The sequence below is a fragment of the Molossus molossus genome, unplaced genomic scaffold (genome assembly GCF_014108415.1).
Source record: "Molossus molossus isolate mMolMol1 unplaced genomic scaffold, mMolMol1.p scaffold_m16_p_15, whole genome shotgun sequence".
Taxonomy (NCBI): domain Eukaryota; kingdom Metazoa; phylum Chordata; class Mammalia; order Chiroptera; family Molossidae; genus Molossus; species Molossus molossus.
Window position 1 is genome coordinate 47,242,603 of NW_023425350.1, and position 72,089 is coordinate 47,314,691.

Below are 72,089 nucleotides of genomic sequence, written 5' to 3' on the forward strand. Positions count from 1 at the left end.
TGTTCTCTGCATGCCCCTCTCTGGAGATCTGGCCCACAACCTGGGCATGTGCCCTGACTGGGAATCAAACCAGTGACCTCTTGATGCATGGGTTGATGCACAACCACTGAGCCACACTGACCCGACTAGACTTAATTTTTTAAAACCCCCATTGCCCCATGTGTAAAATGGGGATATTTAACTGATTAGGTTTTTGCGTGGAATAATATACATAAAATCTCATCAGAAGTCTAGAAATGAAGCCTCCAAAAAAATTCAACCACTTAAAGATTGCTCTTTCTCTCTCTGAAACATGCCAGCGCCTTTCCCCCATCATTTTCCCCTGGTGCATTTTCTTTGCCCTTCATACTTCTAAGCTCAAAGGGCCCTTATTTTGCCTCTAACTTATTTCCTGAGCCCACACAGCCCAGCTGGCTCACTTCATTTACCTCTGCGACTTTCTAAATAAACGTTTTCTTGTATTTGAAAAAAAAAAAAAAAATTCAACCACCTAAAATGTGGGGCCACACTATTTAGAGAAAAATGAAATGACTGTAATGCACTCTGTATAGAGGCAGGAAGCAGTCACCAAATATATATCTTAAGTTCATCTGAATTTGCATAATCAAGGGGTTATGCTGCATTTTCACTAGTGTAGTGAATAGATGATTCTTCATATTTTCTACCATTCTCATGTATTGTTTGTATAATCAGAAAAAAACAACAGGTATTATTTCTTAAAAAGTAAAAATAAGTAATCCAAAAGAAAAAGATAGGGGCATTACAGGTAGAGAGCACATTTAAAAGTATAGAACTAATAAATAGTGAGGAATAAAGAAATAAAATGGAGTCACTGTGGTCAAACTGCTAAATTATTAAAATCAAGTAGGCTAAGGCATGGTTAAATTATTCTATTCTTGCCTTACCTAGGCTGGGGACTTACATTTTTAAACTTTTCAGTGGTATGTCGATGCCTGGATGTACATTAATTTCATAGATAACCATCTGAACAACTCAGAAAAGAATGCTCTTTTTTCCAGACCACTAGATAATTGGAAGATTACCATCTTGGACAAATCCAGCAGCTAAGGATGCAGGACTAATTCCTCTCTAGAAGGTTTTTTTTAAGAACTCTCAGCTTTTCTTTCTCCTTTGGAACACTCTGGATATTAACTAGCTGTGTTTTCAGTTTTCAAACCCTAAGACCCTTGAGTAAATCTTTGTCCTTTATTTCTAGCCAAAGCCTCTTGACCCTTTGTGAGTCCGGTTGACAATTGCTACCACTAAATGGATGCTTCCTCTGTGCACATCATTTTATCCTTACAGCACATAGAAATAAGAGTTTATCCCCATGCACAGACTAGGGTATGCTTAAATCAGAAAACTCTTGAGTAGCAGCACCAGATTTGAAACCGGGGTTGTCTGATTTCAAAGCCGAGGCTCTGGGTTCAAATAGGTGCATATATCGAAGAGGTATGATACAAGGCAGTGCCCTTGGAAGAAAATGGTGTGAAATGAGGCTGGTGGTGTGAGATGAGGCTCTCATTTGACTAAGGGCAATTTGGGCAAAGAAGGATTGGGCTGGAACTGGAGGTTTCTGTAGAAACGCATGATTTCAAACACGTGTGTGTGTGTCCATTCCGGCTGTCCACTGAAAAGGCCCAGAAGGGCACACGAAACCATGTTCAATGGTGAGACAGGGAAAGGACCTCCAAATTTGCTCCCCACCCCGGCTGCCTTCGCCACATTCCACTGCCATCTGGAGACAGACCCAGTGTCCTGCCTGAGCCTTCTGCAGAAGGGTAAGCGGCGCCCTACACTTCCACGACGCCTTAAGGAGAAGGCGGCAGCGCCCACCAGGTCTGCTGCCATAAAAGCTCGGTTAAGCGCCGGAAACCAGACACCGCTAGCGTCACTCGGGTGGGCGGTAACCGTGAGGGTGGAACAGGAGCCGGAGCTGAGGGAGGGGTCTCGGCGCTTCTCCGTTTCTTATTGGACCTGACCGCTGTTAGTCTCGGCCTCCCCTCTTCCGGCTCCACATTTTCCGCGCAGGCTGTCAGTTAAATGACGGGCGGGGCGGGGCGGGGCTGGGCTGAGTGGTGACTTCCGGTAAAGGGAAGGGAGTGGAACCCAAGGAGGGGCTGCGGGAAGGCAGGAGGAGGAAGAGCAGAGAGCCGGGCGGCGGCTGCTGTAGGTGGTGGCTGTAGGTTGTTCGGCGGCAGCAGAAGCTTTCTTCCGGGCGGACGATGGACAGCCAGGGCAGGAAGGTGGTGGTGTGCGACAACGGCACCGGGGTATGCTCCGGACGGGGAGGCCGCGGTGGCGACGGGTCCGGGCAGGGAGGTGCGCGGGACGCGCGGGCCCTGGGCTGCACCCCTGGGCCCTCGGGCCGTCGAGGCCAAGGGGCGCGCGGCAGTCCTTCCTGCTCCGTGGGCGTGGGGAGCGAGGGCCCTGGTCTCGCAGAGCCTGCCACCCCCACAGCCCTTCGGGTCGGGGAGGCGGGCGAGGCCGGCACTGCACGGGGTTGTGCCTGCTGCCCTGCAGGGGCCGGCTCCGCGCTCCAGCCGGGGCAATTTGGCCACAGGGTCGGAGGGATAAAAAAGACTAGGTTTGTGCGTTCCAGAAGGGCTTCGTTCCCCGGGGTCGCCAGTGTGTAAAAAGGGGAAAGACCGGAGGCCTTCCTCTTCCTGTATAGATACCGAACGGGGTCAGGAAACGGGTTAAAGAAAAAAAAAAAGGAAGTGCTGTCAATGCAACTCGCAGCCCTTTAGCAGTTTTGAGGGTTTTTTTTGTTTGAAGGAAGTGTTGGCCAGATCGGCAGTGCATAATTTACTTTTTGTTCTCCATGCCAAGAATTTGGCCCATGGGTGGCTCCGTAGAGACCATGTTCCATTGAATGATTTTGGGACATCTAGGACCCCTCAAGGGGTCTAAGTGTAAATGCAACTGACCTTGGGGGAAGGTAATCAGTTTTCGCGTCTCCCCCCGTTTTTTCCTTAGTTACAAACTACAGATAATGTTCTTCTTTAAGATTCTAAAATGCAAATAATTGTAAAAATCTGAGTGAAACACTGATTTAGAAGTTATTTGAAAGCTGTTTCTTTCAAACGCCCCCCCCCCCAAATGTATTTGGGGCCGCCAAGTTAGCAAATTAAAAGACAAATATTACTTATTTTGGATGAGTTCCATAGTGATAATTTTCTCCAACATTACAGTGATGTCTAACCATTTTAGAGTTGCATATTTTGTGACTTTTCTCCCCCATCCTTCCATAAATGTGACATATGAATTAAAAAATATTTCACTTGAACTTTAAAACACTTTACAAACTGGATTGTTGAGGAGGAAAGACCTAATACTCACTGCCATAATACTTCCCTTGATGAGATTTGTTCAGACTTTTACTAGCAATAATTATACTAGCTTTATGGGAATTTAGCCAAAAATAGGCTCAAGTAAAAAGGGTGTGTTAACATGTAATGGGACATCCATACAAAATGGAATACTTACAAAAAAAGAGGCAGATCCATTGCTATGGAAAGATATCTAAGATTTATTGTTAAGTTAAAAAAATAGTCCCATTTATGTATGTGTGTTCCTTTGTTATTTTTTATTTATTTATTTATTTTAGAGAGAAGGGAAGAGGGATAGACAAGAAACATTGATGGCCGCCTTCTGCATGCCCCTCACAGGGGATGGGGCCCAAAACCTGGGCATGTGCCCTGACCTGGAATTGAACTGGTGACCTCTTGGTTCATTGTTTAATGCTCAGCCCCTGAGCCACACCAGCTGGGCTTTTTTTTAAATATGTTTTTTATTGATTTACAGCAAGAGAGGAAAGGAGAGAGAGAAATATCTTTCGGCTGCCTACTGTTCACACCGTACTGGGGATCCAGTGGGGAACCTGGCACATGCCCTGACGGGGAAATCCACCCTTCTCCATCCGGGACTTCTCAGTCGTGGGATGACACTCAGTCCACTGAGCCATACTGGCCCTGCAATGTGTGTGTTCTTTTTTTAAAATAATTTTTTTTCTTTATTGATTTTAGAGAGAGAGGGAGAGAGAGCTAGAAATGAGAGAGAACATTGATTGGCTGCCTCATGCATGCCCCCCACTGGGTATTGGGCCCACAACCTGGGCATGTGTCCTGACCGGGAATCAAACTGGCGACCTCTTGGTGCATGGGTCGAAGCTCAACCACGGAGTCACACTGGCCAGGCTGAGCCAGTTATATTTTAATGGATTTCTCTATTTTGAAGGGTAATGAACCCTATATTTGTAATGAGTTTTGTGATATTCAATTAGAATAGGAATGTTAACCCTGAGCTCACTAAAAATAATATTTTTTTGAAATTGACTTTGGAGAGAGGATGGGAGAGAGAGAAACATTGATTGGTTGTCTCAAACCTGCATCCTGGGTATGTGCCTTGATCAGGAATCAAACCCTCTACATTTTGGTGTATGGGACGATGCTCCAACCAACTGTGTCACACCGGCCAGGGCCATGAGCTCATTTTTATGTTACTATTTCATTAGTTTAGGTACATTAGGAAGCTAATTGTATATTATTGATTAGTCTTATTCTAATTCATAATTTAGGAATCGTGTTCTTATGACAAAAGATTAGTTACTATTATGTATATAGGAAAAAGTGTAGCTGGTTCAAGCAAAAATGTATGTATTTGGTGTTATGTTTCTTACGTTTAAATTTTATTCATATTTTCTATAGACATGATCCACTTAAAATTAAGAAACAGTTTTGATATAATATGTAGTCAGGAATGCTGTGATATTTCTGAAAATTTAGAGGATTAGGAACCACTTACATTCTATATTCTGTTTTATAGTCATCTTTATTTTATTTAGTTACATGAAGGTATAATGATTCCTTTACAATTAAATATTAAACAAGATATTGAAGTTTAATTTTGAAAAACCTTTGGGAATAGTTGTTACCCTAAAGCAACTTGCCTTTTACACGTTTTAGGTTTTAAAATTTTAGTTATGGACAATTTGAGAAGTTGATGATTTTTTTTTTTTTTTTTAACTTCTCTGGCAGGCCCAAGTTGAATGCTCTAAGGGTTGGTGAGTTCTTATGATCACATGCCAGATGTTGGTCCTTGTTCCTCTTCCTCACTAGCCCCTGACCAGTTTATCATTAGGGTAGCCTAGAGGAGAAAAATGAATCCAATCCAATAATGTATTTGTTTCATCCTCATAACTGTTCAAACCTACCACCTAAAATAAAGCCACTAAAAGTGGCCAGATAGGCAAAAATCTAGATATCTGTGTAGGTTTAGGTGCCTTTCAAGAGTTCTGCCCAGGCCTCTTGTGTTGTGTATTTTATTACCAAACGTAGGTGATTTCATCAATGGTGAGTTAGTTTACTACCAACAATGAAGACAGCTGCCTATTATGTGACTGATAGTTTTTAGGGTCTAGAGATACAAAGTAGCTTATAATGCTGAGATAATTATATTTTTATTTCTAATTCACATTTGTAGTTGCATATGGCCTGCTTTATCAAGCTTGTGTTAATCTATTTTATTGAATTCAGATATGTTTGGAATAGAAATAAATAAAAAACAGGTTTGATTTTACCCTGCAAAAAGCTTTGGAATAAATAGAATTAATATTTTGGTTGTGTGAGATCAAGAAAATCACTATGCAATTAATAACATCAGTACCATTAGATAAAATTAATAAAGGAAAATATAAATACAGTAAGCTCAAGTGAAGCTTTATAAATCTGTTTATTTTTTGAGAGGAGAAAGATAATTTTAGAGCAAATATAGGGGAACTTTTGTTTTCATTTTTGCTTGCAAGAACATTATACTGTTCATGTTCTTACCATTTGATGACTCAGTGGGAAGTAAGGGAGCCAGTTTAAACCACAGGGCTATGAAGAGGAAACTATATATGGTAAAAAGCTATTTCTTAAACACAGACGTATTGCACATGATGAGAGAACTAAGTCTCCAAGTCTTTTTTTAATTTATTTTTATTTTTTTATTTTCACCTGAGGACACTTTTGCATTTATCTTCAGATAGAGCGGGAGGGAGAGAGGAAGGAAGAGAGAGAGAGAAACATCGATGTGAGAGATACACATTGAGTGGCTGTCACCTACACAACCCCAACCGGGGCTGGGGACAAACTGCAACCGAGGTATGTGCCCCTAGGGGAACCAAACTTGGGTCTCTCTGGTCCATGGGCCGACGCTCTAACCGCTGAACTAGACCGGCCAGGGCAAGTCTCCGGCAAGTCTCCAAGTCTGAAAACGATTGGAGTAGGGGAGAAGTTTCAAGGTTTAAATGATACCAAGAGTAGTTTAGAAAAGAATATTTTTCTTTGGATTTTATCACATCATGGTTTAGATTTAGATTTTTTAAAAATATGTTTTTTCAAGAAAGGAAATGCCAGACTGTTAGTTTATGTTACTGAGAAATAGATTATTTTAATTTTGTTCTTGTTATTACAGCTATCAATGCTTTCACATTTGAAATAATGTGAAATAGTGCAGTTATTGCCATTTGACCAAATTATCTTATACCCTGTGAGAATGTTAGCACTAGATTATTATGTCAGCAAATGCTTCCAGTAAACTACTTAAGCAGAATAATTTCATTAATATTCTTCTTAAAGCTAGTAGCTTTAAAGGTAGTAGCTTTCATTTTAATTAAAAGCCAAATTTTTCTTTTTTGTAAAGCACAGGAATAGTAGTAAGTTTACAATTGTTTTTGTAGTTGGAGGTTGGGGGGGGGCGGTCTCCAATTTTGTCTCACCTCAGCTACTTGGCAAATATTTTGTCCCTTGAAATATACTCAAACAAGAATTTTAAGATATGAACTACCCATCTGAACAATTATAATAAGAAAACATTGACTGGTGTGATTGTTTATAGATTTGCCATGTTGCATGTTTCTGAATGTGAGGCTTAGAATGAGAGAAGCATGTCAACCTTCCCAGCCTCCTCCCTGCACCAAGACTTGACTCTGCCCCATCCAAAGCTCTTCTTTCAACTTTCAACTTCTATTATGATTTCTCACTTAAATCATTTGTTTACATTTAATATGTTAAAAATGGCCCTTACAGACTTAATGATTCCTTTTTCAGTCATTCATTTTATAACTTTCCTTAAAAACGTATTCATATAAATGAGTATTTTTAGTCTGGAGTATGGACACTTGCCCCCTCCCCTGCCCCCCATTGTCTATATCTGTTCATTACTTTGAGATAAACATAAGTACTTAATATCCATAGTATTTACTTTCTATATTTAAAATATATGTGTAAATTGTGACTAACAGTTATATTAGGCTGGTGATCATGACAGCTTTTATTTATGTAGAAATTTCAGTATGGCCAGGATAATAGAAAGATTCTCAATCCTTCCATATTATTTCAGTTCATATCAGGTGAGCTGGATTTTGACTTAAGGACAAAAGAGAGTTTATGATTTAGAAAAGAATGTGAGAGCCCTGGCTGGTTTGGCTCAGCGGTTAGAGCGTCTGCCTGCGGTCTGGAGAGACCCGGGTTCGGTTCCCGCTAAGGGCACGTACCTTGGTTGCAGTTTGTCCCCAGCCCTGGTTGGGTCGTGTGGGTGGCAACCACTCGATGTGTCGCTTTCACATCGATGCTTCTCTCTCTCTCTCCCTCTCACTCTATCTGAACAAAATATTGAAAAATGTCCTCGGGTGAGGATTAAAAAAAAAAGAAAAGAAAAGAATGTGAGAGATTTCTTTTTCTCTTAGTTTGAGTATACAGAAAATACTAGGTAGTATTCTTTTCCTCTGATACTTGTGTCTGCAACTCTTTCTGGATCACATTGATAAATATTTTGAGAAGACATTGGAAAAATGGGCTAGAGCTTCTGAATTCTGTTAACACTCTCTTAGGATGCTTCACTGTCAGCTATTCAAATGGAGAGAGAGGTAGGAGGAAGCAGGTTATTGCATATACCATTATATCACACTAACCTCTGCCTTGAAAGGGAATCCAGTAAGAATTGTATTATAGTTTTAGAAATGGGTAGCTATACCTGAAAAATGCCCTGGCCTTGATGACTCAATAGTAATTTGACCAGGGCTAGGTTTTGTGGGTTTGGAAGAAAATATATCAGCAGAATGTTTTATGTAGGTTCTAAAATTTAATCGTGAACTGAGAGGATAAGAATTCAGGTGATATTAGAAATATGAAATTTACTAATTTCAGACTTTTCATAAAAGTAGCTTTAAAAGCCCTATTTATAAAATATTTGAAATTCTGAATAGCAGAATGTTCTAGGCTATGGATAATTAATGTGGGTAATCAACAAAATAAAAAGGTTGTATTTTAGCTGGGCCCACGTGGCTCAATGGACCGAGTGTGGTCCAATGGACTGAGAGATCCTGGTTCGATTCCTGGTCAGGGCACATGCCAATTGCAGGCTTGATTCCCAATAGGGGGCATGCAGGAAGCAGCTGGTACGTTTCTCACATTGATGTTTCTATCTCTCCCTTCCTCTCTAAAAAATCAATAAAAACATTTTTTTTTAAAGTTTGTATTTTAGAGGGTTAGTCAAAAGTCGATGAGTTTAATATTGTTGCTAAGTTTTAACACCATCAAACAAAATAGTTCCTTGTACGTAGTAGGCTCTGTCAAGGAGTAGGTTAATAGTTTCTGCCCACCTTTGTGTTATTACTGCCACAGTCACATTCAGATCCTGTTTTTCTCAACTCTTCTGGGAGAATGTATGGTGCCATGGAACTAGACTTATTTTCAATGTTAAAACATATTCTCTCTATATATATTTTTTAAATCCTCACCTGAGGATACTTTTCCATTTATCGTCAGATAAAGTGGGAGTGGGGGGCAGAGAGAAACATTGATGTGAGAGAGACCCATCGATTGTTTGCCTCCTGCACAACCCTGACCAGCACTGGGAACTGAACCGCAACCAAGGTACATGCCCTTGACCAGAATTGAACCTACTACTCTTTGGTCCACAGGTCGATGCTCTAACCACTGAGCCAAACGAGCCAGGGCCATATTCTCTATATTAAAATAGTATCTTGTGTCATACACTGAAATCAGCAAAACTTAATATTTATGGATCAGTTATTTAATGTGCTCTTACTGTGTGCCAGACACTGTTCTAGGCACTTGAGAGTCATCAGTAGACAAAAAAAAAATCCTTGCACAATGTGGCTTGCATTGAATAAAGACTTTTTAAGGGAGAGGGTAGAGACTGATTACTTACCTTTCTTATACAGCTTCTTCCTTCCACCCTGAAGTGTTTTTTTCCTAAGTACAAACTTTATTTCTATTACAAGGATCTTACTAATTATAATAATAATAATAAAAAGAGGGAGCCCAGCTGCTGTGGCTCAGGTCATTGGTTCTATTCCCAGTCAAGACACATGTCCATATAGTAGGCTCGATCCCCAGTAGCGAGCGTGCAGGAGGCAGCCAATTAATGTTTTTCTCTCATCAGTGTTTCTATCTATCTCCCTTTTCCTTCTTCTCTGAAACCAATACAAACATATTTTAAAATACTAAGGGAGATGTTGGCTCTGATACTTGGTATTCAGAGCAAGTTACAGGGCTTAGGCCTCAGTTCCGATCAGGGCAGAGCCCAGCATGGCCCCAGTGGGGACAGGGAGTCCCTCACCTTCTCCATCAGAAGGCAGCGAAGACAAAGGAGCTGTGTTCTCCACCAGAAACAGGAGGCAGTAATGCCAAATGCCAAAGAAGCAGATTAAAACAAAGCCATAGTCCACTCACCTCTAGCTCATCTTCAAATCCCTGTTTCTAACATCCATTGCAACTGGCTTGAACACTCCCAGAGCTCCTCCACACACACCAAAGGCCCAAATTCTAGAGTGGGGAAGGCCAGTACACAGAAAAGGTTACCTAAAAGTTCCCAAATTTAGGCCCTACAGGGAAGAGAAATCACTTCACTGGTGGGTACCAGGTTTCCAGAACTTTCTCCTCTTTCCACCAGGACCACGCAGCACCAAGACGCATTGATGACAGTATGTCAAAAGATGGCACCCTGGTGGGCTGAGAGACAATAATTTATATTTCTGTGCTGCCAAAAGGCAGCAGCTAAAGCTGAAACATTTCTCAGCAGCCTCCCTGTGATCCCTCCCTGCCCCCTGAAGTTTTTAATTGCATTCTCTTGCAATGTGTGCTCTTAAAAATAAGACTAAACAGACTATACAATTGGTATACAACTTTAAAAACCTTTGGTTCTATTTTCAGTTCTACTGTAATTGTTAAATCTCCTGGTATATCAGTTTCTTATGCATAAAATGAAAGTATCATTAGAATCAATGATATGCCCTCATTGGAGAAGTACACTATCTGAACATGAAATTAGGTTACCTCGTGCTACTAAATACATTTATCTAAATATAAAACTAAATAGTTCAGAATGCCTAATAAATGCTTAACATGATGCTAGTTCAGACTCCATTTGACCTTTCCCATTTAGAAAATGAGGTTGCTTAAGGGAATTGACAGAGATGAATGAAAGTGTGCTTTAGAATGAAAACGTTAGCTCTGTTCATTTTCTAACATTTCTCTTGTTAAAATACTTAGTATTTGTTGACTTAATTTATCCATTCCTCAAATACTTTTTTTAGAGAATAGTTTATTGATTAAAAAAAAATTTTTTTTTTTAAAGAGGGAGAATGGGAGAGGGAGAGGGAGAAACACTGTTATGAGAGTGAACCATTGATCAGCTGCCCTGCATGGTTACTACTGGGGATCAAGCCTGCAACCTAAACATGTGCCCTGACCAGGAATCGAACTGGCAACCATTCAGTGCATTGGACGACACCCAAACAACTCAGCTACACCGGTCAGGGCCCAAATACTTCTTGTATGACCACGGTGTGCCAGGACCTCTTTGAGGCATCAGGATCTAACATGAACTGCTCAACTGAGCTCCCTGCTCTCCTGAGGCTTTCCCTGTTAGTGGGAGGACTTAGGCACTAAATAAGCAGTTTACTGGTAAATAAACTCCAGTAATCATCAGTGCCATAAAGGAAATAAAATGAGATATGATAGATTGGGTGATGAGTTTGGATAATTTAAAAGCACCAAAAGTTTAAAACATTGTATAAATGAAAAGTGGTATTTTTCAGATACTGTTTTTAAATGGATATAGTAAATGCTTTGACTAACCCACTTTCACTATTCTCTTCCAGTTTGTGAAGTGTGGATATGCAGGCTCCAACTTTCCTGAACACATCTTCCCAGCTTTGGTTGGAAGACCTATTATCAGATCGACCACCAAAGTGGGAAACATTGAAATCAAGGTAATTATTTATTTATTGATAAATGAGGTTCAAAACCTTGAGATATTCTTTGAATTAAGTAGTTTTAAAATACGATGCCATGAAAAGCAAAGGGGGAGGGCAGAATTTCTTATATTTTTAATCTATATTAAAACCTGAAGAAAGGCACAAAAACAAGTTAATTTTATCTGACTTTAAGTATGGCTTGATGCCATTACTCTCTGAATGGAGAAAAATATTTAAGATTTTTATATGAATGTGAATTATTATTTTTAAAAGAAATCAGCCTGGCATTTTTATGTTTTTCAATTCCATATATTTGTCATTATATATGTTAGTCTTCCTTTGGGACCTTAGACTTTTTCTTTTCATGTCCTCATGACCTGATCCCCCTACTTTTTTATATACAGCTAGTCAGGAAAACACAGGATATAAATCTTATTGTTTCCTCCTTTCACTAATGTAATAACTGATTTCCATAATGTGCAGGAGGAATCGTGCAAGCCTTTATTTGGCATTACATTATTTATCTTACCAGAAAGAGAGAAGAAGGAAGGTTATCACTGCCTACTCACTGCACTTGACACTAGAGATTCAACATGAAGGATGATAGATTTTTCTCTCATATTAAAAGGATTGGAAATCAAGTGGGAGTTACAGTATTTTAGAAGAGAAAAAAAACAGATCAATCAAAAGGACTGTTGTCGCCAATTGACTTAAATTCTTCAGGTGGCCTAGGGGTCAGGTTATACAAAATGCAGTAGAATTTAGGGGCTGTTTAACTGAATTATTTGTGAACAAGCTAGCATTATTGGTCCTATCTGGACAGTCGTTGGCAAGACTTCAGTGAACTGTTAGATTATGAGTCATTTGAAATAGAATGTGAACCTCTTTGGGACATTAGTTTGAACTTTCTAGGAAGGTTGTAATAGGTGGTAGAGATGTGCTACTTGGTAGCTCTCTGCTCTTGGAATTAGAGAGTTGAATTAGCAATGAATAAAAATACAAATTGAAACTTAGGTTCTTTGTTAATTTTTTAAAGACTTAAAATAGTGCATTATTCTGGTCTCTTGTTATTTTACAGATAATCAAATGGGACACTCAATATGAGTGTTTTTATTTTAGGATCTTTTGAGAAATTTATGAAGTTCCTTATTCTCTTTATGAATTTTCATTCTTGTTGAATTCAATCTTAAATGAACTTTGACGTAAAATTTAGTTAATAGTGATAAGGATAAACTTTTTAAATGGAGTTGAAAGTCTTTTTATTTAGTATCAGGCTTTTAAAGGAGAACACTTCTTTTATGTACCTTATGGATGTTAACATTTTTGAGGTATTAAGATATATCACATATAGCCACTTTTATTCTTCAGCATAGGCACAAATAATTATGTCTTTTAATTCCCGCTTTCTTGCTTATTAAGGCCAAGTGATAGGAATGAAACTAGTCAATAATGAGATGTTTTTTTTACAAAGGAATTTCCCAAGCATTGCTTGTATCGTTTGTTATTCTGTGTTCTGTTGGCTCAGTTCTGTTCAATCTGCTTAGTCTTAAATCTTTCAAGTTAAATTGTTCTTCAGGTAGAAAACAGAGACCTGTCAAATTTAACTTGATTGCTAGAGCTTGGAAAAACAACCCTAAACTTACCCTCTGCTTATCCAGCTAGATCTTTCCTGTTATCATTTATTTTCCTTAAGGTTTTTAAATTCAGTAATGACTTGTTGAAATATCTCTGTCTAGTGGATTGACTTATACTTTTTGTGTCTTGTTAGCTAAAATGTGGTGGTAGACTAAAAAATAACTGGAAATTTAAATTGTTTAATGAGTTAATTTTCATTCAGGAGTAATAACTGTCCATGTTAATTTGGCCCTATTTATTAACTCCGTTAAATAATAGTAGTACTGCATCTGACCTCAACCTAATTTTTCTCTATTGCTTGTATGTTTAAAAATTTCAGTGAGGATTTTATTTAGGCCTTTTCTGACTCTTACTTCTACCTTCTCTCTCTTCACCTTTCTTGACCTGTTGAAGTAGAATAACAAAAAGATGGTAAGTGAGGTTACACACATGCTCTCTGTTTGTTTTCCACTTTTGCTTGGTGGGACAGTAGTTGTTGTTTTGTGTCCCTTTAGTGTTGGGGAGGGGGGTATTTCCATATTTTAATTTTAAGTACTTTGATCCTGTACTTTCCTGATTGCATACAATGGACCAAACCAGAACTGATTACTAACATAGCTTTGACTTGTTTTCTTTGTGTTTCTTATAGATGAATGTTTTAATTAAATTGGAATGTGGTGTGCATAATAGAAACCAAATGGCTTTTCATAGGATATGTGTGATCCAAGAGATTAGGGTGAAGTTGTTACATTTGGATAAATTTACTATATTGACCAATGTTAAAATGAACATAGCCTGTATATATATATTTGTATCCAGTACAATATCACATATTTTCAATAAACAGTAAAACTTTAATATGCAAATGAAATATAGATAGTAAAGGGGAGGAAATTTCCTATACTATCCTTATTGATGAGCAGATTTTACAACATTATCTGAGGATAAAGAAGAAAACGATGAAAGTCTTATAAGACTTTTCCGTGAACAACGAATTTCCCCCCTAAGTAAATGTGGCACCCTTTTCTTTTGGACTAGAAGCTTACTGGGTGTATCCCAGACAATTTACTCTTTCATTATATTTTTCTGTGATAGTCTAAATGCTTCTGTAGTAGGTTATTTTCAAATTTGTTTGTTTTTAATATTACATGTAAGCAACTTTGACAAAGATGAGTATCAGGCATTTCTAGTGATATTTATTTTAACTAGTAGCAATAACTTTGTGAAGTATTCTTTTGAATAAGCAAAAACATTTAAAAGGACAAATTTCTATATTTATCCTAAATAAAAGATCATGTCTTTGTCTAAAATCCTAAGGAAATTTGAGAGTACTTGTAGAGAACAGTGTAGACTTAATTTCACAAATGTTTTTTTAGGGAAAGTCCTTCTAGGAACTTAATTATGGCTTTAAAGTGTGTTTGCTCTATTTTTCGATTTGAAGTGACATTTTTCAAATGTTTCTTGGCAAATGTAATCTATACTGCTTGCTTTTCATAATATATAAATGCTTTTGAAACAGCATCTCAGAACTGTTACTGTAATTTTTCATTCTTTCAAGTAATAAGTGATGGTTTAGGCTTGAGGTCCATTGATGAACTGGGTGGTAAAAATCTAAGGCCTGATTTGATCGCTTATAACTTGGTTCTGAGGTATGAGGGCAAGCTTCATAAAGCTCTTAACATTTTTGGTTTTTGGGAGTTGAAATGTTCTAAGGAACATTATATGTTTTAGGATTTTTAAATTATAATTTTACATATGGATAAATTTAGGTAGCTTGAGCTACTCAAATTTTGAGCAAACTTAAGTTAAAACTTGTTTTCTTCCATTTTAAATGTCGTCTTCATTCAGAAGCATGGTAAGATACTCAGTGCCAGACATTTCTTTCAGTTAGTCCTTTAGAGTATGTATGTCCTAGAAGTAGATACATGAGGCTTTTATTTTTAGTTGACATTGGGTCAGGTCAACTAAACCCCTATTCTTGCATGGAATAAAAATTAATATTCTGATGAAATTTGTTGAAATGTAATTGTGAATGTATATTGATTTATGTAAACCATCTAATTATCTAATGTATTACCTTGTACAACACAAAGAAAGATATATTCTAAAGGAAAGTACATTAACAATTGTGTATTAAATTGCATTTTTTAATGGCCAAAAGTAATATATGCACTTACAGGTATAGATATCTCCCTTAACATTTTATTAAGAAGTGTTTAAAATATACAGCAAAGTTGAAAGAATTTTATAGTAAAAGCCATACACCCATCACTTATATTCTGACATTAATATTTACTGTACTGATACATCACATATTTATCCATCTATCCATCCATCAGTCTGTCTTGTTTTATTTTTTTAACATATCTTTATTGTTGAATGTATTACAGATGTCTCCCCTTGGGTTCCCCCATTGACTCCCTCCTCCCCTGTCTTGTTTTTTGATGTATTTCAAACTATAAGTATACTTCTTCCTAAATAACTCAACATATGCATGTAATTAAGTAGAGTTCACAAATACAGAGTTTTAGTTTTGCATTTTCCTATCAGATGATTCTAAATAGTTAATATTAAAGAAATTTGAATATTAAGTTGTGTTAAATTACTTTTATAAAAAACTAGTTGCAACACAAATTTTAGAGAACATTTCTAGTCTCTGCTTTAACTCCCCACCCCCCATTTTTGTTGTTGCTTCAGTGGATTTTGCAGAAACTTTTTTGTTTTTAATAGAGTCCTCACCATTGTTTTATCTCTGATCTTTTTAAAAAAAATTGTTACTTTTAAAATTGTAAACTCATATTTTAAGTTACACCTGTTTTAAGACATCTTATGTTAACTTTGCTGTTTCTTTTATTTTCCCCATGTTTTAAACTTAAGGTATTGTAGTGAGTAGTTGCTATGTCTGATGCTAGTTTTTAAAAAAATGCCTCAGTACCTGTAGAAATTAGGATTATTTAATATCTTTATTAGCTGATTTCTAAAATAAGTTTAAGTTCTAGGACATCATTAGCTTTATTATATATGGAGAATTTGGCTTTTCAAATATGGGTCATCTTAAGTATGCTGTCACTGGAGACAAGACTTGTGAGTATTCTGCTTCATGTGTCATAGTTTTCTAGTCTTACACTTTAAGATAAAAAATGTCGCTCATGAGATAATTTTAAAGAATTGTTTCCTTCTGTCTTATTTTTTATATCTCTACAAATTTCTTTCATTCTTCTTGAGGCATATAAAGAAAATTAATTCTAATTCAGACATGAAGGTAGAAGTTTGTGAAATGTACAAGTTATATGGTACCATATATGCATTATTGTAGTGTGGTAAAGAATCATTTTATTTTTTGCTTCTTCCATTCTGCTTTATAATACTTATCATTTTGACATTTTGTACAAAGAAATGTGCTGCATGCATCGAGCATTTTTCTGCGAGTTTTTTTCCCCCTGATGTGCTATTTCACATATCACAGGCCTTATTTTTTGAACATATGAGCAAAAGAAACAGATGAAACCTCATACAAAACCCTCCAAAATATGAAAATGTGGGGTTTATTTGTGCTAATGCCCTTCTTTTGGAAACATATGTATTAAAGGTAAGGTTGATTTATTGATTTAAACCACATTGTATATATATAAAAATGTATTAAACTTTGCAAGGCATTGTTCTTGAAAGAAAAGATTTTTAACTTAAACACTTGATCTGAAAGTGCCAGAAAGATTAAAATTAACTATCCACAAATTTAATCAAAATATAGGAAAATAATTTTCTGAAGGTATTTTATGCAAAATTTGACTGGTCTAAAGCTTTGATATTATAATTTCTAGGATCTTATGGTTGGTGATGAGGCAAGTGAATTACGCTCAATGTTGGAAGTTAACTACCCTATGGAAAATGGCATAGTACGAAATTGGGATGACATGAAACACCTGTGGGACTATACATTTGGACCTGAGAAACTTAACATAGATACCAGAAATTGTAAAATCTTACTCACAGAACCCCCTATGAACCCAACCAAAAACAGAGAGAAGATTGTAGAGGTAAGTTGTTAAATAGGATGTGCATGTATGTGTTTCTTTTTTTTTTTTTTAATTTCTTGAAAACGTTCTTTCTTTTTTCTTACTGTTGTTGTTAAGTATAAAAGGAATAAAAATAATTGTAGTTTTCCTCCAGATGCTGTTTACTGAGTACCTAACTATATGCCAATCATTATTCTAAGTAGTCTATATTGGAAAATGAAACAAAATCCTGCCACCATGGAGCTTCCATTCTAGAAGGGAAAAACAACAACCCTCCCCCGCTAGTAGTGATTTAATTGAATGAATGGTTTGTTAGAAGATAATAGATGCTAAAGAGGAAAAAAGAGTAGATTAATGGAGATGGGGAGTGGGGGAAGGTTGCATTTGTATATTGGGTGTGGTAGTGGTCCTGTGTGAGGAGGTGATATTTAAATACAGACAGTAAGGATATATGAGGAAGAGCATTTCGGGCAAAAGGAGGAGCCAGAGTAAGGTCTTGAATGTAAGCCTGGCATATTAAACTAGCATATCAAAGAGTTAGCAAGGCCCGGCAGGTGTGGCTCACTGGTTGAGCATCAACCCATGCACCAAGAGGTCACCAGTTCGATTTCCGGCCATGGCACATGCCCAGGTTGTGGGCCAAATCCCCAGTGGGAGGCATGTAGGTGGCGACCAATTGATGTTCTCTTATCAATGTTTATATCTCATTCTCCTTCTCCCTTCCTCTCTCTCAAATCAATAAAGAAAAAAAAAGTCAGCAAGGAAGCCAGCATGGGAGAGGCAAAGAAGATGAGTTCAAAGAAGTAATGGGGCCAGATCATCTAGGAGGGCTTTGTGGGTTCTTATAGGAAATTAGACTTTTACTTCAAATAAAATGAAGTGCTGTTACAGGGAAGGGACATACTCAGATTTAGGATTTTGTGGCTGTTGTGTTGAGAGTAGATCATAAGGAGGCAGGGAGAGACCAGTTTGGAGACTTTTTCAACTAGGCAAAAGGTAATTATTATTAGGATTAGGGGTAATAACAGTAGAAATGAGAAGTGGCCAGATTGTGGATTTGTTTTGAAGGTAGGGCCAAGAATTTTCTGATGAATTAGATATGGGTAAGAGAGGGGATGACTCTAAAGGGTTTTTTTTTTTTAGATATGTTTTTATTGATTTTAGAGAGAGAAGAAGAAGGCGAGAGAGAGACAGAGAAACATTGATTGGCTGCCTCCTGCATGCCTCTTACAGGATTTAACCTGCAACCTGGGCCTGTACTCTGACCAGGATTCAAACTGGTGACCTCTTGGTGCATGGAACAACGCTCAACCACTGAACCACACCAGCGGGATGACTCCAAAGGCTTTGACTTGAGCAACTGGAAGGATAGGTTACCATCACAAGTTGGTGGGAAAAGACTGAGATAAGTAGAACAGGATTGTGGGTGGGGTAGAGATAGATCAGGAGTTCAGTTTGGACATGTTAGGTTGTCATTAGATATCTAAGCTAAAACGTCAAGTAGATTGTTTTATATAAGAGATCAGGTTCAAGAGAAAAGTGTAGGCTGAGGATGTAAACTTGGGAGTCATCAGGATATAGTATGGCTCACCAAAGAAGTGAGAGTGGACAGTGGTGAGAGGGCTAAGGACCTGGGGGATGGGAGGAGCTGTGGAAAGGAGATTGAAAAGGTTACTGAGGTAAGCAGTTATAGAGAATAAGAAGTCTATATTCTGTGTAGTTTAGATAAGTAACTTTTCAAGGTTGTCTTTCATTTTGTTATATATGAGGTAGAAACTTTTAATTTTGTATTTTAGTAACTTTCAGTTACTACTTAATGTAAATATTTTGTATTATTCTATGTCTATGTTTAGATGTTGATGGAAATTTTGGAAAGGGCTTAGAAGAAATTGTTGTTAGTATTTTTAAATTCTGGACTAAAACTCAGTTTTTGTATTAAGTGTTTTAAAAATGTGAGATCATGGTTTTAGTACAGAATTCATATCATTCCTTATGTTTCATATTTTACTACTTTTTTTTTCCTCCTAGCTACCCCTAGAACTGAAAGATGGGCTTTACTGTATTAGTTCATATTTTAATTTTATTTTACACTTTCTGAATTATTTACAACCACTAACACTTTGTGATGGATAAGATTGTGTAATTGCTGTTTATTTTTAGCAACACATTACAGAATCAGATTGTAGAGATATTTTTGCATTAAACCAAAAGGTTAATTTATTTGTTTATTTTTCTTTATTGATTTTAGAGAGAGAAAGGGAGAGGGGGAGAGAGATAGAAACATCGATAAAGAGAACATTGAAACATCGATAAAGGGAACATTGATTGGCTGCCTCCTGCATGCCCCCCACTGGGGATTGGGCCCACATCTGGGCATGTGCCCTGACTGGGAATCGAACCAACGACCTCTTGGTGCATGGGTCAACACTCAGCCACTGAGCCATACCAGCTGGGCTAAACAAAAAGATTTTTATCCTCACCCGAGGATATTTTTCTATTTTTTGTACAGATGGAGTGGGAGGGAGAGTGAGGAAGGGAGAGAGAGAGAGAAACATCGACGTGAAGGGACACATCGAGTGGCTGCCACCCGCACGACCAACCAGGGCCGGGGACAAACTGCAACCGAAGTACGTGCCCTTAGCGGGAACCGAACCTGGGTCTCTCCGGACCGCAGGCCAACGCTCTAACCGCTGAGCCAAACTGGCCAGGGCTAAACAAAAAGATTTTTAAACACAGAAAACTATTTAGGAAAGCAACGTGATGTCTGAAATGAATCAAATTTTTTTCAGATGAAAAGTTAGGGAGATGATATTATACCTGGGTTCCTTTTACTAATTATTGACTAAGTTACATGTATATATTTTTTAATGTACAAAAATGACAATTGGTCTCTGTGCTCTAAGCACTAAGCCAAACCGGCCAGGGCAGTCTCTGTGCTCTAAGGTTTCACCTTATTTTATACCTTTTTTTTTTTTTTACTTGAGAGTGCAAATTTGGCTATAACTAATAATGCCCTACCTTCATCTCATCCAGAATATTGTTTTAGTACTACAAATATTTTTTAATTGTCTTATAAATAAAAATAAATTTTAACACACTTTCAGGTTGATAAATGCAAACTCTTCCATTTCATCCCTGTGGAGGGGAGGAGGAATAAAGGATGATGGATTAGCATTGTCTGGTTTTGCTCAGTGGTTAGAGCATTGGCCCGTGGACCAAAGAATCACGGGTTTGATTCCGGTCAGGGGCACGTACCTTGGTTGAGGTTTGGTCCTCGGCCCTGATCGAGGTTGTGCTGGAGGCAGCTAGTCAGTGTGTCTCTCACATCAATGTTTCTCTCTCTCTCTCTCCCCCTCCCATTCTATCTGAAGATAAATGGAAAAATGTTCTCAGGTGAGGATTAAAAAAAGGATGATGGATGGCCCTGGCCGGTTTGGCTCAGCGGTTAGAGTGTTGGCCTGCGGTCCAGAGAAACCTGGGTTTGGTTCCCGCTAAGGGCACGTAACTCGGTTGCAGTTTGTCCCTAGCCCTGGTTGGTTGTGCGGGTGGCAGCCACTTGATGTGTCCCTTTCATGTTGATGTGTGTGTGTGTGTCTCTCCTCCCCCCCCCCCCCCGCCTCTCTCTCCCTCCCACTCTATCTGAACAAAAAATGGAAAAATCTCCTCGGGTGAGGATTAAAAAAAAAAGGATAATGGAATAGAGTACTAGTTAGACAATCTAGTTGCTAACTGATGAGTATGTGTTTCAGAGTTGTAAATTTTGAATTCTGTATAATTGTGATTGTGGTCAGTTGTAAAATTTCTAAATATCTAGATATTCAGAGTGGTAGTCAGCCCTGCTGGTCAAGGAATGCTTAGTATAGATGACAGAAAAAATCCTGCACAGTGTTTCCAGCCAACCTGGACTGCAGGGAATGAGCATGGATCCGACTAGAGAGAACACTAGGAGACTCCTTTTCCCTGCCTTGTAGGTCAGCTGAGAGTGGAGCTACGGCCTTGGCTCAAGTAGGGAGGGCCCGCTCAGCAGCAGCTCGGCACTTCTGTATCTGCCAGGATTCAGGAATTGCTGCATTCATTTTTTATCTTCCTGCCCTACTATTTTACTACCACTTTTTTTTTTGGTACGTGCCCCTAGCGGGAACCGAATCCAGGACTCTCTGGTCCACAGGCTGACACTCCAACCTCTGAGCCAAACTGGCCAGGGCTACTACCACTTTTTTATTTAACTGCTGGAGGTAGTTTGTCTTTGAATTAAAAGATACTTCCCTAAAGGATGTCAATTAAGAAAGGCTTATTCAAATACAGAAAGCCTTCTTTCACTGTAATTAGCTATTAACTAAAACACTCAGAAATCTTTGCTTTGTAGCCCTTTTGAAATGCTTGGGGACTCAGGATATATCCAACAATCTGTCCCTAAAATTGGAGCTCTGTGACAGCAGAAGTTAATTGAGAGCTAAAGAGAATGGAGGACTCTTTTAGGTCTCTTGATTCTATTTTGGCCAAAAACATAATTAGAATATGGAACTTCTAAATACCAATTTTTTCTTTCCTTTTGCATTTTCAGGTAATGTTTGAAACTTACCAGTTTTCTGGTGTGTATGTAGCCATCCAGGCAGTTCTGACTTTATATGCTCAAGGTAGGTGAAGCTTGACTTTTAGAATAATCAATTTAGTAAACATTTATTATGTTTTATGTCAAAGGAATTTGATTTTTCAATAAATTATAAATCCCAGAAAAGCACAGTACTTATATATTTATTCAGATATTTAAAAATATTTAAATATTTTCACAGTTCTTAAAATTTGTCAAATAAAATACATACATTTTAATTTCCTAAGTAAAACAGGATTTCTCAATTTTTAAAAAAGGTAGGTTTTACCCAGCTGGTGTGGCTCAGTGGATTGAACATCATCCTGTGGACTGAGAGGTCCCAGATTGATCCTAGGTCAGGGCACATGCCTGGGTTTTGGGCTCGATCCCCAGTAGGGGCTGTACAGGAGGCAGCCGATTAATGTTTCTCTCTCATATCAGTGTTTCTATATCTTCTTTTCCTTCCTCTCTAAAAAATCAATAGAAACTTTTTTTTTTTTTAAGTTGTAGGTTTCACTCTGACTGGTTTTACTCAGTGGTTAGAGTGTCGGCCCGAGGACCAAAGAGTCATGGGTTTAATCCCTGGTCCCGGTTGGGGTTGGGCAGGAGACAACCAATCAATGTGTCGCTCACATAGTGTTTCTCTCTCTCCCCCTCCCTCCCTCACCCCAACTCTATCTAAAAATAAAAAAAATCCATGAAAAAATATCCTTTGGTGAGGATTAAAAAAAAAAGTAGTAGGTTTTCTCTTTTAGGTTATTTTGAGGTAAACATTTTTTATGCAGTGGGGAATGAACATAGAATTTGTTCTCAGAATTGGCAGTCAAAAAAATCAGATCTAAAAAAATTAGTATAAAAGCATGCTTTTCAGATACATAGTAAATACAACGAAAGAGGTGGACATTTGGGGATACCTTCATACCTTTTGAGGTGTAGATTTGATAGAGGGAGCTGCTGTGTTTTCTTGGGACTGCCATTATTAACTGCCTCCCTATCTATTGGGAATAAAATATTGGCCGTGTAGGGGAGAGCTCTTTATATTTCATTGGTCTCATTGAGAATTTTGGGGCTGTCAGGTAAGTGCCACAGAGTCTGTTAGGCCCTTGAAATGTAAAGATAACCTCAGGTCTATCTGGGAAAAAGATACAGAAACAGATAATTTTGATTCAGCACATTAGAGAAGGTTTCTGAAGGAGGTGACACCTGAGCTAAGGCTCGAGCCATAGTACTAAGCAGCAGTGTGAATGACATGGTACTTAGAAAACGTATTTAAGGTGAGCAATCTGATTCTACCCATGGATTAGTAAAAATCACCAGGTTTTTTAAAGCTGTCTTTAGTACTACATATAGATACTTAGAAAATACTTAGGGGAACTAAGTGTGGTATGTACCTTACACTCTGTTGTGTAGAGGATATGGCAGTGAGTAAGCTTGCCCTTAAAACAATTACAGTCCAGCTATGAGTAGTTTTTCCTTTGAAGAAGTAATCAAAATTTACTTGTTTCTTTACAAGGAGTGATTATCTGCATCTAGATAATCAGAATTTATTTTAGAAAGTACTTTGGAAAAATAGATATAAATTTTTAATATAAGCTTAGAAACTGGTGATAATAGTTTCATTTAGGAGGTGAAGATGAGACACTTCTGCTGAAATGAATTTTTGTTTGAATTGTGCTTGAATAAAATTGACCTTACCAGATTTTCCTAGCAATATTCATAAATTTCCATCCATTGAGAAGATATCCTCTCTTAATTTCTGGTATTTAGTTTAACTGTTGAATACTTAATTTGGGAAATGATAATCTAGTAACACTAATAAAAAGAAGTCATAGTAAAATTCTCCTCCTAAACAAGATGGCTAGTGCTGCTAGTTAAATAAAATGTCAGGCCCAGGGGTGTGGCTCAGTGGTTGAGCATCAGCCCAGGCACCAAGAGGTCGCTGGTTCAATTCTTGGTCAGGGCACATGCCCAGGTTGTGGGCTGATCCCCAGCAGGGGGCATTCAGAAGGCAGCCAGTTGATGTTCTCTCTCATCCATGTTTCTCTCTTTTTCTCCCTCTTCCTTCCTTTCTCTCTAAAATCAATAAAGAAAAAAAAATTTTTTTAAATGTGGGAAGAAGTCTTCAAAACCATGGAAGGTTTTTAAAATTTTTTTTTTAATTGATTTTTTAGAGCGAGAGAAACTTATTTATGCATTCACTGGTTGATTCTTGTGTGTGCCCTGATTGGGGGTCAAATCCACTACCTTGGTGCACCTAAACCAACTGAGCTATCTGGCCATGGCCCATGAAGGTTATTTTTGTTTTTTAATATCTTTTCATTATTATTATCTTTTTTTTTGTTTTAGAGAGAGAGGAAGGGAGAAGGGGAGACACACACACACACACACACACACACACTCACACTCACACTCTGATTGGCTGCCTCCTGCCTGTCCCCCACTAGGGATCGAGCCAGCAACTTGGGTATGTGCCTTGACCGGAAATTGAACCGGGGACCTCCCAGAGCACGGGTCAACACTCAACCAGCTTAGCCACACTGACGTAGGGCAGGAAGGTTTTTTGAATATGAAAGGTGACATGGTGATTTAGGAAGGTATGTTTGACTGCATGGCACAGACAGAATTGAGGGGAATAACTGGGATTAGGGAATCTGGGCTGGAGATTAGAGTGGTCAGGGAAGTTATAAATGAAAACGTAGGTACTGGATTGAACCTCAAAAGACCCTGTAGGGCCCAGCCTGTGTGGCTCAGTGATTGAGCATTAACCCATACACCAAGAGGTTGACAGTTCAATTCCTGGTCAGGGCACATGCCAGGGTTTGAGCTTGATCCCCAGCACAAGGTGTGCAGGATGCAGCCAATGGATGATGTTTCTCTCTCATTGGTGTTTCTATCTTTCTCTCTCCCTCTCCCTTTCTCTCTCTCTAAAATCAATAAAAAAAAAAAATTTTAAAAAAAGACCCCATAGAAATTGAAGTGGAAAAAACAGATAATCCACTGACAAAGGGGTATGGCACTGAAAAAATGGGTCAAATGTGTAAAGGGAAAGACCAGTATGTAAGCTGGTGGGAGTGGTAGAAAACAAGGTGAGGTGGTATGGGAAGGTTTGGAAAAAAATGTAAAAACCTGCTGTAGTTGATATGACTGGGAGTATTTTTTATTATTGATATGGATGCCTCTTTTTTTTTGAAAATGGAAGGTTTCTTGTTTAAAAGAATGCAACATTAAAAGACTGTGTATGATTTTCATGAAGCTTACGGCATCAATCAAAGAAAGACAAATTATGTTAGCTTCAAAAGGAGGTGGTTTGAATAAATGTATTCAAAGACAAATAATTACAATTAGTACTGTAGGGCATGCAAGTTTGTATTACTAAGAAAGAAGGCCCCTGGCCAGTTTGCCTCAGCGGTTAGAGCGTTGGCCTATGGTCCAGAGAGACCTGGGTTCGGTTCCCACTAAGGGCATGTACCTCGGTTGCAGTTTGTTCCCGGCCCTGCTTGGGTCGTGCAGGTGGCAACCACTCGATGTTTCCCTTTCACATTGATGTTTCTCTCTTCCTCCCACTGTATCTGAACAAAAAGTGAAAAAATGTCCTCAGGTGAGGATAAAAAAAAAGAAAGAGGGAGCGAGCCTATCCAGGAATGGAAAAATGATAAAGGAATGCTTAAGCATGTTATAGATCATGCATATTCTGGTTAAATCTTTTTGTTGTTAACATAATTATAAAATGAGAGTTAGAAAATAGTTTTTTGGAGGTTGGGATTCCCCCTCCCATCAAAATTAACCCTGGTGCAAAAGGCAAAACACTAACTTTTGTAGCGAATTTTATATATATATAAAAAATACATATATAAAAATACATATTTTTATATATAAATTTTATATATATATATATATATATATATATATATATATTTTTATCCTCACCCGAGGACACTTTTCCATTTTTTGTTCAGATAGAATGGGAGGGAGAGAGAGGAAGAGAGAGAGAAACATTGACGTGAAAGGGACACATCGAGTGGCTGCCACCCACACGACCAACCAGGGCCGGGGACAAACTGCAATCGAGGTATGTGCCCTTAGCGGGAACTGAACCCGGGTCTCTGGACCGCAGGCCAACGCTCTAACTGCTGAGCCAAACCGGCCAGGGCATGAATTATATTTTTAAATAGCAGAAAAGGGAAACAAGGCAGCTTCTTTGCTGTTTTTTAATTATAAGGTTTAATTGACATTGTCTTTCTGTTTTTTGATGAATAATTGAGGTGATCCTTTGGCTAGTCAGGATTACTTATTCTCAGATTTCTAGCTGTCTATTAGCAACAGGAATTTTTCCAAAACACAGTTTTGAATATACTGTGTGACAAAAATAATAACTGGATTGTTTCAACAGGTTCACTGTCCGCTTGTCTAGTATTTACCTTTCGTAGTGCTTTTTATAAAAATTATTCAAGATGCTTTAGAAAATTTTACTTCAAGGGAATTCAGGGATCAAGATTAGTTGGAAAGAAAAATAAAGAATTGCACTGAGCATTTAAAAAAATATATTTTTATTGAGTTTTTAGAGAGGAAGGGAAAGAGGTAGAAACCTCAATATGAGAGAGACACATGGATGGACTGGCTGCCTCATGCACGCCCCCTATTGGGGGCAGAGCCCACAACCTGGACTTGTGCCCTGACCAGGAATTGAACCGAAATCTCTCAATCCACTGAGCCACACCGGCCAGGCTACACTGAGCATTAAGAACATGTGTTTTTTTTTGTTTTTGTTTTGTTTTTATCCTCACCCGAGGACTTTTTTCCATTTTTTGCACAGATAGAGTGGGAGGGAGAGAGAGGAAGAGAGAGAGAGAGAAACATCGACGTGAAAGAGACACATCGAGTGGCTGCCTCCCGCACGACCAACCAGGGCCCGGGGACAAACTGCAACCGAGGTACATGCCCTTAGCGGGAACCGAACCCGGGTCTCTCCGGACCGCAGGCCGATGCTCTAACCGCTGAGCCAAACCGGCCAGGGCAAGAACATGTGTTTTTTATTTCTAGGTCTCAGGGTCTGTTTCTTTTCATTTCTTGGAGTAACACATGATTAGACTAAATGTCTCACAAGAGACATGTGAGAGAATACTGACTTTAGTGTCTGTATTAGGAACACACTTCAAAATAAACAAATAATAAAGACATGCTGACTTCAGATCATTGTGATGGGTGTAGTTTCTAGTTTGGCTTATATACTAACACTTGAAATTTGTTGGCTTTGGTTTTTCTCATTTGGCTCTACTGTATTTAAAACCTCATGTTCTTACACAGGTTTATTGACTGGAGTAGTGGTAGACTCTGGGGATGGTGTAACTCACATTTGCCCAGTTTATGAAGGCTTTTCTCTCCCTCACCTCACCAGAAGACTGGATATTGCTGGGAGAGATATCACCAGATATCTTATTAAGGTAAGCAAAAGAAAATGTCATAGAAATTAGATTTTGTATTTTGTGTTTACTGACTTAACACAAAGTTGAATATATCATCACAGGATTAGCAAATCTTCTGGATCACTGGAAAAATGGCTCAATTACCCCATTATTCATATAGAAATCCATATGAGATTTATACATGTGATCTCTGGTATACTAATGAGAATATATTTCATTACATAGTTATACCTGTTATTCCTAAGGAAGGGGGGAGGATAGAGAGGTACTTAAAAGATAGGAGAGACCCTACAACTGCCTTGAACAACTTAGGCTACCTTTTCTGCCATAAAACCTCTCTTTGAACAAGATACACATTGAAACTATAATCTTGGTTGGGTTGACTGTTCTTATCTTTCCCCACAAAATACATTGATACCAAATTAATGATATTTGATTAAAAACAGAGCCCAAATGTGCCTGACTTTAATATTTAGTAGTTTTCATGGGATATATTCAGTTTTCAGTGTTTACTATTTTAAAGTTTACTTCTGGCTAATTAGTTATACTTTTCTTTAAAACATTGCTGGAGAAAATATATAAGGCCACTGTTTAGAGGCATGAGTATTTTTTTAATGTTAGAATGGTTTAGAGTATTGTCTGTACCAGGATTCTGCAGTTAGTATATTTTCTCTGGGTTAGTGGCTCTCAACCAAGGACAATGTTGCCCTCCAGGAACATTTTGCAATGTCTGGAGATATTTTTTGCATATTACAACTGCAGGAATGCTTCTAAACATCCTGTAATGAACAGGGTATCCTATAATGAATAGCCCCCACAACAAAAAATTATAGTGTTCAAAATGTCATTGGGGCTGCTGTCAAGAAATGGTTGTACGGAGCCCTGGCCAGTTTGGCTCAGCGGTTAGAGCATCTGCCTGTGGTCCAGAGAGACCCAGGGTTGGTTCCTGCTACAGGCACATACCTCGGTTGCAGTTTGTCCCCGGCCCTGGTTGGGTCATGCGGGTGGCAACCACTTGATGTGTCCCTTTCACGTTGATGTTTCTCTCTCTCTCTCTCTCTCTCTCTCTCTCTCTCTTCCTCCCTCTCTATCTGAACAAAAAAATGGAAAAATGTCCTTGGGTGAGGATGAAAAAAAAAAACAACAAGAAATGGTTGTACGGTGTTCTCTGCAACAAAGTGGGCTGGAATTGAGTCTTCACCTTGACATTGGGTTCTTTTAATCTCAATTTAGAGTAATAATGAGATTAAGTTGATGACTGTTATAATACACTCATTCTAGGCCAAAGTTCTATTTTAGGGTAATCACCAAAAGAATTTCCAAGCGTGTTCTGAACATAAACACAAAGACTAGGGGATCTATTTTTCAGTGTTTTTGTATGCAAAGTTCAGTTGTGTTTATGTGCATATTATGATTTTTTTTTCCTACCAGCATGTTGAATTCTTTGTTTGTTTGTTTAACATGCTATTGCCCATTGAATACATGTCAGACATTATACTAGAAGCTAGGGATAAAATGTTCTATTACCTAGGGATATCGTGAATATGGCATTAATTGAGCAAATTGCAGATAATAGGAATTTAGTACTAAAATAATATTTACTTATAAATATATTTTTATTGATTTTTTTTTTTTTTTAGAGAGAGAGAGAGAGAGGAAGGGAGAGAGAGATAGAAATATCAGTGTGAGAGAGACACATCGATGGGCCATCTCCTACAAGCTCCCAATCAGGGATCGAACCCGAAACTCAGGCACATGTCTTGACAGAACCAGAGCAGGACCTTGACCTCTCAGTCCATGGGATGACACTCAATCCACTGAGCCACACCAGCTGAGCTAAAAATAATATTTATTAATAGATTTTTAACTGTTAAAGCTATCTAAATATTAGTACTCAAATAGTACTCTATTTAAAAACTAGCTTGTTTTAAAGATTTGTTTTATCCATTCATGAACTTTTGATTCTGTTACTCCATGAAGCTTCTCTGTGAAACTGAAATGTAAATTCTTCTATGGCAAAGTAATGTCCCTGTTTCTGAAATATTTAGTAAGAGCTAAGGATTCACTCTCTGTTACATTTGTTATTGATGAGACCTATTTAGTGAGCAATAAGAGCTTTTACAGAGTTGAACTCATTCAGATTAATTGTGAATTTACTCCTATTTTTTTTTTTTGTATCAGCTTCTTCTGTTGCGAGGGTACGCCTTCAACCATTCTGCAGATTTTGAAACGGTTCGAATGATTAAAGAAAAATTGTGTTATGTGGGGTATAATATTGAGCAAGAGCAGAAACTGGCCTTAGAAACCACAGTATTAGTTGAATCTTACACAGTAAGTATTTCCAGTGTATAATATATATATATATATATGTTGTTTTAAAATGAACAACCATGATTATTAGTATGTGCTTCAGGAGATGTTTTTGGAATGTTAAAAACAAATGTGAACTTGACATTGTAATTAATCAGACTTAGAACATTGTTGTAGCTTATACCAGGGAATTTGCTTCTATCTGAATTTTTAATGTATTGCTATCTTAAGTCTATCATATTCATCTGGGTATCAAGTACTTCCGGATCTCACCTGTGATCTAGTTATTACTACAATGAAATTGAATAATAGGCAGTAAAAGCAAGTGTTCTTAACCATTTGATTCATGTAAGCTCTGTATATCACAAATATGTACAAATATTTACAAAATAATTATAAATTTGTATTTTATATTGTTTTATTTATATATATATATATTTATTTATTTATTTTTAGGGAGAGAGAGAGAGAGAGAGAGAGAGAGAGAGAAACATTGATCAGCTGCTTCCCGCATGTCCTCACATTGGGGATCGCGCCCGAAATCCGGGCGTGTGCCCTGACCAGGAGTTGAACCCGGAACTCTCAGTCCATGGGACGACACTCAATCCACTGAACTACTGGCTGGGCATATTGTTTTATTTTTAAAAACTATTGATCCAAATAGTTAATAATTCAATACTTTGTGACTTAATGGTCTCCAGATTTGCTCTGGGGATTCTTTCCTGAAGCTTTCTTGACAGTTCCTCTAGATTTATAACTTCATCTACCTGACTTGTGTGGAAGAAAGTGGCATGGGGCAAAGGATGAGGGAACTAAAACTGTAAGACATGTTTTATTAATTTCCTCCTTTCTCAAAGAATTTCAGGTAGGTTACAAAAATGTATACAGCAGAAAAGAAATAGTGAACTGATAAGTGAAGAGGGATATGGGTGAACAAATAAAGTACAGGGTAAGGTTTGATGCAGAGAAATGGGAACCATACTATCCTAACAGTTTCTAGGGTAGGTTGCCCCAGAGTGTCCAGAGAAGTCACATCATCAGACAGGCTAGAAATGTGAGCTACAGAGATTTTGCTAAAACCAGTCTCTGCCATGTGAAGTTTTTCCAGGTATTTTGGGTGATTTCATGTGGTTTTAAAACTCACCTGATGGTTTTGTTTATTTTTTTTAAGGGTAAATGTTTGGATCGGTATCTTTTTTTCTTTTTAAAAAGTTTGATACAATTTATAAAATGATAATTCTGGAGTATGTGAAAAATGTGATTGCTTTGCCCATATCTGTGAATAATTACAGTAAACATAGAGTAAATGTTTTAAAGAACTTGCTTTGTGTGAATTTGTTGTATTACAAAGTCAATTTTGAATTCTGAATATAATTATTGTAATCATTATAAATTAAAAACATTGTTAGGAATGTTAATGTACAACTAATTATTTTATCTCATAAAGAAATGCATCAAATGCCAGTATATACAAGCATGCTTGTTACTTAGGTCAGTCCAGTAAATTATGAGGTGGTTTAAGAGGGAGTTTTTCTTTAACATTTCTCATTTAATGAAATATAAACAAGATGTGACTTGAGAGTTTTCTGTACAAGGGCATCTAGAGATATCTGACCTGTTGTTTAAATCTTCTTTGCTTAAATCAATATTATATCTATCCATTATCATTTAAAATTTAATAGGACCTAGTAAGTAGGATACAACAGAATTACCTAATAAAAACTAGCCTAAATCAATGTTCTTGAACCTTTTTTGATCATAAAATATTTTTTGTATTAAATGATTTGACAGAAGTTTCACACATGATATAAAATGTTTTGTCAGCATAATAGTGTCACAGAGTGATTATTTGGTGAAAGAAATTATTAAAAATTTTTAATTGAATATGTTTATGCTACATGGTAAAAATATTTATAAAATTACAAATGTATTAAAATAATAAGAGAAGCAGCATTGACACCTGGTATAATCCAAGTGCAGTGGTTAGTTAATGCTGCCTATTTATACTTAACTGCACACCAATGGAACATCCTGCACTCACGCATTGGTGATTTCTCTGAGGCATACCGTTTTATTTTATTTCATTTACTTATTTAATTTTTAATCCTCACCCGAGGATATTTTTCCATTTGTTTTCAGGTAGAATGGAAGGGGCGGGGGAGAGAAACATTGACATCAGAGAGACACATTGACTGGTTGCCTCCTGCACAACCCCCACCAGGGCCAGGGACGAACCGCAACCGAGGTATGTGCCCTTGCCGGAATCGAACCCGTGAGTCTTTGGTTCTCGGCTGACGCTCTAACCGCTGAGCCAGACCAGCCAGGGCATACCATTTTAATTTTAGTTTTTCTTCATTGATTTTTTTTTAGAGAGAGAGAGGAAGGGAAAGGGAGAGAGAGATAGAAACATTAATGTGAGAGAGAAGCATCAATCAGCTGCCTCCTGCATGCCATGGACATGTGACCTGACCAGGAATCAAACTGGGACCTCTCAGTCCATGGGACAACGCTCAGTCCACTCAGCCTCACCGGCTGGGCAAGGCATCTCTTTTTTTTAATTGAATTTAGAGAGGAAGAGAGAGACAGAAACATTGATAACAGAGAACATTGATTGGCCGCCTCCTGCATGCCCCCTACTGGGGATTTGGCCCACAACCTGGGCATGTGCCCTGACCAGGAATTGAACTGGCGACCTCTTGGTGCATGGGTCGACGCTCAACCCCTGAGCCACGCCGGCCAGGCAAAGCATACCATTTTTTAAAAGCAGAACAGAGTATGGTAATAAAAACAATTATCTAAATGTATTTTACCTTTTTCAAAATGGTATTTTGGGAGAAATATGTTGCTGATAATGTTTTTGGTTATAGAACAGATGTGTTTAAAAGTACTGTTCCAGAGAACAGTGGAAAATTTTTTAATCTTTTGCTGACTAATACTTGATTAATTTTTGTTTCTAGCTCCCAGATGGCCGTATTATCAAAGTTGGGGGAGAGAGATTTGAAGCACCAGAAGCTTTATTTCAGCCTCACTTGATCAATGTTGAGGGAGTGGGTGTTGCTGAATTGCTTTTTAACACAATCCAGGCAGCTGACATCGATACCAGGTACGTAGAAATGGTGGTGTCAAAGTAATTTATCAGAAATAGATGAAATATAAATAGTTGGAATGACCAAGTTGCCTATTATCTCACTCATGGTTTTTAATAGATAAGGCAAAATAATTTTTGGTAGGGTGGCACTCGATGTTTACCACATTTTATCATTGTGTCTCAGAAGCCATTTTAAACTTTTTATTGTGAAATAATTTAAAGCTTAAAGAAAAGTTGCTAGGATAAGAGAACTCGTGCGTACTCTTTATCCAGTGTCCCATCTCACTAATGTTCTGCATGTGTGCTTTATGGCCCCTTCTATTTTTTTCCTTGAGTTAGTTGAAAGTAGGATGAATGTGTAAGTCCTCTATGCCCCTTATTTTCTAAAACGAAAATATTCCCTTCTATAGCCGCAGTGTAGTTATCAAGTACAGGATATTGATTACTGATAAATACTTTTACCTACCATCCATATTTCAGTTTCATCCACTGTCCTAATAATGTCCTTTATACATTTTTTCTTTTCTCCAGTAAAGGATCAAATCTAGGATCACACATTGTATTTCGTTGACACATCTCTTACCTATCTGTTACCAGTCTCAGTCTTGCACGACATTGACATCTTTACAAAATACAGGCCAGTTATTTTAGAGAATTTTTCTCAATTTGGGTTTGAATGATTTATCATGATGAGATTCAGGTTATACATTTTGGGCAAAGATACTGCATATGTATGTGATGTGTCCTTCTCAGGGATCACATCCAGAATTGATGCGTGCTCCTTATTGGTGATGTTAGTGTTAAGCTGTTAATGAAGTTTTCTCTTTCCTCCACTGTATAGTTGCCCTATTTTTTTCTTTCCTAATTCATAAGTAATTTGTGGGAAAATACTTTAAGATTTTGTAAATCTCCTGTTCCTCACCAAACTCTGCCCTCCTCCCCTTTTGGCATATATTGATGATTCTTGCCTGAATCTATTTTTATTGTGACTATTGGAAGAAGGTGATTTTCTAATTCTATCATTCCTTCTATATTTATTAGTTGGCATTCTCGCAAAAGGCAGTGCTTTTCCTTCTCCTTTTTTGTTTGTTATCAGTATAGAATCATGATTTTTCCCCCCAGTGGATTATAATTTATTGCTGTCTTTGTCTATTTTGCTACTCCAGTTGTTCCTGATTTGGCCAGTGAGAGCCCCTCCAAGCAGGCTCCTGTGTCCTTTGATGTGCCTCCATCTTTTTTGAGGACATTCTATTTTGAGGCACAAAATATTCCTGGTTCATTTTTAATTTTGTTTTTTGAATAGATAGAACATTAACAGTATAGTCAAAATTACATTAAAATGTGTATGTAGAAGTAGTACTCTCTCCACCCCCTGTCTTCCACCCTAGTCCTCTCCTCCCCCTTATAACTAAACAGTCTCATCAGTTTCAAGTTTATCCTTTGTGTGCTTTTTATTTTCTCTTAAAACAAAGGTAGTATAATGTAAATACTGTTGCACTTTGCCTTTTTTGCTTAGTAGATCGTAAACAATCTTATACCATTTCTTAAAGATTGTCCTCATTCTTTTTTTCAGTTGCATTCGTTTTTTTCAGTTTATACATACCATGGTTTATTCAGTGAATCTTAGTTGTTTAGGTAGATTCTAGTATTTGAGTTGACAAATAATGCTGCAATAATAACCTTGTGCACGCTACATTTCTGTAGTTAGCGGGGGCATTTTTGGTTCGAAGGGTAAATGGGTGTGGTTTATTATTGCTCATTCTCACCAGTAATAGGTGAGAACACTAGGGCACCTGTGTTCCTGCAGCTTGTTCACAGTTTGTCAACCTTTTTACTTTTATGCTGATCTGATGAGTGAGAAATAATACCTCAGTGTAGTTTTAATTTGCATCTCTCTTAAGAGTGAAGTTGAACATCATTTTTCTGTATTTAGATCCATTTTTTACCTTTTTGTTGTTGTTGTTAATCCTCACCCAAGGATATTTTTTCATTGATATTTTAGAGAGAGTGGAAGGGAGAGGGGGAGAGAGGGAGAGGAAGAGAGAGGGAGAGGAGGAGAGAGAGAAAGGAACATCGATGTAAGAGAGACATTTGATCAATTGCCTCCCGCATGCGCCAGAATCAAATACGAAATCCAGGTACATGCTATCAACCGTGAATCGAACCCCTGACACTTTGGGGCCAGGGCTGATCCCCTAACCACTGAGTTACATCGGTCAGGGCTTTATATCTTTTTCTGGTGAATTATCTATTCATGGCTTTTGCCTGTTCTTCTATAGAATTTTTGTAATCATTTCTCTCAATTTTTATCTTTATTTTTTATCCTCACCCGAGGACATTTTTCCATTTTTTGTTCAGATAGAGTGGGAGGGAGAGAGAGGAAGAGAGAGAGAGAAACATCGACGTGAAAGCGACACATTGAGTGGCTGCCTCCTGCACTACTCAGCCAGGGCCAGGGACAAACTGCAACCGAGGTATGTACCCTTAGCGGGAACCGAACCTGGGTCTCTGGACCGCAGGCTGACGCTCCAACTGCTGAGCCAAACCGACCAGGGCTCTCAGTTTTTAAAAGTTCTTTTTATATTAGCTCTGTGTTATCTGTTGCAGATATATTCTCATAATTTACCATTTGTCTTTTGCTTATGGTGTTTTTAGCCATACAAAAATTTGTTTTTATTTAGTTATATAAAATATATATATAATCAGCCCTGGCTGGGTAGATGTTAGAGCATCATCCCGATACACCAAAGTTTTGGGTTTGATCCCCAGTCAGGGCACACATAAGAATCAACCAATGAATGCATACCTAAGTGGAACAACAATTAGATGTTTCTCTCTTTTTACCCCTCTCTTAAAATCAATCAATAAATTAAAAACAAAAATAATATATCATCTTTCTTTTATTGCATCTGGAGTTTCAGCCATAGTTAGAAAGCCCTCTTCTGCACCCAGGTTATTTGAGGAATTCACGCAAGCATTTTGTAAAGCAAGTGTTTGCTTACTTGTTTGTTGAACCCTGAATTAAATACTCACCTAATTTTTGTGGGATGGTTAAGGAGTAGGATAATAATGGAAATGAATAAAATAGCAATTGGTACATAATATAAATCTATAAATCTAATGGGAGATGATAAAAAATATAATCTAGACTTTATAATTATGGTAAGTTCTCATAATAGTAATTAGATAGATGCTTTTGTCCTTTGGTTTAATGATAATTAATAGCAAAATTGTATTTAAAAGTACATTCCTGTTGGTGGTAATTAAAGCTTAGGCATTCCTAAAACCCTGAAGTAAAGTTCAGTGCCCTCTTCACAGACCCAGCATGGGAAAGTAGGACAACTGAAAATTTTGTTTGTTTGTGTGTTCTACATATTGAAAGCCTGTGTGTAAATGCTCATAGGTGCTTATCACATGTAGTCATATGTCAACTGCTTGGCTTGTGCCACACTCTTTGGCTTCTGCAATTAAAAACAAAAACACTGTTCTTCTTGAAGCTAGAATTGTAGTAGCCTGAGCCATTGAGAACCCAGTCAATTTGAATGAAGCCCAAATGGATGTGACTCAGCTCCTGAGCTTTACTATGAGAAGAGTCCCTCAGACCCTCTCTTAGATTATATTACTTTTACTACATATGTAGTTATTTAAGATTTGACTATTTGATATTATATCTAACAGCATATTTTAAGGAAAGAAGAAAAGATCGCTGTAGGAGGGAAACATGTTCATCATTCTAACCAAAAATAACAGCGATAAGCCTCAAGGCAAAGGAACAAAAGGGGAACTACAGAAGGCAAATGGAAAAATTGAAAAGCAAGAACTGGGAACATAATACAATATGGTTATTAGAGTAAACAGCCACATCTCAGAGGCTTCAGGAAAGCACTGTGATAACAGTTGAAATACTGAAAATTTGTAATATGAACTGTGGTCGTTATTAAAAGACTCAGTTAGCTCTGACCAGTTTGGCTCAGCGGTTAGAGCGTCGGCCTGCGGTCCAGAGAGACCCAGGTTCGATTCCCGCTAAGGGCATGTACCTTGGTTGCAGTTTGTCCCCAGCCCTGGTTGGTCGTGTGGGTGGCAGCCACTCGATGTGTCCCTTTCACATCGATGTTTCTCTCTCTCCCTCCCACTCTATCTGAACAAAAAATGGAAAAATGTCCTCGGATGAGGATTAAAAAAAGAGACTCAGTTATATTTGCAAGAAAGTGTGTCATGCGCTTTGGAAATATTTTCATAAAATTATAACATTTTAGCCCTGGCCAGTTTGGCTCAGCAGTTAGAGCGTTGGCCTGTGGTCCAGAGAGACCTGGGTTTGGTTCCCGCTAAGGACACGTATCTCGGTTGCAGTTTGTCCCCGGCCCTGGTTGGTCGTGCAGGTGGCAGCCACTCAATGTGTCCCTTTTACATCGATGTTTTTTTTCTCTTTCTCTCTCCCTCCCACTCTACCTGAACAAAAAAATGGAAGAACGTCCTCGGGTGAGGATTTAAAATATATATATCTATCTATAGATATAGATATAATCTATAGATATATATCATTTTATATAAAAAGAGGGTTTATTATCAAATAACAATAGTAATAGTAAACATTCAACCCTGTGACTCATACGTTGAATTTTATTTAATTCTTCTGGCAACCACCTGAGGATGATATAAATAACAGGAACTCTGAGGTACTGTTTTCCTAATCTGAAACCCCAAATGAGTATCCATTGTGTCTTTCCAGATCTGAATTCTATAAGCACATTGTGCTTTCTGGAGGGTCTACTATGTACCCTGGGCTGCCGTCACGGTTGGAACGAGAACTAAAACAGCTTTACTTAGAACGAGTTTTAAAGGGAGATGTGGAAAAACTTTCTGTAAGTATCAATCATATCAATCCAACGGTTAACATACTTTTAAAACCCTGTCAAGTAGCCTGTGAATCTTGACAGCCACCAGAGGGCGCAAGACGTCCTTCTAAACAAATTTCTAATGCAGTCAAGTACAGCCTTGAACCCTGGCCTGTGTTGCTCACTGGTTGAGCGTTGGTTGACCTTGCACCAAAAGGTCGCCAGTTCCAGTCCCAGTCAGGGCATATGCCCAGGTTGTGTGCCCGATCCCCAGTGGGGGGCATGCAGGAGGCAGCCAATCGATGTTCTCTGTCATTGATGTTTCTATCTCTCTCTCCCTCTCCCTTCTCTCTCTCTAAAATCAACAGAGGAAAAAATTTTTTTAAATAAAAATTATTTTAAAAAAATAAAGCCTTGAAGAGATAGGAAGAACTAAGTGGTTCAAGGTCATAATCTATCCCAGAATGGTCATACTATGGTCACCTGTGTATTCAGTGGATGGCGATGACTAGGTCCAGGACCAAACATTCTGGGTTATTTGGAACAAATAGAGTCAAGGTATCTAAATGTATGGGGAAAACCTGCTATACTGTGGAGGGATAAATGCCCCACTTGGTGTTCTGGTGTTGTTGTTTTTAACTTTTTGGATATGTCATCAGCCTTTAGTGCTTCTTTTAGACTGTCTCATATTTCTGATTCTAGGTTATTTTCTGGCGATTTCTTGCATATATCTTAGCACCCTAATCAGATTCATAAAACATCATGTCTCCAATTCTTTTGTATCCTCATAAACTATCATAGCTCCTGAAACAAACTTTAATTGGTAGTTGAAAGAAATTTTTATACTAGTAGGTAATAGCTAATGATTGTTTGACATTGATTTTTTTTTTCTATAAGCTGGACTGTGTGAAGTACACTATATACTGTGCTTTCAACCAACAATCACTTAATTCTGAATTAATCTCTCAGGTTTGTCTCAGGGACTTTGATCAACTGTATTAGATAATAAGATTACACATTACAGAGGACTGTACATATTGGAGACATTTCTCATATGTGACTCAAAGTTGGTGAAATTAAATTGGGTATGGACACACATACATTAAACAAATTAAAAGACTGAAAAGGAGCCATATTGTCTAAGTCCTTCACTCCCTTGTCTGATTTTATTGAGTTACACATATAATTTAAAATCAGTTTCAGGTCAGTTATCTATTCAGAATATGTTAAACTCCTTCTAAGAGCCAAACACTGGTCTAGGTGCTGGGATAAACAAAACAGTGGTGGACAAAAACCAAATCTCTGCTTTTAGTTTATGAAGAATAATACATCAGCAGTAATAAATACTATGAAGAGAAGTAAAGTAAGGTTGGGGATTAGAAAGTGGTAGGAGTTGGGGAGACAGTGTGTTCCTTCATGTAGTGTGATCAGGGAAGGCCTCTGATGAGAAGACTTTTGAGCAGAGACCTAAATGGAGTGAGGAAGTACCTATCTGGGGGAAGAACCTTCTAGGCAGGAACAGCAAGTGCAAAAGCCCCAAGTCGGTGGGAGCGGGCAGGTATGCTGGAGTTGAGTGAGCAATGGAGAGGGCTGGGAGGTGAGATCAGAAAGACCACTGGGACGCAGGTTTTGTTCAGCCACGGTAGAGTTTGGCTTTACTCCTACTGAAATAGAAAGTCTTGGATTTTGAACCAAGAAATGATAGGATCTGATTTGTTTTTAAAGGATCGTTAAGTCTGGTGTAAATAGGCTTTTGAAGGGAGGGAGAAAGGTGAATGTAGAAAGAGAGGTTAGGAGGCTCCGAGAGGAGGGAGGAGGTCGTAGAGGTTTTTTAAAATAGAGAAGGAGGGAAACAAAATGTCTTGGAGAGTGGAGGAGAGAGGAGAAATATGATGAGATTGCGGAGCCAGCACGAAGGGGCTCAGTTGAGGTAAGTGATACATTCGAAGTGAGATGCTGAGTTTCTCTTCTGTAGTGTTCCATTGCTTGAGAGCAGGTGCAAGTGGAGAGTTGATCACCTGAGTTGAAGTTTTGCCAAGTGTGAGAGGGAGAGGACAAAGTCACAAGGATAATGTCAGGAAATGATGGAGAGGGCACACACACAGTAAGAGCAGGCATGAGGAGAAATCACCTGGGCATCTGTAGGTGACTTGGGAAGGAGTCAGGGATGGAGTAGTCTCATGGAAGGAGTTCTAGGGCTGTGGAGCTGTCGGGAAGAGGGAAAGAGAAGCGGCAATGAAGAATAAGAATTCCTGTTCCTCATCTCGGGTCCGGAAGGTGCTGTGAGAGAGAACAGCAGGCAGCTGAGAAAGCTTCACGGGAGCAGTGTCCGCAGGCAGCCCCAGCCTCCCTTGAGCGGGCGTGGCCAGCCTGGCCCTGTGCCCACAATGGCTGTTTTGTTGTAAATACAATTTTTGGGGAACATAGCTGTTTTATATGGTGTTACCTATCATCACATGCAAAGCTTCAAGTATTTGCTGTCTGGCTCTTTACAGAAATGGTTTGCTAACCCCTACGTAAGAGCAAAAACAGTAATTCAGATAGTTAGAACATTAGGAGAGCCTCACATTGATCATTTGTGTTTTTCTGTCATGTGCTGTCAGATCTTACTGCTCATTTTTATGACATACAGTTTAGAATGACAGTTATTTTGAGTCCTTTTGCAGAATTTGTGACATTTAATAAAACTACGACATCATTTTAAGGTTTCTCTTTTAGGTGTTACCTGACCATACAGAGTAAGGTGTGTCCTTGTTAGACATTTAATACTGACCATAGAGTATAAAACTGTACCTACTTGTCTTTCATTTTGGTTACTGTGTTCATTTTTTTCTAATATTCCCATGATTTATTTTGACCGTATTTGGTGGTTGTTTTTTTTAGAGCTAGTAGAAGGAAGGGAGGGAGAGGAGAGAGAGAGAGAGAGAAACATCAATGTGAGAGAGACATTGATTGGTTGCCTCCCACATGCCCCCCCCAGGGGGGTTGGGGATTGAACTTGCAACCCTGGTACGTGCCCTTGACCAGGAATTGAACCTGAAACCCTTCAGTGCACAGGCTGACGCTCTAACTATTGAGCAACACCGGCTAGGGCTGGTCTTTTTTTTTTATTTTGAGAATATTTTATTTGAACTTGAGAGAGTAGAAAGTGAGCTTTGATTAGAAGAAAAGAGCTTCCATCTTTATTGCATGGGACTACAATCATAGCAGCATTAGACCTTGATGAAACCATAGAAGTCCTCTCATTCAAACTCTTCATTTGACAGCTAACTGATTGACCCATGTGTTCATCCATCAGTTGATGGGAAAAGCTGCCCCAATAGAAAGAACTCTGGTATTTGGGCTCACAGTAGGGTGATCATGGGAATTATTCAAATCAGGACGCTTGATAGGTGCCGTTACTAATGATGTGGTAACAGGTATAAATCAGGACTGTTCTGAACACACTAGCTATGAGCTTTGGCCAAATTATAGAATGTCTCTGTACCTCAGATACCAAATCCTGCTGTCCTACTTACATCACAGGACTTTTGTGAGAATTCAGTGGGAGAATATATGAAAAAGTCATCTTTATAAAGCACAAAGCGCTATGCACATGTGACATTTTATCCTCTCTTTCTTTAGAAATTTAAGATCCGCATTGAAGACCCGCCACGCAGAAAGCACATGGTGTTCCTGGGTGGTGCAGTCCTAGCAGATATCATGAAAGACAAAGACAACTTCTGGATGACCCGGCAGGAATACCAGGAGAAGGGTGTCCGTGTGCTGGAGAAACTTGGTGTGACTGTTCGATAAACTCCAATGTGTTCCCATCACACCCCTAATGCTTTTCTTTTTTCCTTTATTGCCTATCTTTGAACTCATTAAACTTCAGGACATGGAAGAGGGCTCTCTTTGCCCTTTGACTGAAAAGGTCAGGTTTTATTCTGGGGTCTTGGGAAGCTTTGTTAAATTTTTGTTAATGTGGATAAATCTGACTTTAATTCAAACACTTCCTTACAAACACAAGGAGAGGGCAAAAGGTCCTGTTTGCTGCTTTGTTTCTTCTAAGTAGGCATTTAGATCATTCCTGTAGGCTTCCTATTTTCACTTGACTGCTCTAATGCTGCTAGTTTTAGCACACTAGGTGGTATGCCTTTATTAGCATAAGAAAACAACTTTACGGGAGCTCTTACATGTTATTGGGGTGGGGGTGGTAGGGATGGGTGGGCAGCTGCTGAACCCTTTAGGGCATTTCCTCTATAGTGTGGCGCTTTCAACAGTTAGTGGTACAGATTTAAGTACCTTAAAGCTCTGGTATTAACGTTTTAGGGAAACATTAGACTCAGAACTAAAGTGTTTTGGGTGGGTTTTTGTGTAGGGGTGAGGGGAGGTGGTCTCTTAATTTTGATATTTTTATTTTTGAGCTTTTCTGCTCTGGGATACACAAAAGATGAACTTTATTTAGAGTACTTTGATTTGACAGATTTTCTTCTACTTTTTGTCTGCCTGGAACTGTTTTATAAAAAAACAAGTATAGTATCCCATTACCATGTGGCTAGGGATTTGGTTTTTTAAAATCAACCATGTTATTTGTGACTAGACTCCCTAAAATCTATCAGTGGAAAAGTAACATTTAAAAAATGCTATTGGACATTCAAATTCAGATTTTAAAAAGTGCTTAAGATCTGGTACTTTCTAAGCGCTTCTGTTTATACTGGAAGCATTAAGGTAACCAGTGTGAAGTACCATTCTTGCAATTATTCTTTTAGATCTGAAACATAAATAATTACTGGCAGTAGGTTATAATTGTTAGGTTAAAAATAACATTGAAACATGGGACTTGTTGCCAGTTGGGTCATTTTCATTAGTTTTTGTTTGTTTTGATTTGAAACCTGGGTAGTAATTGACTATTTAAAATGTTGGCCAAAAATATCAAGATTAAAATTTGTATCTGTATTGAAAAATTAATCATAATGACTAATTTGCAGCCATCTTAAGCTTGAAAGAAGAGATATTGGTAATTTGTAAATGTTAGCAGACTTTCCTGCCTATTTCAGAAAATTGTATTTATGAATTCTGTCAGAATAGCTTGGTATCTGAAAAAATACTCAGGCCTGAATTCTTTCTAAATTTGAAAAATAAAGTAATAAGAAATTGTATCATGTTAAGTATAAAATGCAGATTCTGAAACAAAAATGTTTTTTTGTTGTTTGGTTGTTGTTTTTTTATTTCAAAGTCTTTACTAATAATGAAAGAAGAAAGCTTTGCTTTGAAAGGAGAAGCTTATTTTTCTGGGTAACTGAAATTGGAGAAATGATTGGCTTTAAGTCTCTTTTGTGAGAAAACTTAAAAATCAATTTATATGAAATAAGCAGCAAAAGGAGGTTATTTTTCATTACATAGCTTCTGTTAATAAGTATTTTTTTCTCTGTTTTACCTCAATTTGAATACATAAAAGAACTTTGCCTGCATGCTGGACATGCTTAGTACATGTGAATAGCCTATGAATAACATCTAGATTTTAGGGACCTGGATGTCAGAGTACTTTGGGATTCTAAAGTGTTCCTAAATCATGTTCTTATAAATCCCCCCAGCCTTTTGAGTACTGGATTTTGTAAAGGACACAAATGTAGGACCATTACCTACTACTGTTTATTTCAGGTAAATGGATCGACTCTTGGCCATCGGTCATGACTTTATAATATGGGGGTAGAAGACAACCAAGAGTGGGCTGGGCTCTTAAATAAAACAGTGAAAGAGCATTTGTCATCTGTCCTTTGAACGTAGAATTTGGTTCTAATTTCATATTCCGCTTGCAAACATGACATTAAAATTGTGTATTAATATATATTATATAATTTTTAAATTCCATTTTATAATTTTCCTATGCCAAGGTGAAATAATGTATTTAGTAATTTTGGGGATAGGGAAGTATTGTGTTTAATTGGAGTTGTCTAGTATGAGTTTCTCTAATTAAAATTTATTCTGTTTTAAAAGAGATCTGATTTTTAGCTCTTAAACCATTGTCATTTAAATTTCCAAAAATGATTAAAATTCTTTTCTTTTAAAATTAGAGTTGTCAATACCTTGACCTTTGAGAAGGTTTCTTAGAAATAGGTCCTATGGTTAAACTTTTTTCTTTAAAATGTGGTATTGGATGTTAACTTTTACACAGTTCTGAGCACTGTTAACAATATCAGTAAAGTATTTTGAGAGATCAGTGGAAAGTTAAACATTCTGAATTTAACATGAAAACACTCCTTTATGATTCAGAAAATAAAATCAGATTTTTCAAATTAAATTTGAATTTTGTCTTTGTTTTTCTCTTTAGTTTCAGTTTCTTATTTTTATTTATATTTCATTTTTGTTAATGCAAGATGGATCGACAACTGTATACTGGTTGTTAGGCCAAGTTCAGTTCAGTGTTCTATTATTTGACCAAAAAAAAAAAACTATTTCTGATATGATTTCAAATACATAGAGGGGAAAAAAAACAAAACAAGAAATAGAAGCAAATTACAGCTACAGCTATATTAGAGATTTCCCCCCAAGCAGAGACCGTTTTGTTTCCTAGAAGATACATTGTGGTTTTCGCAGTAGTAGGAATGGTAGGCAGACTGGTGTGTAAGGTGCCTCTTTTCAAGGATATTTCAGCTCATCTGTAGACTTTTAGGCACATTATTTTTAATAAAGCGACTAAAGAAGGAAGAAAATGTATTAAAGTGACAATTCCTTTCATACTTGCCTTTGAGGATGGGGGCTGGGGAGTAGACTCATGGTTTTTTGTTTTGTTTTTTTTTTTGGTACCTGCTCTTAGCGGGAACCGAACCGGGACTCTCTGGTCCGCAGGTTGACGCTCCAACCCCTGAGCCAAACCAGCCAGGGCTATACTTAGATTTTTTTTTTTTCCTTCAGGAACTTGTGTGCTCGCACCTCATTGCTCCCTTCCTGGCCAGAGTCCCAGGACCTCCTGAGGTGTGCCTCTGGTGTCTTACGTAGTCTCTTCTCTGTTGCTGGGAATATAGTGTGACCTGTCTCTGTATGTTACAGAGGAAGGAAATACTGGGCACTGCATAAAGTGTCCTTATGGATGGACTAAAAGTCAGTTTTTTTCTTCACCCACTGAACAACTGAGTGCATTTATTAACTGTACTGACTTTAGAACCATCTGAGAAGATACCCAACTAAAGTGAACTAGAAACTCAAGGATTGATTTAAGTTCTGTATTTAGCATATTATCTAACCTTAGACTAATATGCCAACTGCCCACAGTACCTGGGGTATTTGTAGGTTCATTTTTTCCCCTTTTGCTCAAATTCTGTGACCTATTAAGAGATTGAAAATGCTACATCAGAGGTAAGTGGAGGAAGTGGGGAGGACCTGGCAAAGCATATTTGTATCTCTAAGCATTCCCATTTGTGTTAAGTGCAGATGGAAAATGTCTAATTGGGTAGGGGGAATCCAAATGGTTTCTCACTTCTCTCTGGCAGAACAGAATTCCTGTCCTATCTCACTTCTACACTCCGTTCCTGCCACCCAGTAGAGAGAAGGCCTGGGAAGGACTGAATAACTTTCCTCGAAATCAAAGAATTAGTATTTTAACTATGTGTGCATTGACCAATGGAAAGTTTTCGTGTTGCAAATTGCAGAAACCCATCACAAGGATAATAAAATACAGTGTAGTTTCCAAGTCCAGGGTGGACTCCTGAGAACAGTGCCTTTTGCTTTTAGCATCAAGTTGAGCTTTTGCCTAGTGAATGGTTTTTTTCAAGGTTAGTGGAAAGAAAACTAGTGAGCTGCTTTGCCCTTCCTGGAATGGGTTTTTTAAAAAAAGGGCCCTGACTCTCAGGAATAAGAATTTTATTCATAAAAAAGATTATAAAGATTTCAAGTTTGATATTTTTTATGTTTTGATAATTAACATTTTAATATTACAAATACTGGAAATACTAATGTGAAATAAAGGTTGATATTTTCAGCAATTAGTTCAGGAAATTCTGAAGTCAAGCTCTGCCACAATATTAATTTGATCTTTTTGTTAAATGAGTACTTTTTTTGTTGTTATTCATTACCCGAGGATATTTTTTTCACTGATTTTTAGAGAGTGGAGAGGAAGGAAGGAGGAGGGAAAAGAGAGAGAAATATCCATGTGAGAGAGACACATTGAGAGACACACTCATGTGCCCCAACCAAGGCTGGGGATCGAACCTGCAACCCAGATACATGCCCTTGACCAGGAATTGAATTCGAGACCCTTTAGTGCTCAGGCCGACATTCTGACCACTGAGCCACACTGACCAGGGCATGAGTACCTTGATGTGCAGGGGTTGGGATTTTTCTTTTTCTTAGACCTATCAGAAAATATACACAAGAAAATTGCAAGGCCTGTCTTTAGGAAACCAAATCTAAGGATTTCCTGAGTGAGAATTCTTTTAACTGCTCTTACGTACTTCATGCCAACTTAGTGTTTGAAGAGTAAGAAATTTGGTCTTAAATGAAGCTCAAATATCAACAATAAATTGATAACATACATTTGACCCTTTAATTTAAAATCTTCAGTCTACTTACGTGTGTGCGCATGCTTAGATCTACATTGAAGGCTTCTGGCATTGTATTTAAGAACTGTTGAAAAGGAACATAGGTTTGAAAACTAAAGCTGTGATGACTAGGTACAATTCAGAAGACCTAGATGATCAAGTAGGGAGGTCATTTTGCTTATTTTGTTTTTAACACTTTAGGTGAGATTTAATCTGTTTAATATCCTGTAGGAAATGATGTTGCTAGAGTATCATCTAAATTTTTTAAATAGTCAAATTATTTACCCTTCAATGTCTTTCTCTGTATGAAGTCTGAATCACATGGACTGTTTATTTATTTTTGTTATTTGTTGTTATTTTTATCTTCACCTGAGGATATTTTCCTATTTATTTTCAGGTAGAGAGAGAGGGAGAGACAGAGAGAGAGAGAGAGAGAAACATCGACGTGAGACACATTGACTGGTTGCCTCCCACGTGACCACGACCAGGGCCAGGGACGAACTGCAACCAAGGTACGTGCCCTTGTCTGGAATTGAACCCGGGACTCATTGGTTCGTGGGCCGATGCTCTACCGCTGAGCCACACTGGTCAGGGCTTTTATTTATTTTTAAACTTATCTTTATTGTTGAAAGTATTACAGCTGTACCTCCCTTTTCCCCCATTGACCCCCTCCTCCCCACTCCCGCCCCCCTCCTGCTTTCCCTGCACTATTGTCAGTGTCCATTGGTTATGTATATATGCATATAAATTCTTTGGTTTATTTATTCCTGTCCTCCCTCTCCCTTTTCCTTTGAGGTTCATCAGTCTAACAATCAATTTGTATTTCTTAATCCCTTCACCTTTTTTGCCCATCCCCTCAACCTCCTCCCATCTGACAACCAACAAAAATGTCTCTGTATCTGTGAGCCTGTTTCTCTTCTGCTTGCTCAATTTGTTTGTAGATTCAATTGTTGACATATATATTTATTGCCATTTTATTAATATTTTTGTTCTTCTAGAAGACCCTTCAACGTTTCATATAATACTGGTTTGGTGTTGATGAGCTCCTATAACTTTTTCTTGTCTGGGAAACTCTATATGATCATCAATTCTAAATGATAGCTTTGTAGGATAGAGTAATCTTGGTTACAGGTCCTTGCTTTTCATCATTTTAAATATTTCTTGCCACTCCCTTCTGGCTTGCAAAGTTTCTTTTAAGAAATTGGCTGACAGTGTTATGGGAGCTCCATTGTAGGTAACTAATTGCTTTTCTCTTGCTGCTTTTAAGATTTTCTATGTCTTTATCCTTTTGCATTTTGATGATGATGTGTCTTGGTGTGGACCTCTTTGAGTTCATCTTGTTTGGGACTCTCTGGCTTCCTGGACTTATATGTGTGTTTCCTTCACCAAGTTAGGGAAGTCTTCTGTTATTATTTTTTCAAATAGGTTTTCAATTTCTTGCTTGCGCTCTTCTCCTTCTGGCACCCCCATGATGCGAATGTTGGTGCGCTTGAAATTGTCCCAGAGGCTCCTTATATTATCCTAATTTTTTTGGATTCTTTTATTCTTTTTGCTGTTCTGATTGGGTGTGTTTTGCTTCCTTATATTCCAAATTGATGGTTTGCTTCTTGGCTTCACCTACTCTACTATTGATTCCCTGTGAATTAATTTTTATTTCAGTTAGTACATCCTTCATTTTTGACTGGACCTTTTTAATGCTCTTGAGGTCCTCACTAAGTTCCTTGAAGTTTTCATGAAATTCTCCTAAGTTCCTTGAGCATCCTTATAACCAGTGTTTTGAACTCTGCATCTGTTAGATTGCTTATCTCCTTTCATTTAGTTCTTTTCCTGGAGTTTTGTTTTGTTCTTTCATTTGGGACATGTTTGTCTCATTTTGGTTGCTTCCCTGTGTTTGTTTCTATGTATTAGGTAGAGTTGCTATGTCTCTTAGGCTTCCTAGGATGACCTATTATAGTGGGTGTCTTGTAGGGTCCAGGTAGGGTCCAGTGACACAGCCTCCCTGGTCACCCCAGCTGGGCCCTCAAGGTGCACCCCTTGTGTGGACTGTACACCCTTCTGTTGTAATTGAGTCTTGATTACTGTTGGCACGTCAATGGGAAGGATTTACTCAGGCTGATCAGCTGTAAGGACTGGCTTTTCCCAGTGACCACTGACCTCTGATGACCTTGGAGGATCAGCTGTGCAGGGTCCCACCATATAGAGCAAGACTTACTTCAGCAGGGCTCTGGTACCCACTGAGTCCACTCCTTGAGTGTTGCTTGTGGAGGTGGTTGGGTGGTGGTTTTTTGAGGTTGTCTGAAGCTGTCCATTGGGTGTGCTGGCTGTGGGGCAAGGTCAGCCACTGCCTGTGTTCTGCCCTGGGCCACCAGGCATAAGCAACAAAGTGATCTGCAGATGGCTGCTTCTTGTGCTGGGCTTGGAGGTGCCCAAGCAAAGCCACGCTGTGAACCAAGGCTGGCTGCTTCTAGTGCCAGGCCTGGGGCCCCTTAGTGAGAGGTATGGGGTCACTGAGGCCAGATACTGCTTGTTTGAAGCAGGAGCCAAGACAGGCCAGTTCTATGGTAAAACCACTGGAAATAGCTTGGGTGGGCCCTGGTCGGGGTCATGCGGGAGGGTACCAATTGATGTGTGTCTCTCACATCAATGTTTCTCTCTCTCTCCCTCCCTCCTTTCCTCCCATTCTATCTGAAGATAAATGGAAAAGTATCCTTGGGTGAGGATTATTTTTTTAAAAAAGTGCAAGTTCCTCAGCCACACTGTAGACCTACCAAACTTGAATCTGGGGCCTGAGGGTTTGTTTGCCTGTTCTCCAGCTGTGCTAAGGGGTCCCCCCCCCCCAAGCTCTCACTCCCTGCTGTAGGCTATTAATTGGACAAGCAGGTGCCCCTGCCTTGCTCTTCTGAAAACTGGTCGAGCTTTTAGCAAATAGGTCCAGCAGTGCATTGGGAACCAGCCCTGAAAACCAACTCTGAGCCATGTTGATTGGCCAGCATGCTCACCTCCGTTGCCTCAGTTCAGGTGGGTGATGCTATCCTTCACTCAAAATGCAGATTCCTCTGGGAAGGTTAAAGACTCATCGTCAGTCATTTACACATTTGTGTGAACTGCAGTGACTCACACAGACACCTAGTGACAATTAGCAGCTCAGAGTCCAGTGAAGGGAAGGTCTGCAAGTTGGCCTAGGAGTGTGTGGGAAACAACAGGTGGACTCCAGAGGAAAAGGAGAACTCATTAGGCAGGTCACTTTTTAGAGACCCGTGTGGATGGGAGTCAGGTGCTGGAGCAAACTCGTTTTAGAGATGTTTTCTCCTCACTTCTGACTTGCCTGCTTCCCAGCTCCTGAGCTTGAGTGAGTATAGCTCGTGCTGCAATTCAGCTGCTCGATGGATTAAAATGATCTGTAGCCTGGCCGGTGTGGTTCAGTGGTTGAGCATTGACCCATGCATCAGGATGTCACCGGTTCAATTCTCGGTCAGGGCACATGCCCAGGTTGTAGGCCTGATCTCCAGTGGGGGGCCTGCAGGAGGTGGACAATTGATGTTCTCTCTCGTTGATGTTCCTATCTCTCCCTCTCCCTTTCTTTCTCTCTAAAATCAATAAATGAAATAAATAAATAAGTAAAATGATTTATAATCTGGCCCAAAAAACCCACCTACCAGATGTAGCTTTACTTCTGGAGAGGAAATATCTGTTTCAATTTCCATGCAAATGAACTTTGGGATGCAATGTGGAGACCACCTATCTATATATACAGTTCTTTCAAGTTCTGAATTTTTAGAAGTATAAACCCAGTTGTTTAAAAAATTTGGAAGTTTGTGGAAGTATATATATTTTTTAGTTGAGTTGACAGGTGCTAGAGAGAGAAACAAAAGCTTACCCCTGCATCTGCTCTTTTAGGCAACAATAATTTTAGCCAGAGATGTGAGTGGAGAGGAGGGGGAGGGGCCATGCTGCAGTAACCAGCTGCAGGTCAGTTCTTGAAGAAAAACGAAGTAACTGGCTGCAGTTGAGGTGGTGGTTAGCTTTCTGGTTCAGGAACGAACCCTCTCTGAGAAGTTTGATCGAGTCTCTGGGTGAGTAGGATATAGTTTTTATCTTCAGCACTTAATTCTACAACCCATACAAGTAAGCGTTGGTGTTCTGTCTACATGAAGGGCGTATAGCTGATGCTGGGTGCATTGTCTTGCCGTTGGTTTGCCTGCATCTCTCCTTCCTTTTCATCACGAACATACCTCTTAAATTCTCCGTTTCACTCGAGAGCACAAGGCAGAGCCTCCTACCTCTGACGGTCCAGTTCGTTGAAGCTTGTCTGATTCTTTAGAAGCCTCATTTGTTCTGAATGCTTGTCATGAAATTTGTCCAAAAGTGGAAGTGTTTAATTGTGCATAATGACTAACAGTTGTTTCTATGACTGCGGTAAATACATTTCTTATGACTTAAAAACTGACTGAAAACCCGCAAGGTCCCTTAAGTCCAATGCTGTTCCCAAGGTGGGTTTTTGGAGTGTCAGCGTTTGCAGGCTGCCTTTCTGAAACCCAGGTGGAGGTGCTGCTGGGAACACTAACGTCTGACTTGAAGCTACTGTGCTTTTAAAGTGGTGTGACAATTGCATATTTATGTCTTTAGTTTTGGTTAGTTCTACCAATCTCAGGAGAGAGTTGGCTGCAGATTGTCTTTGTCTCGCTCATGTCATGTATGTAACACTTGCATGCCTTCCGAATTTTTGGGTTGTTCATATCATTCAAAAGAAGCTAGGCTTTGTGGTGTGAGCCAACAGAAACCCAAAGGCTTCCTTGAGCTTTCTAAATGAACGTTTTCTTTGTTTGTTGCATTTGTGGGTCTCTTGAACAAATATGTGGAGGGAAAGATTTATGTAATGAAATTCCCATGTTTTAAGAGTCTAAAGAGGTTTGGATTTATGGAGCTGGCTCCCACCCCCACTCTGCCATCAGATCATTGAGACTGGGGACTTTTTGAATATGGCTCCACCCACAAAAACATCTCTGCTGTTCCCACGTTCCTGAAACGGCAGGATAAAATGAAATATGAAAGGGCATCTACACTCTTGGAAGGCGAGATTCGCCCGCTGGCAAGGGAAACCAAATGGTAGCTTGCTCCACTTGCTGATTTTACTCGGAAGCTGGGAGCAAAGGAGGGACGTTTTCCACTAAATTTTAATACAGTTACTACTTTCAAGAATATATTCAGTTTTCTTCAGGCTTGGGGATTGTCTGCTAAAATAATTAACTGTGAGGCAGGCAGGGAGAGAACTGCATCTGCAAAGGCAGGACAAGGTTAGGAGAAGAGGAGATAAACCCTGGCTTGCCTCACAGCTGCCCAGCCTGCAAGGAGCAGAGCCTGCCAAGAGCATCCGCACTGATTTGCAGAGGAGAAATGAGGAAACCGCTCGCCCCAGCTACCTTGGGCTGGTGACAGTGCCGGTGTAAATTCTTCCCACTCGGACCACGAGGGAATGCTGCGTCTCCGAGGTGCTCCTCGGGCCCACCTTCACCCTCTTCCTCTCCTAGCGTTTGCAGCAGCCTCGGGCCAGGCGTTGTCACTTCGGGGTGCCTGAGACCTCATGGGGAGTCAATTACTGAGCAGATACCAGACCCCACTTCCAGAAATTGAGGTGAAACTCTTCCAAGGGCTCCTTTGCATTTGGAAAAACATTAATCAGAAACCAGAGGATTTTGTTTGTTTGTTTTTTTGTTAATCCGAGGATATTTTTTCTATTGATTTTTAGAGGGTGGAAGGGAGAGAGAGAGAGAGAAACATAGATGAGAGAGAGAGACAGAAACAGACAGACACATCAATCAGTTGCCTCCCACCTGACCTCTCCCACACGACCCCAACCGGGGCTGGGGATGGAACCTGCCCAGGTATGTGCCCTTGACTGGGAATCAAACCATCCACCCTTTGGTCCGCAGGCCGACGCTCTCATCACTGAACCAAACTAACCAGGGCAGAAACCAGAGGATTTTGTACAGAATTAAGCTACAGCCTAAATGATAAAAATCAGGGTATACTTTTCCAAAGGTTTCTCTTAACTGGGAGTTTCTATGAGAAGGAAGACGAGGGCTTTCCACCTGTATCTTGGACCCAGGGACTCTTGGACGCCAGTTCTTTGTCCGAGCTCTCTGGCTGCTGTCGCCTTGAGGTCAGCCTCCTTTAGTACTGTGCCTTCCTTTTACTCATAAAGGGGAGTGCTGCCAGTCTCATCTGTTTCAAAGGGCCTTTGTTTCCAATCCCTTTTGGGAGAGGAGTGCATTTCCCTGCCTCGGTTTACTGCGTCTCAGAGAACAAGAAGGCATCTTAAACCGTGTTTATTGAGCTTTTAAAGTTCCTTGACTTTTTGTGAGCTGAGACAACAGGGGCCATCAGGCCCTATACTCACGAAAGGCGTCACATAGAAAACAACAGTAACGACGCGGAATCAGACAGCTGCAATGGGCACCCTACACGGAGCGCCCAGCGGGCACCAGCCCCTGCCCCCTGCGCTGTACCTGGTTCCACGTTAGCTCAGCAGGAGTCACTGTCGTCACTCTCCCGGCGAGAAAACAGACCGCCAAGGGCACGTAAGCGGAACAAGGACGCAGGGCCGGGAGGTTGTAGAGGCAGCTGAGCTCAAACATCTTTCTGGCTACACAGCTTTTGCTTCAACGCCCTACAATGGCTCTGTGTGATGGTCACCTGAGTCGACTCTGTCTGTCTGTCTGTCTCAAAGCCTTCATCTTTTTTTTAAAGTATTTTTTTAATTGATTTTAGAGAGAGAGGAAGGGAGAGATAGAAACATGGATGAGAGAGAACATCGATTGGCCACCTCCCGCACGCCCCCCCTGGGGACCGGGCTCACATCCTGGGCATGTGCCCTGACCGGGAATTGAACCGGTGACCTCTTGGTACGTGGGCCAATGCTCAACCACTGAGCCACACCAGCCGGGCTCAAGGCCTCATCTTGACTCTACCTCTCACTCGGAGGCCTTTGGAAAAGCACTTGTCTTGTTGTGTCTTAATTTAACTCAGGCAGATGAGAGTGCCCAGCCTGGAGGGGCTGGCCTCCCAGTGTCATAGAGAAGTGCTCGGACAGCAAGTGCCCCGTAAGAGCTGCTCTTCTCTTACCAGCCATTCCCGGGAAGAAAATTAAGTGGAAGCTCTCAGAGTGAGCAAACGAATGGCCTGTTGGTCACAGGCATTTCTATCCAGAGGAGCTTGTCCCACTTTTAGGACTTATCAGGTTTGGACTTTGCTTTTCTGGTAGGCTTAGTTTTCGCCTAGCAGGTGTTCGTTCTGGTTCCAAGGCTCCAAATTTAGATCAGAACTTGAAAAATTAGTCAATGGAGTTTTCAAAATCTCCACTCACAACAGGAAGGCATGCCATGGAAGGAATGTCAGTTGTTATGGTTGCAGTGGCCCCTGGAGTCCAAATGGCCCTTGGAAATAACACTCGGAGAAGAGAAACATTTGAATCACTTAATCTGCTAAGAACTTGCCCGGTGTGGAATGCTCTGAGCACAGCGTGTCTGTGCTCAGAGTGACTGGCATGGACAGGGACACTTCACGGCCGCTGCGGAGGCTGAGAGTACTCGACGAAGCCCGCCCAGGCGGCTCAGTGGTTGAGCGTCATCCTGTGCACCGCAAGGTCGCCAGTTCGATTCCTGGTCAGGCCACATACCCAGGTTGTGGGTTCCATCCCTGGTCAAGGTTTGTGCAGGAGGCACCAATCAATGTTTCTCTCTCTCCCTCTCTCTTCCTTTCTCTCTAAAAGACCAATAAAAAAATATTTTTAAAGTAAACTAACAAAAAAAAAAATGCAAGAGGACAAGAAGTTGTCTCCTGGGAAATAGTAACTGCTCCCAGGCAGAGCATCTGTGTGTCACTCAAGCAGCAGCTAAAGTTTCTAATCTGAATTCGAGGATGTTTCCCAGATCTCCAGGCCATGAATAGCAGTGTTGTTTAAGATGGTCATTATTGCTCACATCCCACTTTGGCCAGGAGCAGAAGGAGGGGCCTGGATCTGGGTCCCATGTAGCTGCTGCAGGAGGACACAATTAGCAGTCAGCCTATCTCTACAAGCCCTGGGGAGCAAAGGGTAGGAAGGAAGGAAGGAAGTTATGTAGGATAAACAAAACAAAGCAAAACCAAAAAAAGCCGCAGAAAGTTCTTCAGATGTGCAAGAATCTGTAATTCACATACTCATGGGAGAGTTGAGGGTGAGGACCCGGATTAAATGTTTTCACATGAAATGGGAATACCGAGAAAAAAGGAATCGGGAGGGCGGAGTGCCTGGCTTGGTCTACAGAGGTCTTGGAAACAGTTTCCTCTTATGTTTCTGGATGTTTACACACATCAAGGCCTATAGATACATTTTAAAAGTATATCTATCAAGTTTCCCCGGAAGGTCATTCATATTGCCAATGTGCCTTTAGTTTTCCATGACACGCTACATAGGTTTTATGATCTTGTTGAAAATAATTCATCACTTTTTGAAAAACTGTGGTTTAAAAGAAGTGAACATACAGATAAACAGTACAAAATGATCAAAACCATTCCAAACAAAGGTGTCTCCGGCAGACACAGTTTTAGAGTGACGGCCACGCCTGGTGACAGTCACAATGCGGTGCTTTTACAGTATCAGAGGAGAGACTCATAGGGCTGGAAACTGTGTGCCCCACCTCGGAGATGGGTTTTCTTCAGCATCATAATGGCCCTTTGGCTAGAACTGAAAAACACCTCTAAAAAGTAGGAGTCGTGGGCATTTTAATAGCTGCTAAATTATCTCGATATAAAGTGGGCCAAGGATGACAAAGCCAAATGGTATGCTGTGGTTGGAAGTGTCAGCCTGTGCAGCTGTTCTGGTGAGGGGCTTGAGGGCCAGCTTGTGTGGGAGCCAACGTTTTTGCAAGTTTTGTACATGTCAGTGTGTTCAGTTAATTCAAAGATGATCCGTCAAGTTGAACTTGACAGTGAACCAAAAAAACAAAACAAAAATCAACTCCAATGTTCATTTTAGTTTGTGCAAAATAAGCACATTTGAAATTTTGGGTGTATTAAATTGACTTCGTAGGAAACACATCTTTTATTCCTTCACCGGATGACATTATGTTATCCTGTTTTTTGTTTTGTTTTTTTTCAATAATTTTTTTCTTGATTGATTTTGGAGAGAGAGGAAGGGAGAGAGAGAGAGAAATAGAAACATCAATGAGAGAGAACATCGATTGGCTGCCTCCTGCATGCTCCCCACTGGGGATCGGGCCTGCAACGTGGGCATGTGTCCTGACCAGGAATCGAGCCGGTGACCTCTTCGTGCATGGGTCGACGCTCAGCCACTGAGCCACACTGGCCGGGCCCTCCTGTGTTCTTTAGCATTGCTGGAGCATAAAGCTCACATGGAAGGTCAGGGTCCTGTCGTTTAAAGATCTCAAACTGCGTTTCCAAATGAACTGTGGGCTAAAGAAGTTCCCAAGACATGCAGAACTTGAAAGGGACTGAACTCTGCAGGGTGCTGTTTCCCTTTTCAGGGTAGCCCTCAAAATTGATCTGAAACCCGTGACATTTCAAATCACTTGTATTTGCGTGAAAGTGTCTGAATTTTGAATTTGAAGAAGTTAAGTGCTCTGTGGGGTTCTAACCCAGGTAACAACAGGCGTGGGATAGTAACCCCTAAGGCAGCGGTTCTCAACCTGTGGGTCACGACCCCTTTGGGGGTGGACCGACCCTTTCACAGGGGTCGCCTAAGACATAACAGTAGCTAAATTGCAGTTATAAAGTAGCAACAAAAATAATTTTATGGTTGGGGGTCACCACAACGTGAGGAACTGTATTAAAGGGCCGCGGCGTTAAGAAGGTTGAGAACCGCTGCTCTAAGGAAACTCGTGGAACCCAAGTCCCAGCAAGACACCGACAGCTTCCCCCTTTCTGGGCCCCCCTTTCTCATCTGTAAACAGCCACTTTCAAGGTGCTTGGAATAGTTCTCGCCAGTCTCTTCCTCAAAGATTCGCTTTAGAACTAAGATGTGAGGATTTTACTGACCATCTTTTTGTCCCTTCAGAGTAAGCCTTAGAATACCAGGACAACAGTGGCCGCGAGGACAGTGACTGAACAACAAACGCAGGGATTGAATGAAAGCGGAGAAAGCCTAGAAACGGGGTTTCCTTGGGGAGACCGTTCCCACTGGTGCTGTGCTCGTGGATGTTGGTCATGATGTGTGTGGCCGCCAAGCATCTTTCTAACTTGCTTCCCAAAATCTACATTTTGTGCCGAACATACCTCGACGTGGGCCAGTTCTGTCTTAATGAAACGTGCTTAGCAAGGAGGGACACGGGACAGACGGAAGCACGTGGTGATGCAGCATGTGTTTGCTCTTCACACGTCGGAGAGGACCTCTGGACACCGCGCGGCAGAGGCTGGCTCAATGTTGTCAAATTAAACACAACTTTCTTGTTCAGGTGACAGGCCCCACTCGGTCCCCTCCCCCTGGTGGAGCGAGAAACTGACTTAAGATGCTCACAGGAGCGGAAGGTAGGAAGAGCAGAGAACGGACTCAGCCTTATCCTGCTGAGGTGTTTTTTTGTTTTCATTTTTTCTTTACCCTACAAATATGGTAAGAGGAATAAAATCCCAAACATTTCCAGGAAATACGGAGGAATTTACACAGGATACTGAAGTAAGGCAAATGCTCAGAAGGGTTCCCCCCCTTCCTTAGGGGAACTGGGGGGAGAGTGGGTTGGCGGATGTTAATTTTATCTGTGCCTTCTCCGAAATCAAGAAGTGTTAGGAAGGAACCAAGAAAACTTCTTGGAAAAGTATTTCCCTTGATGTCAGGAAATTGGAATTATCTAAGCAAATAAAAACAGGTTTTTAATCCGCGGTCTGCAGTGGGCTGAGTGCTTTGCCGGCTGCGGTACGTATCCCTGCCGCTCAGGACATCCATCCCCTCGCCTCTGCTCGGCAGGACGTCCTCCACAGCCAGTCGCTGACCAAATGCAGCCCTTTCGTTCCGTGACAGTCATTTTTCTGTTTTACACTCCGGATTCCACGTTGGCCAACTGACCCAAAGGGCCTCAAAGCATCTCCCAGGCTCCAATGCAGAGTCCAATCGAGCACCAAACACATCAGTTAGATGCTGTCTCTCTCGTTTGCTGGACTCTGGAACAGTTCCTCGGCCCTTGTCTTTTATGGCGGAAACCAGCTATCTTCTAGAACATTCCTCAGTTTGGCTCCTCTGAGGTTTCCTCCTGACTAGGTTCAGGTTTCGCAGCCCCCGCCAGAAGTCGACAGGGGATATCGGGTGCCGTCCATCTGCTTATCTTCATCTTGATCACCTGGTCAGTGTGTGGTCAGGTTTCTCCACTCACTGCATAGTTACCGTTTCTCCTGGTAACTAATAAGCAGTCTGGGGGGGGGGGGTGCCCTGGCTTTTCAGGGGCTGGGACATACCATGTTAGTGGAGGAGGCCACAGAGGGCAGTGGTGAGCACTGGCTTGAGTTGCGACCGTGCCGTTCACTGGCTGTGTGGCCTTAACTCGCGGTCTGTGCCAAGGATGCTCTGCCCCTGCTAACTGTGCGTCCTGGGGAAACCCGCCAAGCTCACCTCAGCCTCCATTTCTCACCTGAAGAACGAGGGGTTTGGCCTGGGCCGGTAGCTCAGCTGGTTAGAGCATTGTCCTGATACGCCAAGGTTGAGGGTTCGAACCTGATCAGGTCACATACAAGAAGCAACCAGTGAATGCATAAATAAATGGAATTACAAATTGATGTTTCTCACAATCTCTTTTAAAAAGGGAGGGGAAAGAAATATGAAGAATGAGGGGTTTTGACCAGATCTGAAGTTCTCAGTCCAGACTGGCCATTAGAGTCAGTGGGGGAATTTTGAGAAAATTCCGGTTCTTGGCCCCATCCCCAGACCAAGTAAATCAGAAGCTAGACATCAGAATTTTCCAGAAGTTCCCCAGGTGATATTACTGCAAGTCAAATTTGAGAACCACGGGCCTCGCTAATCCTACATGTCCTTCCGAGCCTTAAGTTTCTTTAGGTCCGTGAATGGAATATTCTGAGGAACTGAGTTTTCTGGTGAACTTGTAATTCACCACCAGAAATTCCTTCTTGTTTCTATTCCTATTTTTAAAAATATTTCTAAAGTGAATTAAGTCAAATTAATCGTGAAAGTTCGTCCTTCCTTAGTGTCTCTATGACCCCATGAGAAGGATATTCTGAAGAACTGGGTTTTCTGGTGAATTTGGAGCACTTCTGAATTATTTATCCCACCCAAAATTATTTTTCGTTGTTATTCCAGTTTTTGAAAACTTTCAATAGTCCGATTTTCTGCCTAGGGAAACAGGGACAATAACTTCATAACATGAGGGCCACCCCATGTCCTGTCTCGAGCCTGGGTAGACGTCAGGAACTGATGCACTGACCTCTGACTTGCCTTTAAAATCCTCTCAATCCTGGTCGGCCATGACCAGTCAGTCCACTAACGCTTGCGATAAGACCCATTTGCTATTCTGTGTACGGTGAATTTAGCTCAACATTTCTTTCCTGATGGGGTGTCTTTCAGAGCCTCAAAGGCAAAACTCCCAACAGCCCTGCCTCTACCCCAACTCCAAGTGCACAGGACTAGAGAACAGGGGGCTGTGCTGAACGTGTGCTGAGGCTGGATAAGCTTTGGGTACAAATGCACATACATTTTTATAGAATTATGCTTGGCTGCCATTTACTTCTTTTACTTGAATAGAGAGAAGCCAGTTCTGGGGAAAGACTATATATGCAGAGTAAGAACCAGGGTTCAAATTCTGTTCTGCCAGTCACTACTTGGTCATTTTGGACAAGTTATCCAAACTCTCCTTGTCATGCCTCAGTTTCCTCCTCTGTAGAATGGGCTAGTAATAGTGTCTTACCGTTATTGTGAAGTTTGAATGAAACAACAGAGTGAAAACCCAGGGTCTGAATGCTACCTATTTACCTTGTTAATACCACTCATGGAGGGCTTTATTTGTATTTGTTTATTTATTTTTAAGTTTTTTTCCTTATTGATTTTAGAGAGAGAGGAAGGGAGAGGGGGAGAGAGATAAAAATATCGATGAGAGAGAACATCAACTGGCCGCCTCCTGCATGCCCCTCACTGGGCATTTGGCCCACAACCTGGGCATGTGCTCTGACCAGGAATCGAACCAGTGACCTGTTGGTGCATGGGTCGATGCTCAATCACTGAGCCACACTGGCTGGGCCATGGAGGGTTTTATTAAGTGAGTTATAAATCAAAATTGCATAGATGTGTTAGAGGTGGTAGAGAGAAGAGAAATAGCTATATTGTGCCCCGACACCAGCTGGTGGCAGGGACATAGGAATGTGTGTCCATCCACAGGGGGTGCTGTTGTGTGGTCTGGGATGGCAGTGACCCACATCTGGAATGTGGTCATGTTAGCTTGGGGAAGTCACAGGAGCTGTGGTGCCTCAGTGGGGGCATTTCGGAAATTGATGGAGTGGATTTTGGTCGACACCCCCACTGGCATTTGGGGATGGACAGGAAAGATGTCCCGCAATGTGAAGTATGATATCATGTCCGAGTGACTTTCAAATGCTCCCCAAGACTACACTCACATTAACAAATGTGATCGGCAACACTTAGAACATAATAATCCTGAAAATAAGTTCTAAGATGCTACTTGAGAAGCCCAGTAATACAGAAGACCATTTCATAGGGAGAAACTTAAATGAAAGAAAGATCCTGTCTGGAAATTACCGAGTACCTGATGCAACCTGTGCTGGTTGCTGGCTCTGTACATGAAGCACCCTGCCTACATATTTTCCCGAAAAGGGTTTCAGCGCAGTAGGGCAGTGACAACGGAAAATAAGAGGCAGAGATTTGAGATTTCTTTGAACAGACCTTGTACCAAATACAAATGAACAGACTCGTGAAATGCAAGGAACTCAGTAAATTTCATTAACGTTTTAAAAAATATTGTTATAATATTGCCATTCTCCATATGTAATATCTATATTCATTTTGTAGCACAATAATAAGACATCTAGGTTGTGAGGATTATACTTTAAAACTTATTTTCCAGTTGCCTCTTTCTTTTCACAGTATTCTGGCTCCTCCGCTAGTGGTCTCCCCTACCACCCCATCCCCCCAGCCCATCCCTCACAGCACCCAGCCTCAAGGTCTTTTCAAGTGCTCGAGCGCCTATCACTAGCACCATACCCCGGTCATAAAGCAGGCAACCACGCTGACGCTGTACTTACAAATACATCCCAGCTCATGTATGACTTTGAATCCATTTTAATACGGTTATTTGATTCTTTCTCTTGTATATGGGTAAATGTTCTCTGCTGTTACTGAGCCTAACACTAGTATCTATCCTAACAGCCACCCTGCCCTTGCCCTTTCGTTTCTCCGTTCTTGTCTGAACAGCTTCTGATCTTGCTGCTCTTAAATCCAGACGCCTTCCGTCTCAGCAGGTGCTTTTCAACCTGCCCTCCAGGGCGGCTGCGCTGAAGCATTTATTTATGTTTGGAAATACATGTTACTTTATTATATATTATTGTCTTTTAACTTTTCTGTTATGCTAAAGGAGTGGTTCACAGTGGGGGACATTGGGCAATTTCTGGAGACATTTTGGTTGTCACGTCGGGGGGCAAGGTGTTGCCGACATCCAGCGGCCAGAGGGTGCTGCTTGGTACCCTGCAAGGCACAGGACGGCCCCCCGGAGTCCTGAGGCCTTGTCAGTAGTTCTGAGGTTAAAAACATCCTGTTCAAGTTAGGGTATTACATTAATTTTTTAAAAAAGATTTAAAAAAATCTTTATTGTTGAAGTATTACAGATGTCTCTCCGTTTTTCCCTCATTGACCCCTCCTTCCCACTCCCACCCCCTCCTGCCTTCCCCACACTATTGTCTGTGTCCATTGGTTACGCATAGATGCATGTAAGTTCTTTGGTTTACACAGAACTTATAGCATGTATGTGTAACCATGGACATAGACAACAATGCTGGGGCGGGGAGACGGGATTGGGAGGAGGGTGTTAACAGGGGGAAAAGGAGAAACATCTGTAACAAAAATTAATTAATTAAAAAAAAAAGTTCTTTGGTTTATCTCTCTCCACCCACATCCCCCTACCCTCTGAGGCTTGTCAGCCTGTTCCCTACTGCCATGTCTCTTAACTAATTTTTTAAAATATGTTTTTTTATTGGTTTTCAGAAAGAGAGGAAGGGAGAAGAGGGAGAGAGAAACATGAATGTGAGAGAGAGACACTGATTGGTTGCCTTCAGTACACACCCTGACTGGGGATTGAACCTGAAACCTCTGCTTGTGCCCTGGCTGGGAAGCAAGCCAGCGACCCTAAGGTGTACGGGACAATGCTCTAACCAACTGAGTCACACTGGCCAGGGCATGTATTACATACATGTAAAAACAACATGGGTTGTGGGCTTGATCCCCAGTGTGGGGGGTGTCGGAGGCAGCCGACCTATGTTTCTCTTTCACATCAATGTTTCTATCTTTCTCTCCCTTCCTCTTTCTCTCTAAAAATGCAATAAAAACATTTAAAATAAATAAATAAATAAAATTTAAAAAAATGTGTACAGCCATCTTATATAATCCATGAATTTCACCAGGGATACTAAGGGAGTTTGCAAAATATTTATAATACAGACAAACTCTAAACCACTGGCATAAATCAAAATAAGAGGAAGTAGTGTGGGTAGACATTGGGTTCCCCACTTCCACCCTCGCTCTTGAACCAGTTCTGTAAATAGAAAATGACTCTGGAAAACTTTTCTGTCCCTCATCTCCTGTGGAAGCCGAAGGTCAAACGTGAAACTCTGGCGCAGCTAAGTTGTTGAGCGCCCATCTTTCCGGCTGTATTTCTCGAACATCTATCAATAGACACGCTTGTCTCAGGTAATGTTTGTTCAGTACCCAGTGACTCCAGTCTGCTCCCCTCCCATCAGATGGCATGTTTTTAGGGAACACTGGAGACGGTCTGAGTCACTCACAGGATTTGGCAGACCTCTTCCCTTCCGTCTTCACCAGCTCTGGTCCCCATTACTGTCCCCAACCTTGAGGAACACAGCTACAAGGAGGCACTAGGGCTGCCCCCTGGGCCACACAGAGCCCAAGAAGAACATCTCAGGATTATTTAAAGGTGTGGCACTTAGTGTGGCTATTATGTGGGGGAAGCAAGTTTGTATATAGTACCATTTAGCACATTTCTTGCCAAGATGCATTAGGAAGCCTTTGCTACAAATGGTGTTAAACATATGGAATGGCACATTCCGGTCTGCAGAACAACGCGGGTGAGCAGACTTTGGAAGAGTCTTATTCTCTCTGGTGCAGTACCTTGGCAGCATTATACCCTGGTTCTACCCTTTATCCTGTTGGCTTTAGATACAACCTTATTCTCCTGCACCCTGGTGAACATCCTCTCTGTGAAAAGGATACAAACAGGTAGCAGATGCCTGGTACCTGTGCAAAAGATGCACCGCGAGTTGCTTTTGTTAACAACTCCACGCAAGTCTGTAGAGTCCAGGCGAAGGACGGCCCCGCTCATCCAGGACTTGACCTTGCTCCCAGTGAGTCGCGTTCACGGCAGCTTGGTTAGCAATGGGAAAGGCTGGGAGGCGTGAAGCCAGCCCTGAACTTTGAGCCACCTGGGGCTACGTATTCCATTAGAGACCAACTTTTACCCTCACACCATCTTAAGAGGTACCCCTTAGTCATTATGAGCACTTGCTAGGTGCCAGATTATGCATGCATGATCTCATTTTATTCTCAAAATAATCCAAAATACAGGTGCCATTGGTCCTTTTAGTGGATGAGGAAAGGGAGGCCTGGAGCAGCACGGCGACAGGCTCAGGCTCTTGGTGGCATGGGCCAAGGGGCGCAGGCAGGACTGGGCCCAGACGTGGCTGTTACCGTCGGCTGCCTTTACACCTGATCGGGCCTCATCCCTTCCTTCGGGGAAGTCACTGCCAGATGCTGACTCGCACAGCTCTGGGCGGGGAGGCTTTGGGAGGCCAGCTAGCCCTTCTCGGGGACTCCCAGCTCACGAGGCCTCAAGCTGGCTCCTCTCAGCTCGGCGCTGGGCCCCCCAAGCCTTGGCTCCCAGCTACCACATCTGCTTGGTGGAGAAGTGGGTGGAGCCCAAAGAGCAGATTTATTGTGTCTCCAGCGCCTTGGGCTCCATCCCAGCCACGCAGAATTGGAGCGATGACAAGGCTAAATGTGTTGGCTCCGGGCTCAGTCACTGAGGATTTATTGAGCACCTGCAGTCATAAAAAAACCAGACCGCTGCAGTGTGCCAGGCACGGGCACGCGGGCAGGACGGAGCGCACCTAGGAGGGACACTTGCTCTCTAGCTGCTTGCAGTCTACTCACGGAACAGGATGGTTCCCAGAGAGTCTGCACAAGGAACAAGGTGGGGCATGTCGGAGACAGGACCCGAGAGGCCGAGCACTCTGAGGTCACACAGCTGGAGAGGAACCGAATGACGCCCGCAGATTCTGTGACACTTACAGGAGCTCTTGTTTTTTCTTTCAAAACAAAGTGGAAAAATAACATGTAAAAATAAAGCTGAGCAAAAAAGGAGAGAAAGAACAGCTTAAATCCCCTGTCCAGAGACAGCACAGCCCCTCTCTGCAGCTGGCCACCGCACGTGCTATTGTTCTGTAGACTTGGGCTGTGGACACACTGTTCGGGAACCTTGTCTCCTTCGCAATGGCTCCCTGGGAGGGGGCTGCCCAAGGGCAAGGAAGCGGGGTGCTTCTGGGAGGCTTCTCCCTGCAGGCAGCGTGGGCTCCAGGAGGGAGGAAGCCCGCCCTGCAGGGCCTTTGGAGGGAGGGAGGGAGGGAGGTGACACATGGAGGGAAAGATGAACCTGGTGAGCCATGCTTCCGCGGGGTGGGGCGGGAGGTGCGAGGGAGCCGCTCAGGTCTAGAGGGCTGCGGAGGAGGAGAAATGTAGAAAAGGCTGTGCGTTGGGGCTCCCAGGAGAGTGGCAGGGCTGGAGAGCCCGGCTGTGTGGAAGGAAAGGCCCATCTCTGGGTGCTTTCGGGGACCAAAGCACCGACTTCCCCAGCCTCCCACACACGGCTTCAGAGGTGCTTCTGCAGGGAAGACAGCATGAAACTGGGTTTTCCAAAATGTGCCCAGGCAACACCAATCCCAGAAAAGGGGTCTCTAGAGAAGGGTGAGAAGTAGTTGAGAAATGTGATGTATGGTCACCCCACCTTGGAGAAGCGCAATGCAGAGGAGCCGTAGAGGGCAGGAGACTCTAACCCAAGTTTCCCAGTGTCTTTTCTCAGAATGGCTCTCCCAGGAATTTCCCTCTCGCTCCGAGCCCAGGATGTTGGAGAAGACACCACAGAGCCACGGGGCTGGGAGTCTCCCCTCACTAAGGCGACTTCCTTACGATCAGTGGAAAGCCCCTGGCCTGGCAGGTGTCAGGTGCCCACACCCTGGCCCCCATCAAGCCCTGAAAAGGCAGAAGTCAATGACCTCAAGGTCTTCTCCAGCTCCAACTTTCTATTTCTCTTTCTGAAATCCGTGCCAATCGAATCTCACTTGAGAGAATACCAAGGCGGTGTATTGGTCTAGTCAGTCAAATTTTTTGGTTAAATTTGCTCATTTACCCAACAAATATTTCTTGAGTTCCTACAAAGTGCCTAGTACTATTCTAGGCCTTGGGGATTCAGGAATGAATATAAAATCTTTTCTCCTATTGTTCCAATGGGGTAACACTAAGAACAAATAACTATCACATATATGTCACCAAGGAGAAACAAAGTAGTATAAGCGGAGTGTGGGATGGGGAGACTGAGAGGGGGTGCAATTTCAGATAAGGTGAATTGGAAAGACTTTGCTAAAGAGGTGACCTTTGAGAAGAGAACTGAAGGAAGCAAGGATGAAGCTCTGCAGAGATCTCAGCAGAGCATATCAGGTGGTAGGAATAGCAAGTGCAAAGGTCCTGAGGTAGGAACATGTTTGAGGAACAACAAGGAGGCTTGTGTGGCTTAAGGGAGTAAAATGGGGGAGGATGTGAGAAGATGGAGTCAGAGATGTACTGGGCGCCAGATCTTGTAGGACTGTGAAGGTCACAATAAGAACTCTGGATTTTATTCACAGTGAGATGGGAAACCATTGGAGGGGTTGAGCAGGGCAGTGACCTGTGATACAAGGGAGAATTTCTGCTTTCTAATGGGGATGAACAGTTTTCTACATGGTAAGAGCCCATTCTCTGCCTTTGAAAATAATGAAGCTTGTGAAAAGTAACTGAATTTTCATTTGATGACTGAAGATCTTGTAAGGCCTTGGGATTTGTCACTCATTCATTATATACTCACTGAGCAGCTACTATGTACCAAATTCTGTGCTAGGTGCCAGGGATACAAATGTAGTTCATATGACTTTTAGTTTCCAAATTGTGATACAAAAAAAAAAAAAAAAAATTACAATTATTTTGTCCCTTTGATCCAATAGGGCTCCAGGCTCCCACTAGTCCTGGTGGCATGGAGTTCCGTCTCAGTCAGATTTCAGGAGGCAATGTCCTCCCTCTCCTCTATGGTTCCATATGAACCCAGTAACTCACCCCTGTCACGGGTGATACTGAGATGTTCAGGGTCCAGGCTTAGTTAGTGGTCTTTTCAAAGGCAAGTAGGTCCATCCCTCTGCACCAACCAAGGCTTCCAAGATTCTTCCCTTGGTGCCAGGGTCCCAGCTCCTAAGAACGCAGTCTCCCTGGTATCTACTTACGACTCTCAGAGATCAGGTCATTCGAAACGGATGCTGCATGGATGTATACGACACAGTCACCTTTCCTCAAGCCTTTTATAGCTTTTGGTCCCACAGACAAGTAAACCAGTGTTTCTGACTGGTGAGGCTGGGCTGTGTCAAGTCTGGAGGGTTGAGCCAGAGGAGGCTACACAACCCAAGTACTTAAGTTGTGTTTAGTGCAATGTTCAGCTTTGAATATGATTAATATAAAAATTAGTCATCTTTACTTCTGTGCAACAAGAAAAGGTATGGAACAGGCTGTGAGAGATGCTAAGTACATTATGATGGTAGAACAGGAACAGGTTTATTTATTTATTTTTGGAGATAGAAGTACTTTTAGGCCAGAGACTGTTTATCGTTATCACTAGAAACGATAACGGGGTGAATAGAATTTTGTGTATCTATTCTTACATGTTCCACTTTCGCTTCCTTCTCTTGATACTCAAGGACAATTTCTCTCCTTCAACTCTCTCCTTTCTTCATTCACTCTCTGCCCCTCCTTTTTTCTTTCTTGGTCCCCTCTCCTTTTCATTTGCTCACCAGCTTATTATAAGGGATACGATGGAGACACAGATGGACAGCCAGATGAAGTACAGATGGACAGCCAGAAGAGAAGTACACAGGGCGAGGTCTGGAGAGTCCCACATGTGGGAGCTTCTGTCCCATGGAACGGGGTGCTGCACTCCCTGCGTCTGGGTGCCTTCACCAACCCAGAAGGTCACACGGAACTCTGGGTGATGGGAATCAGGCTGGGCTCAGACTGGGCCCCACAACCTCAGCTGGACCTTCCACAGAGCCCAGGAGGTGCCGGGTCCCCTTTCTTTAGAGACAGGAGGGCTGCAGTGACCTGCTGCAAGGGAGGGCCACCCGCCTGCGCACCGTCCTCTCCGTGGGGCCGGACGAGGGCCACCCGCCTGCGGACCGTCCTCTCCGTGGGGCCGGGCGAGGGCCACCCGCCTGCGGACCGTCCCCAGCGCTGATGAAGAGCAGGAGGTGCCGAGCTGGGAAGGGCGCGGACAGGGTAATGGAGTCGGTGTCAGACACATAATGGCTTCGAGAGTCTTTCCTCCCTGGTTTGACAGGAAGAGCCTTGCCCCTCACGTCCTCTGTAAAAGCTCAAGGAGAAGAGGATGCTCACCCAGCCATCTATCAACCCCGTCTGTGGAGCAGGAGTTTTGGGAAACCATACAGAGAAGTACACTTTTGAAGGAGGCTTCGGGGACTGTTAATAGCAGGCTGGGCAGGGCACAGGAAGAGGTTACGAATGAGTGTTTTCCACAAGATGCTGCCAGGTGATAAAATATTAAAACTGCTACCAACACGCACTCTTCAAGGATTGGTCTTAATGATTCTGTCAGATCTCTGGGCCCTGTGGTCAAATGGACAGTGAGCTTTGGGCTTCATCAAAAATAGCTTAATGGGTGCCATGAATGGGTGCCAAGAATGCTTAATGGGTGCCAGGCCCTGTGCTAAACTCTTATGTATTATCTCATTTAATCCTCACAACAGTCTCACGAGGGAGGCTCTAGTATTATCTCCATTTTACAGAAGAAGAAACTGAGGCTTGTCCGAGAGTGTACAGTTATGATGCAGCGAGGCTTGGCTGGAGTCGAGGCTTGGGATTCCAAAGTGGAGCTCCTTTCTTTGCTTCTTTGATAAGACCTTAAAGGGAGACAGAATGCACCCATATATGGTAAAAGACAGTGCAGAGGAATTTACAATGAAAACGAACTCCGTGTTCTGACAGACTCCAGTCCAGATGTCGCCACCGTTACTGGTTTCTTAGCTGCCTCCCAGATATACAGACACACACACACAGGTGTGCATGTTTGTGTGTCTGCATGTGTGTGTCTGTACACGGTTGTGTGCTACCCACACCATCTGCATCTTCTTCAGTTAACATGTCTTAGAAGGCTTTAGCGTCAGTACAATGACTTTTTTTTTTTATCCTCACCTGAGGTCATTTTTTTTCCTCGATATTTTGTTCAGATCGAGTGGGAGGGAGAGAGAGAGAGAGAGAGAGAAACATCGACGTGAAAGGGACACATCGAGTGGTTGCCACCCACACAACCCAACCAGGGCTGGAGACAAACTGCAACCGAGGTACGTGCCCTTAGTGGGAACCGAACCCGGGTCTCTCTGGACCGCAGGCCAATGCTCTAACTGCTGAGCCAAACCGGCCAGGGCTACAGTGACTTTTTAATGTCTGCACAGTGGTTCATAGTATGGATATATAGGAACTGAACCAGTCTACTCCTTAAGAACATTTAGGACTTTATATATATATTTTTGACCTTTCTAGGTTTTTTGCCATCAGTAACAATGTTGCAGGAAGCATCCTCAGGCATGGGTGGAAAGATCCAGAGAGATGAAGCAGCTTGCCCAAGGTCACACGGGAACTGGATGGTGGGTTCAGTGGGGCTGGGCTGGAGGGGGTGGCAGCTTTAGTCCCAAATCCTGAAGCCAGTTCTGGGCCTGGGGGAGAGGGTGCAGGACATCAGCCTGCCCTGTGTGGGGGGGTGGGTCTTCCTCTTGTGGCCCTTTTGCTTTCCCTTCACTAGAGGGAAGCTGGCCTTTTGTTTCATAAGGTTGATGTTTCTTTTCTTAAAAAAAATTTTTTTTCTTTATTGATTTTAGAGAGAGAGGAAGGGAGAGGGAGAGAGAGATAGAAAATCAATGCGAGAGGTCATCGACTGGTTGCCTCCTGCATGTCCCCCACTGGGGATCAGGCTCCAACCTGGGCATGTGCCCTGACCAGGAATCGAACCGGCGACCTCTTGGTACATGTGTCAATGCTCAACTACTGAGCCACACTGGCCAGGCAGGTTGATGTTTCTTTATTAGCTTCTACTCTTTGTATCAGTCAGGACAGTCTTTGGTGGTAACAAACACAAAATTATATTGGCTTAATACCAGCATTTATCTTTTTTTTTTTTTTTTCCTCACCCGAGGACATTTTTCCATTTTTTGTTCAGGTAGAGTGGGAGGGAGAGAGAGGAACAGAGAGAGAGAGAGAGAAACATCGATGTGAAAGGAACACATCGAGTGGCTGCCACCCGCACAACCGACCAGGGCCGGGGACAAACTGCAACCGAGGTACGCGCCCTTAGCAGGAACCGAACCCGGGTCTCTCAGGACCGCAGGCCGACGCTCTAACCGCTGAGCCAAACCGGCCAGGGCAATACCAGCATTTATTTGTTACTTACTCGTCAATCCCTATCTCAGGCCCCTCCCCATGTCATCTGTTCTGTGGTGACTCAATGACCCAATCTGCTCTCATCTGGTGGCTTACCACTTTAATGGTGGCCTCTTATGGTAGTCTGGGGGGAGGGGGCGGAGAGTGTAAGCGGATGGAACACCCACTTAAATGCCTCTCTAAGTCACTTCCATTCATAGCCTGCTGGCCTGAACTAGGCAAGTGGCCACACCTAATCGCAAGGGACTGGGCAATGTTGGTTGGTGGGGGATCACGGAGTAATCCTGAGCAGTGTGTGTGTCTGCCAAGCCTGCAGGCTGGGCTGTATTAAGCAGGGCAGTAACCACAGGCCTGTGGGGCTATTGTTAATAATAGATTTGGGGATCAGTCTTAGCTTTTAGGTACTACTCAATTGCTAATTCATCTGCAGAAGACTTTTGTTTTTTGTAACCATCTTGTTGTCAAATAAAGCACACATACAAAAAACCCCGAACAACAAATGTAGAGCTTAACCTTAGTAAATTATTATAAGGCAGACGCTTCCGAACCTGCCTCCAAAGCAAGAAACAGAACTTAATGGTAAAGTTAATTGTTTTAACTTTTGGATGTAGCATTCTATTTTGCCACACTGGAGTCTAATGCCGCTTTGAAAAACTGAAGTTTTGAATTTCAGCGGTTTAATGCTTCACTTTTATATGAAGGACTGTCTCATCTTGACAATGAACTTGCACTATGCCTGTGACCGGGAATGAGGAAGTCCTCCCATCTCACAGTGAATGTTAGGGAAGGAATGCGGGGTGCCCCCAGCAGGCCCACCAGCAGCCTGGGAAGCTGCTGCCAGGCTCTCCCCGTGGCCCTCACTGTGCACTTGTCCCTGGTCAGCCTGCTGCTTGTGGTCCTGATGCTCCGAGGGAATGAGCCTGCCCAGAGAAGCCACCACACCCACCGTGTGGCCCCTCCTCCAGGCCCAACTGCAGCCTGGAGGTCAGCCTGACCCTGGGGACTCCCAGCTCTGGGCAGAAGCCCCATCGCCCCTGCCAAGGTATGTGTCAGCCTCAAAGCAGCACACCGTTTTGGGGACTTGCAAAGGCTGAATCCTAGAAAGACTGCATGTCCGTGTCCTTGGCCGCTGGCCGCCCAACTCTGGCTGGTGCTTGACTGGCCTGCAGGGAGCCCAACACACCTGTTGAGAGACAGGCTGGGCAGGGCCCTTTCATCTAGTCTGTCAACACATATTTTTAGGCTCAAGTCAGACTCGGCAAAGCATGGCTTTCTCCCCTCCCCACACCCTGGTCCCCCAGCACCCCTGCAGCAGCTGACCCAGTTTTTGATGGAACAATGAGACTCTCGTAGTCAGATGAGAGGAGAGGTACTGATCCAGCGGACATGGCCTTCCTTCTAAGCAGGGGCAGGAACTTGGACCTCCTCACGCTTTTCGGAGCTTTTAGAACAATCTCCCAAAATACCAGAGGCTGAGTATAAACCGTCTTTGCTGTCATCAAGAAGAATGATGATTCATGCAAAACAGGCAACTTCTCCCATCCCGAAATACTGCACGCATCCTTACATTTGGTGTCATTTTACATGGCCAAGGTATTTTTGAAAAAAGTGCTTTTCTCTCTCTTTTTTTCCCCTAAACCAAAAACACCAGCTGTAAAACCCACTGCTTCCTTCCCCGCCAAGTCTGCACTGGTAGGAGGTGGCGGCAGCAGACGCCGGCCGTGCTCTGAGTCAGGCCTCCCTCTCCGGGGCTCACTGCCTGCCAGGCAAACCTGAGAGCTGGTGCATGGCACGGAGGGGCCCGCAGGCATGCAGGGAGGCCTACAGCATGTGCAGAGGTGTGCACACTGTTCACAGAACGAAAGGCCACCGAAAATATCTCGGCCCAGGGAGGCTGAGGCATTTTCAAAGTGGCTTCTGCTTTTCTCATCTAGGAAGCAGATAGTTCATTCAAAAGGAGCACGCGGGAACCACAGCACAGCTTCCTGGCCCCAGACTCAGGCAGGGACCGCAGCCCGGCCCCCTCGTCTCTCCTGGCCTTTCTCCTGCGGCCGCTGCACAGGATGGCTCTGTGACAGCCTCGTGTCAGCTTTCAGGGCTGGGCAGACGTGATCAATTTTCTCTTTTGACAGGGAAAGGCTTTTTTGGAAGACACTCAAAAGGCAACCATAGTTACTAATGGAGCCCGGCAAGCATGAGACAGAGGTAGTTATTACCTAGGCTGGACAGAAGAGGAAAAAACAGGGGATGGTTTTTGCATCAAGCTACAAATATTTATGCGACAAAACAGTCTGAGAGAAGAGAGACAGAGAGAGCTGGCTAAAATAAAAAGATACCATAAAGGAACCCGAAAACAGAAGAACCAGAGTCAAAGGCTCCCAGGTGACAGCAGAAGCGGACCAGACATGCCTGACAGCCCCTTGCAGATCCCTTAAGATTCCCGGGCGTCTCACAGGGACAGGAAACCTGGCAACAGCCCTGTGGCCAAAAAGATAAGACCAGGAGCCGAAGTCCTGGCAGAATTTTCACTAACCACATGGTCCACTGGATGCATTTAGAACATTCTTGGATTTTGTGACATGGGTGTTGCCGGCTCTGAGCCAGAATAGGACAGACAGCTCCCAGGAAGGAAGGAAATAATTTTGGTTTACTCGGCCCCTTTGCTGGCAATGATCTTCCACCTAGACAGGCAGGAATTAATTATCTTCTAGGTCAGGCGGTTTCATTATTTTTTTCTGCCTCTCTCCAAAGCAACAAAGACTGCAGTCCCCAGCACACAACCCAGGGACAAGGGAAAGGAAGGCCAGACGCACGCATCGTCTTCAGATGTTTCGGGGAAGAGGAAGTGCCATCCACAGTGCGGGGAGAGGCGAGGGTGCTGGGAGTGGCTGCTGAAAGGTCTGCAAACTACATTTGATTCTGCAGCCTAATCGGAGACCCCAAGAACTGAGCAGAAGCAGCAGCTGTAAGCTGGCTCAGAGATACCCCAGATAATGCTCACCAGACGTGAACATCTGAGCTAAGCAGGCTTCGATCCGCGTGAGGAAGCTGCCAGCATGTGGGAGGCTAATGACACTGCTTTTGCCTTGTCTGATGGCCAAGGCTGAGTCTGGATAGAGGGCTCTCCATTCAATGGAAAAACACCAAGAGGCCAATGAAAAGATAATAGAGCCTCAAGGAGAAGAAAACTGCTCTCAACACCCAGAGGCAGCAGATCCCTCTGAACAGGACTGTTCTACCAGAAACAGATGCTAATCTTTGATAACTGCTGTTCTGTGTCCTCCCAAAGATGCAAGAAGATACGGCCTCAGTGGAACTGGCCAGAGAAGGAACTAGGGGAACAAAACTGTCTGAGATAAGAGAGAAAGAGATACAAAGAGAGCTGGCTAAAATAAGGAGATAACATAAAGTAACCCAAAAAGACAAGAGCCAGAGTCAAAGCTGTATTTGAAGGG

General features: G+C 41.5%; 1 protein-coding gene across 3 annotated transcripts; it reads left to right on the forward strand.

Moving 5' to 3' along the window:
- Positions 1 to 2,099: 2,099 nt before the first annotated feature.
- On the forward strand, positions 2,100 to 43,398 carry ACTR2 (actin related protein 2). 3 transcript variants are annotated; one of them, XM_036262474.1, is made up of 10 exons: positions 2,100 to 2,273; positions 11,174 to 11,284; positions 16,350 to 16,472; positions 16,705 to 16,920; positions 21,464 to 21,536; positions 26,795 to 26,931; positions 29,095 to 29,244; positions 32,181 to 32,326; positions 37,041 to 37,173; positions 40,771 to 43,398. In XM_036262474.1, the coding sequence occupies exons 4-10, from the start codon at positions 16,711 to 16,713 to the stop codon at positions 40,939 to 40,941; spliced, it is 1,020 nt and encodes a 339-aa protein (XP_036118367.1). In that variant the 5' UTR covers positions 2,100 to 2,273; positions 11,174 to 11,284; positions 16,350 to 16,472; positions 16,705 to 16,710; the 3' UTR covers positions 40,942 to 43,398. The 3 variants fall into 3 exon arrangements, with proteins under 3 accessions (XP_036118367.1, XP_036118365.1, XP_036118366.1); XM_036262472.1 differs by lacking the exon at positions 16,350 to 16,472 and adding an exon at positions 13,301 to 13,315 and having other exon boundaries at positions 40,771 to 42,290; XM_036262473.1 differs by lacking the exon at positions 16,350 to 16,472 and having other exon boundaries at positions 40,771 to 42,305.
- The last annotated feature ends 28,691 nt before the right edge of the window (positions 43,399 to 72,089 follow it).

What these genes read in the sequence shown, in the direction of transcription:
- ACTR2 (XM_036262472.1), top strand. Translation starts at nt 2,226, where the DNA reads ATGGACAGCCAGGGCAGGAAGGTGGTGGTGTGCGACAACGGCACCGGG. An exon ending in TCACCAGATATCTTATTAAG is followed by an intron (nt 26,932 to 29,094) that starts GTAAGCAAAAGA and finishes TTTTTGTATCAG; the next exon opens with CTTCTTCTGTTGCGAGGGTA. An exon ending in GCAGCTGACATCGATACCAG is followed by an intron (nt 32,327 to 37,040) that starts GTACGTAGAAAT and finishes GTGTCTTTCCAG; the next exon opens with ATCTGAATTCTATAAGCACA.